This window comes from Oncorhynchus mykiss, chromosome 15 (assembly GCF_013265735.2).
Source record: "Oncorhynchus mykiss isolate Arlee chromosome 15, USDA_OmykA_1.1, whole genome shotgun sequence".
Lineage (NCBI taxonomy): Eukaryota > Metazoa > Chordata > Actinopteri > Salmoniformes > Salmonidae > Oncorhynchus > Oncorhynchus mykiss.
The window spans coordinates 69592857-69664945 of NC_048579.1; the positions used below are offsets into that span (position 1 = coordinate 69592857).

The following is a 72089-nucleotide window of genomic DNA, read 5'->3' on the forward strand; positions in this document are numbered from 1 at the left end:
CACACACACACACACACACACACGCACTCTCTCTTTCACACACACATTAGACACAGCCTTAGCAGTAGGCCAAGCCCCTAGACCCGCCACACCCCTTAGTGTCCACCATCTGCCCTGATCCCAGTGATAAGCGTGAGAGTGTCTCTCTCCAATGTTGACTTTCCTTTTCCCTCCCATGATAACACCCCTCTCTATCACTGACCTCACCCCGTCCTCCCCCTCCATTCCACAAGACAGACAGACACAGTACAGACGGCTGCCCAGGTTTTCCTTCTGTCCCACCAGACTAGACTGCATTCCAAAGTGCACCCTGTTCCCTATAGGCCCTGGTCCCTGTTCCCTATAGGCCCTGGTCCCTATAGGCCCTGGTCCCTATGGGCCCTGGTCCCTATGGTCCCTGTTCCCTATGGGCCCTGTTCCCTATGGGCCCTGTTCCCTATGGGCCCTGTTCCCTATGGGACCTGGTCCCTATGGGCCCTGTTCCCTATGGGCCCTGGTCCCTATGGTCCCTGGTCCCTATGGGCCCTGGTCCCTATGGGCCCTGTTCCCTATGGGCCCTGGTCCCTATGGTCCCTGGTCCCTATGGTCCCTGGTCCCTATGGTCCCTGTTCCCTATGGGCCCTGTTCCCTATGGGCCCTGGTCCCTATGGGCCCTGGTCCCTATGGGCCCTGTTCCCTTTAGGCCCTGGTCCCTATGGTCCCTGTTCCCTATGGGCCCTGGTCCCTATGGTCCCTGTTCCCTATGGGCCCTGGTCCCTATGGTCCCTGTTCCCTATGGGCCCTGGTCCCTATGGTCCCTGGTCCCTATGGGCCCTGTTCCCTATGGGCCCTGGTCCCTATGGTCCCTGGTCCCTATGGGCCCTGGTCCCTATGGGCCCTGTTCCCTATAGGCCCTGGTCCCTATGGGCCCTGTTCCCTATGGGCCCTGGTCCCTATGGTCCCTGGTCAAAATGCCGTTATGTCGTCTCATGGACACTGGAACATTTGAGTCACAAGCTCATTTGATTTGGTGTTCCTTTATCATTTTTTACTAAAGTGAATTATAGATTTGTACGATGCTTCATCTGACTGTGATATGAATTCTTACTGGTATAGATCTTTATGTACATTACGGGATCCCCCTATGTAAGATACAGCGACTGAATTAAAATGGTCTTTCGCGCCCAGAAGAAAGAGCTGTGTTGGCCTCGGGCGTGTGGAGAATCCTATCTATGATTTATCAAGCTGCACTCATGTGACATTTCAAACTGAGAATTGATATCAGACCTTGTCTTTACCCCCAGGTCATTTCCTCAAAGTAGTCAGCAGATGCTTCTCTCAGATATGCTTTTCCTCTCTGGTCCACTCAAAGGTTGCGTCCCAAATGGCACCCTTTTCCTTATTTAGTGCACTACTTTTGACCAGGGCCCATGGTGCTCAGGTAAAACGTAGTGCACTATATAGGGAACAGGGTGTCATTTGGGACGCAGGCAAAGACGAGCCCCCATCCACAAAGCAAACACGTACTCCTGGTTAACATGATGCCACAGACAGCTGCAGGACAAATACAATCTGCACACACACGCACACACACACACACACACACACACACACACACACACACACACACACACACACACACACGCACACACACACACACACACACACACACACATACACTTAAGCAAGCCACGCACATACACACACGTACCACAACCTCTAATATTTACAGAGCCAATGACCAGAGGCTGGTAGGCCATGAGTGAGGGTTCAAATTAAAGTCTTAATTTCCTAATTACCAGGTCAGCGGGGTAGGAAGTGGATCTTATAGATGTGGCGGCCATGTTTTTGTTCTCTAATGCAATTGGTAGAGCTGACATGCGCCCCGCCATGACAGCTGCCTGCTAATCAGAGGACGTCACATGTTCCCTGCTCTTCCTGTACATGTTAAAGCACTTCAGAGAAAGGGTTGGTCTGTGTCCTGGGGGATGGCACACTGTCAAAGCTGGAGTGGATGAGACTGGTTAACAGCCGAGAGAGACAGACAGAGAGACCGACAAAGAGAGACAGAGAGAGACAGAGACACAGAGAGCGAGAGGGAGAGAGAAACAGAGACAGAGAGACAGACAGAGAGACCGACAGAGAGAGACAGAGACAGAGAGCGAGAGGGAGAGAGAAACAGAGACAGAGAGAGACAGAGAGAGACAGAGACACAGAGAGAGAGAGAGGGAGAGAGAAACAGAGACAGAGAGACAGGCCATGTGCAGCTCATCTGATTGACCCTACCTCCCCCGGCAGAGCAAAGGTCACGTTCATTAGGAACTAAATGGGAGGAATAGTTTAAAATGGAAGAGCATTGTCCAATAAGAATTTCTATTTCCATTTTCGTTTGACAAATGCTTTTGCTCTGTTTGCATTGCTTTCAAGACCTATGCTTATAAATTTGAGCAGCACAAATCGGTGGCATAGTCTCCAGTTTAGTAACAAACCACTCAACCCAAAAAAATCCAGAGCCCTTCTAAGGATCTTTGGAGGGCGAGTAAATGGAAAACACATTAATAAATCTAAAATGAAATGACAGTACCACTAAGGTTTGAATACAGGCTTTTCCAACAGTGTGGGAGATATGGACTTTATGTAGATAAAACGTGCTTATTATGCCTCATTCATTTCCATGTATGTCTCCCTCCCAGCCTCTCTCCTTCCCTCTCTCTCTCTCCCTCCCTCTCAGCCTCCCTCCTTCCCTCTCTCTCCCTCCCTCCCTCCCAGCCTCCCTTACTACCCTCTCTCTCTCTCTCTCTCTCTCCCTCCCAACCTCCCTCCCTCCTTCCCTCTCTCTCTCCCTCCCAGCCTCCCTTCTGCCCCCTCCCTCTCCCCCTTTCCCCCTCTCTCCCTCTCTCCCAGCCTCCCTCCTGCCCCCTCTCGCTCCCTCCCTCCTAGCCTCCCTCCCTCTCTTTCTCCCCAGCCTCCCCTCCCTCCCTCCCCTCCCCTCTCTCTCTCTCTCTCTCTCTCTCCCCCTCCCTCCCAGCCTCCCTCCTTCCCTCTCTCTCTCTCCCCCGCTCTCCCTCCCTCCCAGCCTTCCTCCTTCCTGCTCTCCCTCCCTCCCAGCCTTCCTCATTCCCTCTTTCTCCCACCCTCCCAGCCTCCCTCCCTCCTGCCTTCCCTCTCCCCCTCTCTCCCTCCCTCCACATGGGTATTCTCTCCCTCTAGGAGAAACTCCAGCCACCCTGTGTGCTGCTGCCTGACAGCGCTCTGTCAAATCTAGCCCTGTCTTCTTTCTCTTAGTTTCCATAGAAACGCCCGGTTGTGGAAAAGTACAAGTGAACGGATAGCATGAAAAGAGCAGTACGAAGAAGACAATGACGGGCAACAATAATTAGTTCGGGGCTGTGCACGCCGCGATGCGAGATCTGCCAAAAACGGCAGGTGGAGGAAGGTTCTGGGGTGGTTTCACTTTACAGTGAAATGTTGTTGCGCTTTCGGACAGACTGTAACCAATGGACTATTTTGACCTTCCAGATTCAGTGATATTTTATTTAACATGGAGTACAGCTATGAAATGACATGGTCAGTTATGTCAGGGTTTTGTCTCATTCTTCATCTCAAAGACTTGGGAAAGACGGCTAAAAAAACAGTCCATGAGTTTACGATGTTACTATATGACTGTATTTAGGGCATCTTCAGAAGTCGGGAGGCATTAGGGACATAGTCATTAATAATGAATTTCAAGGCCCTATTTCAAAGCGTCCTGGAGAATTCTGATCAGACATTCACAGTGTTTATCCACCGCTGCCCAACTCTGAGGGATACAGGAGGCTGAATGGAGCACCGAGCGGTGGAGAGATACCTCTCTGTGATTAACTGGTTTGGTCTGGCCATCAGCGGCCCTCTGGAGCTCTGCTCGCAGATCTTCGGTGGTGCCTCGCTTGAGTGGCCGTGGCGGCAGGTGACGAAAAGCACTGTGAGGTGTGTGAGAGGCTGATTACATGCTCCCTGGTTTCTCTGAGAGAGAGAGAGAGAGAGAGAGAGAGAGAGAGAGAGAGAGAGAGAGAGAGAGAGAGGCACATAGGGAGACTAAACGCTCCCACCCAGGGACATGGTGACATTGAGAGGATCTCTCTCTCTCTTCCTCTCTCTTCCTCTCTCTTACTCTGGCATATCCCTCTCTCCCTATTCTCTTATTTACTTTCTCTCCCTCTTGTTTGCTCACCCCCACTCATCCCAAAGCGTCATCTCTCCATCTCTTTCCCTTTTCACCCTCCCTCTCTGTCTCTCTCCCCCTCTCCCTCCTCCTCCCTCTCGCTGTGTCCCCAACCGGCAGGCTCACTCTGGGTATCACATGGGCAGCCATCAGCACTCTGAAGTGCCACACACATTTTCCCAAAGCGGTGTGAATGAGATCATTGTCCTTCACCCCAATGCTGCAAGCGGAAGAAGACAGGAGGGTATGGGAGGGGTCGAGAGAAGAAGACAGGAGAGTATGGGAGGGGTTGAGAGAAGAAGACAGGAGGGGATGGGAGGGGTTGAGAGAAGAAGCTAGAGGGGATGGGAGGGGTCGAGAGAAGAAGACAGGAGGGTATGGGAGGGGTTGAGAGAAGAAGACAGGAGGGGATGGGAGGGGTTGAGAGAAGAAGCTAGAGGGGATGGGAGGGGTTGAGAGAATAAGACAGGAGGGTTTGGGAGGGGTCGAGAGAAGAAGACAGGGGAGTATGGGAGGGGTTGAGAGAAGAAGACAGGAGGGGATGGTAGGGGTTGAGAGAAGAAGCTAGAGGGGATGGGAGGGGTCGAGAGAAGAAGACAGGAGGGTATGGGAGGGGTTGAGAGAAGAAGACAGGAGGGGATGGGAGGGGTTGAGAGAAGAAGACAGGAGGGGATGGGAGGGGTTGAGAGAAGAAGCTAGAGGGGATGGGAGGGGTTGAGAGAAGAAGACAGGAGGAGATGGGAGGGGTTGAGAGAAGAAGACAGGAGGGTATGGGACGGGTTGAGAGAAGAAGACAGGAGGGTATGGGAGGGGTTGAGAGAAGAAGACAAGAGGGGATGGGAGGGGTTGAGAGAAGAAGCTAGAGGGGATGGGAGGGGTTGAGAGAAGAAGACAGGAGAGTATGGGAGGGGTTGAGAGAAGAAGACAGGAGGGGATGGGAAGGGTTGAGAGAAGAAGCTAGAGGGGATGGGAGGGGTTGAGAGAAGAAGCTAGAGGGGATGGGAGGGGTTGAGAGAAGAAGACAGGGGGGATGGGAGGGGTTGAGAGAAGAAGACAGAAGGGGATGGGAGGGGTTGAGAGAAGAAGACAGAAGGGGATGGGAGGGGTTGAGAGAAGAATCTAGAGGGGATGGGAGGTGTTGAGAGAAGAAGCTAGAGGGGATGGGAGGGGTTGAGAGAAGAAGACAGGAGAGTATGGGAGGGGTTGAGAGAAGAAGACAGGAGGGGATGGGAGGGGTTGAGAGAAGAAGCTAGAGGGGATGGGAGGGGTTGAGAGAAGAAGCTAGAGGGGATGGGAGGGGTTGAGAGAAGACAGGGGGGATGGGAGGGGTTGAGAGAAGAAGACAGAAGGGGATGGGAGGGGTTGAGAGAAGAATCTAGAGGGGATGGGAGGGGTTGAGAGAAGAAGCTAGAGGGGATGGGAGGGGTTGAGAGAAGAAGACAGGAGGGTATGGGAGGGGTTGAGAGAAGAAGCTAGAGGGGATGGGAGGGGTTGAGAGAAGAAGACAGGAGGGTATGGGAAGGGTTGAGAGAAGAAGACAGGAGGGGATGGGAGGGGTTGAGAGAAGAAGACAGGAGGGTGTGGGAGGGGTTGAGAGAAGAAGACAGGAGGGGATGGGAGGGGTTGAGAGAAGAAGCTAGAGGGGATGGGAGGGGTTGAGAGAAGAAGACAGGAGGGTATGGGAGGGGTTGAGAGAAGAAGACAGGAGGGGATGGGAGGGGTTGAGAGAAGAAGCTAGAGGGGATGGGAGGGGTTGAGAGAAGATGCTAGAGGGGATGGGAGGGGTTGATAGAAGAAGACAGGAGGGGATGGGAGGGGTTGAGAGAAGAAGACAGAAGGGGATGGGAGGGGTTGAGAGAATAATCTAGAGGGGATGGGAGGGGTTGAGAGAAGAAGCTAGAGGGGATGGGAGGGGTTGAGAGAAGAAGACAGGAGGGTATGGGAGGGGTTGAGAGAAGAAGCTAGAGGGGATGGGAGGGGTTGAGAGAAGAAGACAGGAGGGTATGGGAAGGGTTGAGAGAAGAAGACAGGAGGGGGTGGGAGGGGTTGAGAGAAGAAGACAGGAGGGTATGGGAGGGGTTGAGAGAAGAAGCTAGAGGGGATGGGAGGGGTTGAGAGAAGAAGACAGATGGGGATGGGAGGGGTTGAGAGAAGAAGACAGGAGGGGATGGGAGGAGTTGAGAGAAGAAGACAGGAGGAGATGGGAGGGGTTGAGAGAAGAAGACAGGAGAGGGTGGGAGGGGTCGAGAGAAGAAGACAGAAGGGGATGGGAGGGGTTGAGAGGAGAAGACAGGAGGGTATGGGAGGGGTTGAGAGAAGAAGACAGGAGAGGATGGGAGGGGTTGAGAGAAGACAGAAGGGGGTGGGAGGGGTTGAGAGGAGAAGACAAGAGGGTGTGGGAGGGGTCGAGAGAAGAAGACAGAAGGGGATGGGAGGGGATGAGAGGAGAAGACAGGAGAGGGTGGGAGGGGTCGAGAGAAGAAGCTAGAGGGGATGGGAGGGGTTGAGAGAAGAAGACAGATGGGGATGGGAGGGGTTGAGAGAAGAAGACAGGAGGGGATGGGAGGAGTTGAGAGAAGAAGACAGGAGGAGATGGGAGGGGTTGAGAGAAGAAGACAGGAGAGGGTGGGAGGGGTCGAGAGAAGAAGACAGAAGGGGATGGGAGGGGTTGAGAGGAGAAGACAGGAGGGTATGGGAGGGGTTGAGAGAAGAAGACAGGAGAGGATGGGAGGGGTTGAGAGAAGACAGAAGGGGGTGGGAGGGGTTGAGAGGAGAAGACAAGAGGGTGTGGGAGGGGTCGAGAGAAGAAGACAGAAGGGGATGGGAGGGGATGAGAGAAGAAGACAGGAGAGTATGGGAGGGGTTGAGAGAAGAAGACAGGAGAGGATGGGAGGGGTTGAGAGAAGACAGAAGGGTTGGGAGGGGTTGAGAGGAGAAGACAGGAGGTTGTGGGAGGGGTCGAGAGAAGAAGACAGAAGGGGATAGGAGGGGATGAGAGAATTGAACCGAGAGGAGGAGAGGGGTGCGGAGATGAGAGAAGATGAGTGAAACAAGGGAGTAGAGGACAAGGGAGAGGAGAAGGGGAGGACAGAGGGAAAGAGAAGATAGGAAGGAAGGGATCGACAAAGAAGAGAGGAGAAGGGAGGGAGGAAGAAGAGAGGGCACCCTGTTCACTACCTACTGGCCACTGTTTAGAGCCCTGCTAATAGCAGACTGAATGTATCTCTATGGGGGAGGCTTGGCCTCCGTCCCAAATGGCACCCTATTGTCCCTATCTAGTGCGTTACATAGGGAATAGGGTGCCAGTTTGTACAGCTGGTCCTCATGATAAGGTTTGGTGGTGGAGGCTGGAGCCATGGCCCCTCATTAACAATGCGCAGTCTTATAATCTCCCAGGATTCAGTCTGCCACTGCTGTTACGAGGGGACAAATACTCTTCCCTTGTCCCTTTGATGAGGTTTCACCCCCACTTCCCACCCACTTCCTCTAGGCCTAAATACAGTGTGTGGGGGGGGGGGGCGGACATGTAACCATGTTGAAACTTTGAAACTCTGCCACATGGACAGGTAACTGTAGCAATGTGTGTTTGTGAGGCAGACTGACAATGACAACTAGAGAGAAACAAGGACAACTAGAGAGAAACAAGGACAACTAGAGAGAAACAAGGACAACTAGAGAAAAACAAGGACAACTAGAGCGAAACAAGGACAACTAGAGAGAAACAAGGACAACTAGAGAGAAACAAGGACAACTAGAGAGAAACAAGGACAACTAGAGAGAAACAAGGACAACTAGAGAGAAACAAGGACAACTAGAGAGAAACAAGGACAACTAGAAAGAAACAAGGACAACTAGAGAGAAACAAGGACAACTAGAAAGAAACAAGGACAACTAGAAAGAAACAAGGACAACTAGAGAGAAACAAGGACAACTAGAAATAAACAAGGACAACTAGAGAGAAACAAGGACAACTGGAAAGAAACAAGGACAACTAGAGAGAAACAAGGACAACTAGAGAGAAACAAGGACAACTAGAGAGATACAAGGACAACTAGAAAGAAACAAGGACAACTAGAAAGAAACAAGGACAACTAGAGAGAAACAAGGACAACTATAGAGAGAAACACAAACCCTTGTGTGTGAACAAGTAAACAAAAGCTCATTTTTGTTTTCATTTATTTTGACAATATAGTCAATTTTGACATTGCAGCTGTCCTTTCCAAGGGGAAATTGCTCAGTTCTGCCTTCAGGACAAGACAACCTGCATTCACGCTAGGCTAGCTACTAGCATCCCCGCTGGGCTAGCTACGATCAACATTATCTCCCACCCTATCACATACAGAGCTATATCAAACATGGCTAGCGCCGCTAACCTTCTGTGCTGAGCCTCTGTTTATGACAAGCCTTCTGTGCTGTGCCTCCGTTTATGACAAGCCTTCATTGTTCCCAAATGAGAGTTTATCAGATGACCGACAAAAAAGCCACATGACTCCTGTTGGTTTCTGGTTTCTCTGAAACGGGCTTTGAGTGTGTCAATGTTTCTTACTGTTACCGACTTAGCACGCCAAATAACATTAGTACTCTACTTCCTCCTGATGGTATGCCTTAGCAACAATCGCTTTTAAGTCCCAGAACTAACCAATATCCACCCATAAATAAAACAGTAATAACCCTTCCTGGTATTTTTCATGAATGAAGCAGACAACAACAAAGCAAGAGGGACCAGAAAGCCTTGCCTCAGGCTGTCCTCTGTCCACTAAGTGTTTACCCTGAATACAGGACACAATGTCATTGGGAGGGACGTATTACTCATTCCGCTATCATACACTCATAATGTATCTGTATACACTGACAAACCACAGAATTACTGTTGCATCCGCTCCTGTGCTGAGTCATAGCAGCCTAATGTTTATTGACTGTTCATTCAAATTCCTGTCCTGTGGCTCAAAAGTTGTAACACTGATTAGGGTCGATTATCTTGGGGGTCTGCAAAAGGAGAAAGCAATGATGCAGGAAAAGCAGGGCAGATTTAGCAGCAATGGGGTAGGATTACTTCCCAGCAAAAACAGTATCTGGTATTGTTCAAGGTCGAAGTTCATATATTGTCGCCGAATGTTATGAACCGTAGTTACTAATCACAATACATGCACTGACTGTACTGGAGGTTGGTTTCGTGGTCAACACAGCCAAGCTAAACCACAGGAGGTTGGTGGCACCTTATTAAGGAGGATGGGCTCGTGGTAATGGCTGGAGCGGAATCGGTGGAATGGCGTCAAATACATAAAACATGGTTTCCAAGGGTTTGATGCCATTCCATTCGCTTTGTTCCAGACATTATTATGAGCCCTCCTCCCCTCAGCAGCCTCCTGTGGGCTTCACATGCCCAAAGGCGGGGTTCGAATCCCCTATGTGCCAGTTTACAACTGTCTCCCCTACCTGACCACCTGTCCTCATTTCTGATCTGTCTAATAAAACCAAAAATACATTTGCAAACTGATAGATAGGGTTGCAAAATTCTGGTAAATTCCCCAACATTTCCAGGTTTTCCAGAAATCCTGGTTGGAGGATTTCCTTCTTATTTCCTCAAGGACAGGTCCTTTTTCTCTCACAACCAGAAGCTGAGAGATGTGGAGGTGTATTTCCCAAGATGTTTAGGCCTACAGAGATGGGAGAGTCAATCATCTGAGAATCTGTTGATGTGGAGAACCAGTCAAGCCAGGCCTGACTGCTGTCCGCACTGTCAGTAGCAACACTATGAGTTATAGCAGCTATCTCTGTCATGAGAATTGTCAATCCCAATGACAATAACTGACAATCAATAGCTCTGACCAATCCCCGAGGTTTGTAAGACCATGGGTTTAATAATAATTAGTCAAAGACTCAGCTTATGCAAAAAGATAGTACAGTTTATTCATGAGAACGTTCTGAAGTTCATTACACAAAGACATCCATTTTATAGCTGCGCAAATACTTCCACACAAACAGTAGAAATCGTACCACAGGGAACCTTCTGTCTGTCTATGATGTTGATGATGTATTTCCATCATACCAAAAGACGGAACAATGAAGCATTAAGGTGCAAAACACACGAGAGGTTTTTTGAAAGGCAGTCGTGAATAAACAATCTAATTCATGCAGTTCCTGCTTCCACCACAGACACAATTTTTCCCGCAAAGTGCACAAATTTCCATATACACGCACGCCATTGAGAGGACACAGTCATTACTCGGTCAGTGGGTGTGCTTGATAGATGTGATTTTACCACATGAATTCACAGGTGCGCTGGATTACTCTGCCGCCCCTTGCAGGTTTTCAAGTGGTTTATTAAAGCCCTCCAAAGGCTTAAATGTCAAGGGTAATTTAATTGGGTATACATCCAAAATTGCACCCTATTCCCTATGTAGTACACTACTTTTGACCCTATGGGCCCTGGTCAAAAGTAGTGCACTAATAATGCTAAATTCCTGTATTTGTTCAGTTGTGACACAACCTGGGTAAGTTTAGTGTCTTTAATTACAGTGTGACTCTCCCGGCTTTAGGATGGAACAACTATTTATAATTTAAGTTTTCAAATGTCAGCCGTGCCAAGTTATAGGGTTTGTCCCAAATGGCACCCTATTCCCTATGTAGTGCACTGCTTTTGAACAGGGCCCACTAGAGATTCTGGGTTCGAGTCCAGGCTCTGTCGCAGCCGGCCACAGCCGGGAGACCCGTGGGTGGCGTTTGGCCAGCAGGGATGTCCTTGTCCCATCACGCACTAGACACTTCAATGGCGGCACAGTGCATGCTGACATGGTGTACAGTGTTTCCTCCGACACATTGGTACAGCTGGCTTCCGGGCTAAGTGGGTATTGTGTCAAGAAGCAGTGCGGCTTGGTTGTGTTTCGGAGGACGCACAGCTCTCGACCTTCGCCTCTCCTGAGTCCGTATGGGAGTTGCAGCGATGAGACAAGACTGTAGCTACCAATTTGGATACCAAAAAATTGGGGGTAAAAAAAATACAATAAAAAATAAATAATAATCTAATAGCTAAATGATCCATAGTATGACCATCATAAAACAACTCCATATGTTAGCATAGTAAGCCCTCCCACAACAGCTTAGACCCCTAGAGGTTAAAGGAAAATCCCACCCCAAAACTATTATTCAATTGCTGACATAGTCCCAAAATGTGTTGCTTGTCAGCAATCAGGTTTTCAAGATATGTAACCTTCAAAATATAGAAATCCTCCCTGTATGATGCATTTAGCATCATATGATGCTTCGTTTTGCATCATATAACGCAAAACGCATCGTACAGGGATGATTTCTGTACAGGGATGATTTCTATATTTTGAAGGTTACATATCTTGAAAACCTGATTGCTGACAAGCAACACATTTTGGGACTAAATCAACAATGGAATAATGAAACCAAAAGATTGTTTTTGGGGTGGAGTTTTCCTTTAACGGGGAACAGTCAGCAGTTTGAATCCAGAAGTGACACAATCTATATTCCACTGTGTTGTGAACCCTTCGAGTCCCTTTTTCCTTGAATGCAAATCGCAGCTAAAACGTTAGTTGCCAAAGCACTCAACGCATCACTGCATCATTTCCATCACAATTTGCCTTTGTGTTTCTCATTTGCTTGTTTTTAACGGATGTATGGATGACAGGACAAGATAATTACAGTGTAAGGACAGCAAAAGAGGAAGTGTTTGGTTCAAAGACAGGGACTACGTCCCTATTCCTTACACAGCGCACTACTGTTCACTAGAGCCATATGGGCCCCGGTCAAAAGCAGCACACTTTATAGGGAATAGGGTGGCATTTGGGACACAAGCTGGATCAGAGATAGGTTTGTTGGAAGCGTACTCCCAGGTGCAGCACTGACCTTGTGAGGGAAGTGAGGAGGAGGCTAAGTTTACTTTGGCAGACGAACTGAGCCACCCTACCTCTGTAATCAGAAGCAGACAGAATCCGCCAACTGCCTCCGTGTGTGTGTGTGTGTGTGTGTGTGTGTGTGTGTGTGTGTGTGTGTGTGTGTGTGTGTGTGTGTGTGTGTGTGTGTGTGTGTGTGTGTGTGTGTGCGTGCGTGCGTGCGTGCGTGCGTGCGTGCGTGCGTGCGTGCGTGCGTGCACTTCTCCTGATAAACCCTTATTTGTCCCCGCTTTGCTGAATCACCACTTTCCTACTTGCTGACAACAATGGAAATTTGAGGAGGAAAAAAATCAAACATTGTCAGGTTTTCCTACGCGACCGTGGCTGTTGGTCTCCACAACAGCCTGGAGAGAGCACACAAATATGCCGCCGCCACACATACAGTATATTTACACTATATATACACAAATGTTTGTGGACACCTTTTCAAATTAGGGGATTTGGCTATTTCAGCCACACCGTTGCTGACAGGTGTATACAATCTCCATAGACAAACATTGACAGAAGAATGGCCTTACTGAAGAGCTCAGTGCCTTTCAACGTGGCACCGTCATTGGATGCCACCTTTCCAACAAGTCAAGTCGTCAAATTTCTGCCCTGCTGGAGCTGCGCCGGTCAACTGTAAGTGTTGTTGTGAATTGGAAACGTCTAGGAGCAACAACGGCTCAACCGCAAAGTGGTAGGCCACACAAGTTCACAGAACGAGACCACCGAGTTATGAAGGGCAGATCGAGTAAAAATTGTCTGTCCTCAACTGCAACATTCACTACCGAATTCCAAAATGCCTCTAGATGCAACGTCAGCACAATAACTGTTCTTCGGGAGAAGGAATAATGGTCTGGGGCTGTTTTTCATGGTTCGGGCTAGGCCCCTTAGTTCCAGTGAAGGGAAATCTTAACGCTACAGTATTCAATGGCATTCAAGACGATTCTGTGCTTCCAACTTTGTGGCAACAGTTTGGGGAAGGCCCTCTCCTCTTTCGGCAGGACAATGCCCCCGTGCACAAAGCGAGGTGCATACAGAACTGGTTTGTTGAGATCGGAGTGGAAGAACAAGACTGGCCTGCACAGAGCCCTGACCTTAACCCCATGGAACACCTTTTGGAGGAATTGGACTGTGGACTGTGAGTCAGGCCTAATTGCCCAACATCAGTACATTCAGGGGGACCAACTCCGTATTAATGCCCACAATTTTGGAATGAGATGTTCGACAAGCAGATGTCCACATATTTTGGTCACGTAGTGTATATATGTTTGCACATAACATTTGATGTTTTGTTTGGCTATGGTTTGTATCACTGGTGATACTGGCACTGTTGAGTGCAGAACATGGGGGAATACAGTATTCTGTACATCACTGTGTTTATCACCATGCATCTTACATTCTAAAGAGCTCACAGGATGGAAATGAGAGAGATGTGCAGCCCCACATCAACCACATTAGGATCTCATCTCCCATGACCTACAACATAACCTGAGCCATCTTCATTGCAGAAGGATAATAAGCTGACGAGTAGAAGTTCTACTATATCCTCTTGGCTCTTTGTCTCTTATCCTGTGGAGTTTCATGGAGTTGTCAGGGCAGCGGTGTGTAGTCAAGGTGACATTCCTGCCCCATAGAGATAGATAGAGGACTTTTTTAGTGCCCAAAATCCTGTTTTAGACGCAATAAAAGGGACAGATACAACGATGCGATGTCTATCTAAGTCTATGTCCTGCTCCTATCGCAGGCGTCCTGCCCTAATCAGTGAAAAGAGGCAACAGCTGAGCTGATTGACCTCCAGTGTTGCTGCTGCTGGGTGGTCTGGGAACAGGTGCCGGGTGGGTGGGGTGGGGGGGCGGGGTGACACAGGGTCAAAAGAACTCAGTTCACCCCAACATTCCTCAGGAATCCTGGGTCATGTTCATCTGGGCACATGACGGAAAAATATTTTAAAACATTTTGCAACAAATTAAAATGAGTGTTCCTTATTGGACAAGTCCAAGTAGTCCCTCACTGTTTCAGTCCTTTCTTCTGTTTGGTGACTAATAAACACAACCCTGCCTTGAGGTGGCAGAGGAGAAACATTGGCTTTTTTTAAACAAGCTTTTACTCACCCTGTTAGTTAACCCATGACATGAGATGAAGGACCAATCAATCAAATGTATATATATGGGGCAAAAAAGTATTTAGTCAGCCACCAATTGTGCAAGTTCTCCCACTTAAAAGATGAGAGAAGCCTGTAATTTTCATCATAGGTACACTTCAACTATGACAGACAAAATGAGAAAAAAAATTCCAGAAAATCACATTGTAGGATTTTTTATGAATTTATTTGCAAATTATGGTGGAAAATAAGTATTTGGTCAATAACAAAAGTTTATCTCAATACTTTGTTATATACCCTTTGTTGGCAATGACAGAGGTCAAACGTTTTCTGTAAGTCTTCACAAGGTTTTCACACACTGTTGCTGGTATTTTGGCCCATTCCTCCATGCAGATCTCCTCTAGAGCAGTGATGTTTTGGGGATGTTGCTGGGCAACACGGACTTTCAACTCCCTCCAAAGATTTTCTATGGGGTTGAGATCTGGAGACTGGCTAGGCCACTCCAGGGCCTTGAAATGCTTCTTACGAAGTCACTCCTTCGTTGCCCGGGCGGTGTGTTTGGGATCATTGTCATGCTGAAAGACCCAGCCATGTTTCATCTTCAATGTCCTTGCTGATGGAAGGAGGTTTTCACTCAAAATCTCACGATACATGGCCCCATTCATTCTTTCCTTTACACGGATCAGTCGTCCTGGTCTCTTTGCAGAAAAACAGCCCCAAAGCATGATGTTTCCACCCCCATGCTTCACAGTGGGTATGGTGTTCTTTGGATGCAACTCAGCATTCTTTGTCCTCCAAACACGACAAGTTGAGTTTTTACCAAAAAGTTATATATTGGTTTCATCTGACCATATGACATTCTCCCAATCTTCTTCTGGATCATCCAAATGCTCTCTAGCAAACTTCAGACGGGCCTGGACATGTACTGGCTTAAGCAGGGGGACACGTCTGGCACTGCAGGATTTGAGTCCCTGGCGGCGTAGTGTGTTACTGATGGTAGGCTTTGTGACCAAAGTCCCAGCTTTCTGCAGGTCATTCACTAGGTCCCCCCGTGTGGTTCTGGGATTTTTGCTCACCTTTCTTGTGATAATTTTGACCCCACGGGTTGAGATCTTGCGTGGAGCCCCAGATCGAGGAAGATTATCAGTGGTCTTGTATGTCTTCCATTTCCTAATAATTGCTCCCACAGTTGATTTCTTCAAACCAAGCTGCTTACCTATTTCAGATTCAGTCTTCCCAGCCTGGTGCAGGTCTACAATTTTGTTTCTGGTGTCCTTTGACAGCTCTTTGGTCTTGGCCATAGTGGAGTTTGGAGTGTGACTGTTTGAGGTTGTGGACAGGTGTCTTTTATACTGATAACAAGTTCAAACAGGTGCCATTAATACAGGTAATGAGTGGAGGACAGAGGAGCCTCTTAAAGAAGAAGTTACAGGTCTGTGAGAGACATAAATCTTGCTTGTTTGTAGGTGACAAAATACTTATTTTCCACCATAATTTGCAAATAAATTCATTAAAAATCCTACAATGTGATTTTCTGGATATTTTCAAATTTTCAAATTTTGTCTGTCATAGTTGAAGTGTACCTATGATGAAAATTACAGGCCTCTCTCATCTTTTTAAGTGGGAGAACGTGCACAATTGGTGTATATATATATATATATATATATATAAATAAATAAAAGACCCAGAAGCACAGTGGCTAGGAACAACTCCCTCAAGGAAGAAATATTCATGGGAGCATGATCATTGCAGCCCACTGATCAATGGCTAATTGTAATTAATTGGCTGAAACTTTCCATCACCTGCATGACACAGAGTCAACTGTGTCAGAATGATTAGTTAACATTCAGGTCAATCTTCCATATAGGATGCAGTAGTTGTAGTAAAACTCACCTATATCCTCCTTTGGTCTCACCTTATTGTCCAATAGTTACTTTCTATCATTACAGCTCTATAGCACTAAGGCACCTGGAATTTGTAAAGAAATTCAAGACACGTATACAATAATGCACATTACCCATCTGTACAATAATGCACATTACCCATCTGTACAATAATGCACATTACCCATCTGTACAATAATGCACATTACCCATCTGTACAATAATGCACATTACCCATCTGTACAATAATGCACATTACCCATCTGTACAATAATGCACATTACCCATCTGTAGAATAATGCACATGACCCATCTGTACATTAATGCACATGACCCATCTGTACAATAATACACAGCTTGAAGACTCACTACCTCTCTCACTACTGTAAGTGGCTCTGGATAAGAGCGTCTGCTAAATGACTGGAGTAAATGTCATGTATTGATTACTGTACATATGGTATAATGGTATGTTAATGATAAATAATAGTGTAGCAACCAGAATATGTCATCCTAAACTTCCTGCTAATATGTCATTTGAATTAGCTTCTCTCCATTATATAACTGTGAGAGTTCCTGTATGGTTGAAATTCGCTTAGCAAAGTCCTTTCCTGTTTCAACACCTGTATCACCATCCACACAAAGAGAAAAGATAACGAACAAAACCCCTGAAGGTGATCTATCCCTCAGCCTCTCTAGCCACAGAGAGAGAGATAAAGAGAGAGAGATAAAGAGAGTTGCTAATCTACAGTATCTACCTTCCTTCCACCTACGCAGAGCATTTCAAAGAGCAGGGAGAAAACAAAGTCATGAACAATCTGGGTTCCATTCACTAGACTGATGAGCAGGTGTACTGTCATAATGAGCACAAGGAAATTCACAGGACAGAAATTCTACATTGTATTTTTTAGATCCACATTGGGTTTTTAGGGAATCTTGAGAAGGCTAGATTTACACTGCCAATAAGTAAATATAAAATGAGACAATATGTGTTTAATCAGTGCAAAAATGAGGAGAGCTCTTTAAAAAAACAGTTGGCAATAACCTACATTATCCTTACTAAGAACTAAGTACTGAGTGTACTGAAAACATCACTGCAATAACCTACATTATCCTTACTAAGAACTAAGTACTGAGTGTACTGAAAACATCACTGCAATAACCTACATTATCCTTATTAAGAACTAAGTACTGAGTGTACAGAAAACATCACTGCAGCTCATATGACAATCAATATTTATCTAGGCGCCAATCTTTGTTGGGAGTCATGTGAATGACATTCCAGACCTAACAAACCAATTAAAGTGAGGAAGAAGAGTGGGAGAGGGCAGAAGGGCTGGGGGAGGGGCTGTGTGAGAGGGGCTGGAGCTGGGTGAGAGGGGCTGGAGCTGGGTGAGAGGGGAGAAGGGCTGGGGGGGAGGGGCTGGAGCTGGGTGAGAGGGGCTGGAGCTGGGTGAGAGGGGCTGGATCTGGGTGAGAGGGGCTAGAGCTGGGTGAGAGGGGCTGGAGATGGGTGAGAGGGGAGAAGGGCTGGGGGGAGGGACTGGGTGAGAGGGGCTGGAGCTGGGTGAGAGGGGAGAAGGGCTGGGGGGAGGGGCTGGGTGAGAGGGGCTGGAGCTGGGTGAGAGGGGCTGGAGCTGGGTGAGAGGGGCTGGAGATGGGTGAGAGGGGAGAAGGGCTGGGGGGGAGGGGCTGGGTGAGAGGGGCTGGGGCTGGGTGGGAAGGGCAAAGGGCTTGGGGTGGGTGGATGGGGCTGGAGCTGGGTGGGAAGAGGAGCTGTGTAAGATGAAGTTGCCCCTTAACGCTGATCTTGGGTCAGTTTGGCATTTTCTCCACCAATGCTTGCGGTTAGGATTGGGGAGGCGAAGCTGATCCTAGATCTGTACCTAGATTAAACTTCACCTCTGAGCCAGAGGTAGGTGAGCCAAGTAGACAAGCAGAGCTTGGAGTCAGCCAACTGTTTGTTGCTACCCAGACTTTTTAATTTTACCCAAGCTGCCCGAGTAGGGAGGAGGGTGGTATAGAGGGGAACTGTGGAATCCCAACCAAGTGCAGTGAGAGACCAAGAGCGGCCCATCGACACTCTCTTGTCTGTCAACATGACTTTATCATCGGTGAACTCCAGTACCTGGCCCAGCCAACGGCCACAGTGCTCAGGTGGTGTCAGCACACCATCAGAGGACGCCTGTCACAACTGGAGGCCTCCAGGGTGGATGGTGGTTGTCTTACACAGTGTCCCAGCCTAGCACCTCCTTCATGGCTTGATGTGGCTTTGAGCAGTCAAGAGGGCATGCACAAGTGCCGAGTGGTGCAGTTATAGAGTCGTCTCCCTTTTTGGCAGCCCCCCCCCGCCAACATGTCATGCGGATGAGTAGAAATGGCACTGTCATCCACATTTTTCACCCCCTGTAGTATAAATGAGTTAGCTTAATCGAGAGAGGCAGGGAGACACGTGTGTTGTCGCGCCACGGATGGCAGTTTGTCTCAGTCTGAAGGCTGACGGTGAAATATTATTCTCAGAACAGCAACAGCTTCTAGATTTAGCCCAGGAAATAGGGGTGAGAAGTTCACTGGCTGTTGAAGGGTTGAGACAGGCAACACTACACACAGCTATTGAACACACATCTGCTGGTGATTTAAACGGCACATTTTCACCCCGCAAGCTGTTTCTATGCGCTACAGAGCAGGAAATCACACGAGGTGCTGTTCATTTGAAATGGAATGTATATTTCAGAAGTATGAAAATAGCTCTCACATCAAAATAAAACCCCAACTGAATAACAGTAACTTTTTTTTAAAAAAAGGACCCATGTGTTAACGTGAGGACAACCCTGACACACCAGGGGTGGTGTGAGGGGGCAACTCAACAGTCAGTCTCAGCATAGCTTCCTCAGGAAAGATGGTGATGAATTATTTGCCTAATGACTTGCTCTTGGCAAAACTGGTTGAAAATAAGTCCTTTTGGACACTTTTGCCATTGAAAGGAAATGTTCAACCAGTTTTGCTCACTAGGATACCTTTCTATCAGTTCCCACTGAAAAGGACTGCAGTTTCTGATCCGTACAGATTTAAGACTCCCAAAAGAATATGCAGCGTTGACACACGTTGCTTCCTAAAGTCAAACCATATTCCATAGTTGTAATGCAAAAGGGTGCCAATATCTGGCACGATGATAATCACAAAACGTGAGATTTATGGAGAAATCAAACAAATAAAAGATTTGTCAACATCTCCTTCATCATTGAAGCATCCTGCCATTTTTACAGTCAACTACACTTGGGAGGAAAATGCAACTATACCGTATAAGTCTTTGGTTCAATAAAAGAATGAGGATGTGTATCATGGCCACAGATTTACAATAGGATGTGCTACTCACACCTCTAGAAATAGTAGAAGGGAAAGGAAGGGACTCTGGTACATCCTTAAAGGTGTAACACAATCAACCATCCCACCAGGATCACAACGATACTGAGGCTTATGTCCAATCATGACAAAACATTACACTGTCCTACGGAATCTCCAAGCACAGCTTTCAGTTTCAACTCCAGCAACAACCACACTGTACATTAGGCAATGACACTGTTAAGATAAAAACATATATACACAATCTAATAAATAAGAAGGGGGTGGCAGAGAATCGCCCGTTAGAATACAGCTGTTTTCACTCGTGCTGTAGCAGAGGCCTAAGCTTTGTCCATCAGTGTCCATCTGTCTCAAATAAAGAGTCTCTAATGAAAAATAGGACTGAGAAAAGACTGCTGCTGTTGTCGGGACCAAACAACAGTTAAATTATGAGATGTTTTCTGCGGGGTGTGACGCTCCTTTTGTGAGGCCGGGCAGATGCAGCAGGAGTCCATCGATCCCTCCTCTGAATGTCCAATTAACCTGCGGATACAATAAATTAGACCATCTCAGAGGTGGCAGTGCATGACACGAGGAGAAGAGGAACCTCTGTAGGCTACACCTGAACATAAATAGCGTGGCTTTCTTGAGCTGCGTTTAAACACGCAGCCCTATTCTGATCTTTTGCCCAATTAATGGGAAAAGATGAGAATTGGTCTGCCTGTGTAATCGCAGCCTAAATGGCTCCAAAGAATGTTTAGAAGACAGTGACAGCACTGACAGTGTTTGAACCCTTACTCTAAAATTAATATAATATTAAACCATTTCATTAAATATTAGTTATTTTTAGGCACAATTAAGTGCCGATGGTAACTGTACCATAATATGCCTACCAATAATAATAAATTGTAGCCTAATAATAGTGAATAATAAAACATTAAAACGTAATTAGGCAAAAAGTAAAGACCTATAATATTTGCATTGGCAAATGTAGTGTATTTTTTATGTAAGAGACTGTAATTGAGGAGGCTACAAGCATCTGGAACAATGCATGCTTATTTAACAGCATCAAAGCCTCCCCTGCCGACATCGCCGCGCGTAAACCCATATTTATGGGGTAGGTGAGCCTCATATCCTGAGCCTTGTGTCAAATATCAAACGTTGCCGGGGAATGTATATCCAAGCAATTTCCCCGCAGAGGATTTCCACTCCTAAGCGGCTAAGTAGTAATTAGTAATCAAGCCTGCTAAGACCTCTCTCGGATGTCTTACCGCACGTCGAATGTCCGAGGCGCAGGTCACGCAACGTTTGGAGAGCTCCGAATAATTTTCTGTCCTGGGAGCTGAACAACGAGGAGCTGCTGTTTCTGTCTGGTAGACTTCACCGCCAGGATGGCCTGCCTGTTTTTGTATTGCACCATCTGCAAAGTTATCTCGGCGTTCCAGCCCTCGTCCTGTGGACACCTGAAATCGATCTCCTTGCCCTCCGACATGACCACGGTGAAGTAGATGTATTTCCCTTTCCTCTCGACGCAGTCCACAGTTTTCATGTTGGAGAAGTGCAGCTCCTTGACTTTGCCAGTGTCTCCGCCGCCGTGGTGGTTGTAATGGTGCGGGTGGTCGTGCTGCTTCGGCGGGTGAAGCAGAACCCCGTCCTCCGTGAGGACGCAGTGCTTCTTCTTCCACAGCTGCAGCAAACCGTCGCTTCGCTTCTCCAGAAGCCCCTCTTTCAGCACCTTGCCGCCGTTCTCCAGCATCTTGAGAAAACGCCCCAATTTTCTCAGCAAATGCAAACACTTCTTCTTCTCCTTGCCCGTAGAGGTAAAGGCATCGGATGCTGAAATGGTCACTGCAGTGAGTGGGTTACTATGTGCTGTGGAACTCGTGGATGTGTGTGCAGGGTATTTGATACTAGTCCGTCGGCAGCGGTCGCTGGTGTGACTGATACGCACAGTTTGATTGGGGTTTCTCGAGCTTGTGGACCGCCCCCTGAGTGACATCCAGCGGAAAGAGGACTCGTGTGTCAGAGGGCCTCTCCAGCACAGTGCAGCGAGGATCAATGATATATTGATAGTATTTTGGAAATCAAATGGGCCTATACAATTGAACTAAGAACTCAAGGCGAGTGAGTTTCTTGAGTCAAGTAGACAATGCCTTCAGAAAGTTCTCAGCCCTTGACTTATTCCACATTTTGTGTTACAGCCTGAATTCAAAATGGATGAAATTTATATTTTTCCCTCACCCATCTCCACACAACACCCCATATTGACAAAGTGAAAACATGTTTTTAGAAATTTTAGCAAATGTATTGATACATTTATTAATAATGAAATACAGAAATATTGCATTTGCATAAGTATTCACACCCCTGAGTCAATACTTTGTAATTCAGAAGCACCTTTGGCAGCGATTCCAGATTTCAGTTGTCTTGGGTATGTCTGTACCAGCTTGCACATCTGGATTTGGGGATTTTCTCCCATTCTTCCTTGCAGATTTTCACAAACTCTTAAACTAGACAGCAATCTTCAAGTCTTTCCACAGATTTTCAACGGGATACAAGTCTGGGCCACTCAAGGACTTTCACATTCCTGTTCTGAAGCCGTTACTTTGGCTGCATGATTGGGGTCACTGTCCTGTTGGAAAGTAAATATTTGCCACAGTCTAAGGTGGTTTCAAGCAGGTTCTCATCAATGATTTGCCTGAATTTGGCTCCATTCATTGTTCCCTCTATCCTTACCAGTCTCCCAGGCCCTGCCACTGAAAAGCATCCCCATAACATGATGCTGCCACCACCATGCTTCACAGTAGGGATGGTGTTAGAAGGGTGATGAGCTGTGTCTGGTTTTCTATAGACATAGTGGTTTGCATTAGGCCAAAGAGTTTCATTTTTGTCTCATCTGACCACAATCTTTTGCCTTACTATCTCAGTCTTTCACATGCCTTTCTGCAAACTCCAGGCATGCTGTCATGTGCCTTTTTCTCAGGAGTGGCTTCCATCTGGCCACTCTCCCAAAAAGCACAGATTGGTGAAGTGCTGTAGAGACTGTTGTCCTTCTGGCAGGTTCTCCCATCTCAGATAAGGAACTCTGTCAGAGTGGTCATTGGGTTTTTGGTCACCTCCCTGACCAAGGTCCTTCTTGCCCGGTTGCTCAGTTTGGTCGGGCGGCCAGCTCTAGACAGTTCCATATTTTTTCAATTTCCTAATTATGGAGACCACTTTCCTCTTGGAAACATTCAACACTCTAGAAATTGTTTTATACTCTTCCCCAGATATATTCCTCATCACAATTCCATCTCAGAGATCTACAGACAGATCATTGGACAGCATGGTATAGTTTCTGCTCTGATGCACTGTCAACTGTGGGACCTTATATATACAGGTGTGTTTCAGGTTTCTTTCTAAATCATGTCCAAACTATTTAATTGACCACAGGTGAACTCCAAGTTGTAGTGACATTTCAAGGATGATCAAAGGAAATCGGATGCATCTGAGCTCAATTTAATGTCAGAGCAAAGAAGCGTGAATACTTATGTAAATTCAATATTTCTGTATTTCATTTTCAATACATTTGCAAAAATTTCTACAAACATGTTTTCACTTTGTCATTATGGGATATTGTGTAGATGGGTGAGAGAAACTATTTAATCCACTTTTAATTCAGGCTAACAGGACATGTGGAATAAGCCAAGTGGTATGAATACTTTCTGAAGGCAGGAAGTAGCATAATGTATTTGTGACATGTTTCATACAACCTGTAGAATGCTTGGCTCTCATCTCTCCACGAGAAAACAATCTGTAGAACGCTTGGCTCTCATCTCTCCACGAGAAAACAATCTGTAGAACGCTTGGCTCTCATCTCTCCACGAGAATACAATCTGTAGAACGCTTGGCTCTCACCTCTCCACGAGAATACAATCTGTAGAACGCTTGGCTCTCACCTCTCCACGAGAAAACAATCTGTAGAACGCTTGGCTCTCACCTCTCCACGAGAATACAATATGTAGAACGCTTGGCTCTCACCTCTCCACGAGAATACAATCTGAAGAACGCTTGGCTCTCACCTCTCCACGAGAATACAATATGTAGAACGCTTGGCTCTCACCTCTCCACGAGAAAACAATCTGAAGAACGCTTGGCTCTCACCTCTCCACGAGAAAACAATCTGTAGAACGCTTGGCTCTCACCTCTCCACGAGAAAACAATCTGTAGAATGCTTGGCTCTCACCGATCTACGAGAAAACAATCTGTAGAACGCTTGGCTCTCACCTATCTACGAGAAAACAATCTGAAGAACGCTTGGCTCTCACCTATCTACGAGAAAACAATCTGTAGAACGCTTGGCTCTCACCTCTCCACGAGAAAACAATCTGTAGAATGCTTGGCTCTCACCGATCTACGAGAAAACAATCTGTAGAACGCTTGGCTCTCACCTCTCCACGAGAAAACAATCTGTAGAACGCTTGGCTCTCACCGATCTACGAGAAAACAATCTGTAGAACGCTTGGCTCTCACCTCTCCACGAGAATACAATCTGTAGAACGCTTGGCTCTCACCTCTCTACGAGAAAACAATCTGTAGAACGCTTGGCTCTCACCTCTCTACGAGAAAACAATCTGAAGAACGCTTGGCTCTCACCTCTCCACGAGAATACAATCTGTAGAATGCTTGGCTCTCACCTCTCTACGAGAATACAATCTGTAGAACGCTTGGCTCTCACCTATCTACGAGAAAACAATCTGTAGAATGCTTGGCTCTCACCTCTCCACGAGAAAACAATCTGTAGAACGCTTGGCTCTCACCGATCTACGAGAAAACAATCTGTAGAACGCTTGGCTCTCACCTCTCCACGAGAAAACAATCTGTAGAACGCTTGGCTCTCACCTATCTACGAGAAAACAATCTGTAGAACGCTTGGCTCTCACCTCTCCACGAGAATACAATCTGTAGAACGCTTGGCTCTCACCTCTCCACGAGAATACAATCTGTAGAACGCTTGGCTCTCACCTCTCCACGAGAAAACAATCTGAAGAACGCTTGGCTCTCACCTCTCCACGAGAATACAATCTGTAGAACGCTTGGCTCTCACCTCTCCACGAGAATACAATCTGTAGAACGCTTGGCTCTCACCTCTCCACGAGAAAACAATCTGTAGAACGCTTGGCTCTCACCTCTCCACGAGAATACAATCTGTAGAACGCTTGGCTCTCACCTCTCCACGAGAATACAATCTGTAGAACGCTTGGCTCTCACCTCTCCACGAGAATACAATCTGTAGAACGCTTGGCTCTCACCTCTCCACGAGAATACAATCTGTAGAACGCTTGGCTCTCACCTCTCCACGAGAATACAATCTGTAGAACGCTTGGCTCTCACCTCTCCACGAGAAAACAATCTGTAGAACGCTTGGCTCTCACCGATCTACGAGAAAACAATCTGTAGAACGCTTGGCTCTCACCTATCTACGAGAATACAATAAATGGGCACTTCCGTTGAGCTGTCATCTGGCCCTTCATTTCAGTGGTGAGACCGTAGATACTGTGTATGTATATGTGCTGAACAAAAATATAAACACAAAATCTAGTGTTGGTCCCATGTTTCATGAGCTGAAATAAAATAACCCAGAAATGTTCCATACTCACAAAAAGCTGATTTCTCTCAAATGTTGTGAACAAATTTGTTTACATCCCTGCTAATGAACATTTCTCCTTTGCCAAGAAAATAAATCCACCTGACAGGTGTAGCATATCAAGAAGCTGATTAAACAGCATGATCAGCACCTTGTGCTGGGGCAATAAAAGGCCACCAAAATGTGCAGTTCTGTCACACAGCCACAGATGCCTCAAGTTGAGGGAGCGTGCAATTGTCATGCTGACTGCATGAATGTCCAACAGAGCTGTTGCCAGAGAACTGAATGTCCATTTCTCTACCATAAGCCGCCTCCGTCGTTTTACAGAATTTGGCAGTATATCCAACTGGCCTCACAGACGTTGTGTAACCACATCAGCCCAGGACCTGCACATCCGGCTTCTTCACCTGCAGGATCGTCTGAGGGAAAGGGGTGCTGAGGAGTATTTATGTCTGTAATAAATCCCCTTTGTGGGGGAAAACTCATTCAGATTGTCTCACCAGTGGGTGGTCCAATACCCCCAGGCCCACCCATGGCTGCACCACTGCCCAGTCATGTGAGATCCATAGATTAGGGCCTAATGACTATTTCAATTTACTGATTTCCTATGAACTCAGTAAAATTGTTGCTTTTATATTTTTGTTCAATATACAGAGTGTATGAAACATTAACACCTGCTCTTTCCATGACAGACTGACCAGATAAGAGCTATGATCCCTTATTGTCACTTAAATCAGTGTAGATTAAGGGGAGGACACGGGTAAAAAGAGACATTGTGTGAATGTGTAAGACATTTAACTGCCTTTCAGCGGGCTATGGTAGTAGGTGCACTAGTTTGAGTGTCAACTGCAACGCTGCTGGGTTCTTCACTCAGTTTCCAGTGTGTACCAACGGTCGACTTTTAATAGATTCAATAGAGAACTTGTAAGCATCAGTCCACACTACACCTACTGTAGTCTGTACATATGACAAATGAACTGGTCATCTCAATGAGCTACACAAATGTCAGAGCTCAGCGTTTAAATATCAAGCAGCTCATGTTGAAGAGACACTGCAGAGACAAGGAACAAACGCAAAACACGTTTAACCAATTTATTCATGAATATACATACAGTTATTGAGTACATTTAGTATTTGTAGCATAGCATTTAGCTTTGACAACAGCTGCTCAAGGAGTCACAGACAGAATCCAGTCGTCCCTAGAACAGTCCAGACGTAATCTCCTGACTGCAGCAGTACTCCCTAGAGCTCCACTAGCGGCAGCAGCGAGGGCGCCACCACCCAACATACACCGACATGACTGTTTCCACTAAAGGAAAAGGTGGGTGGGCTTAAGCTACTTCCTTTTATTTCCATTCCCTGACTAAGTATTGCTCTTACATGCTTCAGTGTGACCTGCTGGGTGGGGTTGGCTACAGAGGGCGGTCAACAGACAGGACTTCTACCAGAACTCATTGCCACCTTTCCTTCACAGTGATAAATTAGCCGTATGCTCAGGGACCAGACAGGCACGAGCTTAACCTCGAGAGTTACAAGGCTCAAAAGCCACAACCACATGCCAACATAAGCCTGAATTTGGTCGTTTTCGTCCTCGGAAGGGAACCCGTTGCGAACCTATTGCTATCAGAGTACACAAGTCAAGTGGGATTCCCAAATGAAAGAGTAATGCACTTGGGAGAATCATGTATTACAGGGAAATGTTTCATGGCGCAGGAGAAAGCCCACAGGGCATCGTCAGGGCGCAGTATGACAACGGCCACCTCCAAAGTACTGCTCACTTTGATTTGCACACGGGCTACTGGACCGACAGCCAACCATAGAGGACACCACTGATACATGACTAAGTAGTACAAAGTGCTATAGAAAAAGACAAGTAAACTGTAGGCCTAACAAGAGCCTGAAGCAGATTGGGCATGGGGTGCCCCCTGCTGGCGAAACCGTGGAACTGTCCCTCGTCAAATCATCTGGAATGTTAAGGAGTGACTGGACAAGACCAAGATGCGTGCTGGAGGAAAAACACTCCCTTAACACAAATTTAAATTCAGAAAGAACAGTAAGTATTTAATAGAAACCAATAAGTTGCAGACTCGGCTCATTAAATTTAGCAGCTAACACATGGTTCTGTTTCTTTAACAAATCAGACCACGTAGTCGAGGTAATATTCATCCCAAGAGAGCATTCAAACGTCCAATGCCTGTCAGTCTGCAAACTGGAATGTTTTAGAATGACAACTTGATTCAGCCCAAACAAGTGGCCAATAACCACTTTCCCTGCTCTAAATGGCATGCTTGAGTGGCCAAATGTGCACAGCGATTCAAAGTTTTTCATTAGCCATGACTAAATGCAGGGTTTTGCTCTGACCGTGCTCGAGGCCCACTAATACAATGACAAAAGAACTCCAACTCACAACCTGAACTGACCGGTAACTTTGGTAGCGCGAGGGAAAAGGAATAGGTTAGCTTTCTCATCACCTGCCTCAATGCAGTCTAACCACAGCTGTTGTCCAAGAGCAATACAACAAAAAACTTCACAAGAACCCAAACTAGTTTAGCAGTGAGAGAAACAAGATCATGCTTTCAGGGAGTTTGTGGCATTCTAACTATTTGTACAGGGGGGTGGGGGTCTAGTAAAATACTATGCATATCGAGCCACTGCTCACATTATATTAGGAGGTTTTTGTAACAAAAATCTTGAAACCCTTTATTTATTTTTTTATTTCTACCAAGAAAAATACAAAACATTATAAGGCGTAAGTAAGTGTTTTATTTGAGAAGCTGTTACAGTGCAGTTGATCCTCAAAGCCACAGCCTTCACTGCTGCTTGCACTCGGCTGGGGGATTTGCGTCTTTCTGCAAGAGACCAAAAGAGAGGACGTTATAGAGCTGAACTGAGAACCGAACATACACACTAATCACCCTCACACACACACAGGTTTATGCTTCAGACATTTTTCTATGTCCATTTGAGACAAACACTGACAGGGTATAGGGCAATGTCATCCTGGCACTTAGGCTAGAGATTCCTGAACAGTGACCCAATAACAATCTATATTAGTATGTTCTTAAAGTATGTCACTGGGGGAAAAAGGCAATGTGCGTTGGTATCAGACCAGTGTTGGGGGGGGTGAATACTACCCATACTACCCAAATTCAAGGTCCAAGACACCATCAATGGAGATGGGAATGTGGAGGTGAATATTCAAAATTGAAATATTAAACTTTAAAATGTATTGAGAGCCTTCACTACTGCTGCATAGAACCTCCATAGTGCTCATAACAGTGATGGGGAGGGAGGGGGGGGTGCACCACTGATGTCCTACAGACGCCTTTCACAGGGGAGGAAAACTAATGAAATCTATTGGCAGCAATGCAGGGAGAGGGCCATAAACAGACCTACAGGGGTCAACAGCTCTCCAGGACAGAGGGGTGAAGCTGAACTTCAACTCTAGTCAAACATTCACTTAGTCGTGCATCGATGTCAGTGGGAGACCAAGTGAAAATTCAACTGAAGTGGAAGTTTGGATTCACCCCACGCAGACTTAACAATTCAGGCATGTCCAATGGGAGAAAGACAATTAACAAGCATCCTTCCAGATGTAGACTACAGTCTCTGGAGTACAAAAGTGAAGAATGAGAGCATGAACAGAGCGATGGCTTAAGACTCAAAAACATCAAAATCCACAAAACAGGTGTGGCAAACGATCTATTATTCTCCAAAAGAATGTAAATATTGGTGTCACAAAATATTTTGTACAAAGACAAATAGGGTCAAATTGGAGGAAAGTTTAACTAGCTTCAACATACAGAAGAGAAAACTCAAACGCATCACCCACTACAGTTAGAGGGAAAAAGAAAAAAGCCACTATGTTAGTTGTAAGTGCAGGTGGAGGGGGGGGGGGTGCAAGGAGATTGAGTAATGGAGGTGTCAAAATGAAAAGGTGCAGGAGGGAGGCGGGGTGCGGTAAGCTGACAATTCACAAGCTGTACCTACCAGGAGAGGGTTATTTTCTACAGACATCACTTAAACCTAGTGAGGAAAAATTTAAAGAGTATAGCTGACAAAAGGTGCCATGTGATTGGAGATGAACATTAATGAATTAAAGGCAAAAAATAGGCAGAATACAGAATTCAAGAGGCTTTATACAGCAAAGAGAAGGAGTACTCTTCCCATTCACCCAAACAAAATCAAATAAAGCTTTGGCATGCAGAGCTATGAACCTAAAAGTCAAAACCTGAATAGATTTAGTATCCGATTCCAATTTCCATGCAGTCTCAGTTTAGCAAGGATGTAGACAGCAAGTAGAAACATGCTTTCAAGGCATTCCATTGAAAAGAAAACGTGGAAAAACACATTCCCCATGACTAGACGCTCACAAAAGGGTATTTGATTAGGTTCTTGAAGTGATATTGAGACGATTTAAAAATACCACTCTTTACCATCACTCTCATTCTAGAAGTTTCCAGGACACAGAATGAGACGAGTCCTGGACTAACGCCTCGATCACACCGATAGCGTCATTGAGCAAAATGTTATGCAGCATCATTTTGATGTGCAACAAAAGTTCAACATTCACCCTCTGCTACCAGTTCTGTCAAGCCATCTAACATACATTCCATAAATCCAACATATCCACCACACAGAAAGCACTGCAACAAAACTGCAAGGCCAATGCAGCGTGCCACTGGAAATAAAATGTACTTGTGTACCAAAACACAAATGTAGACTGCTTTATAGTCCAGGACAAGCCTTAATGTGTGTCTGGAAATCCAGCCTTTACACAGGAGGCAAGGGGACAGGGAAACGGTTCCGAAGGCTGTGTGTTCTGAGGCGACGTGGGATGCAGTAGTATATAGACAGAGAAATCCATCATGGCGGCTGGTGTTCATGATGCATTTGGAGTAGCGGTACACATTCTATTCTGTATGTTGAAATCTGATACTTCTGATCATTGGTCTCACATTAGGTCATGACAACATCAACAGTAAGCTCTCCCACCCACCTTGGGGTCATAGTCAGGGTCATTCTCCTCCTCTCCCTCCTCCTCACCCTCCTAGGAGAACACAAGAGGAAACTGTTAAACACTGAGACAGACAAACTAGCTAAGGTCAATAACAGGAGTGGGTTAGTGAGGACCATGGCTAAGGTCAATAACAGGAGTGGGTTAGTGAGGACCATGGCTAAGGTCAATAACAGGAGTGGGTTAGTGAGGACCATGGCTAAGGTCAATAACAGGAGTGGGTTAGTGAGGACCATGGCTAAGGTCAATAACAGGAGTGGGTTAGTGAGGACCATGGCTAAGGTCAATAACAGGAGTGGGTTAGTGAGGACCATGGCTAAGGTCAATAACAGGAGTGGGTTAGTGAGGACCATGGCTAAGGTCAATAACAGGAGTGGGTTAGTGAGGACCATGGCTAAGGTCAATAACAGGAGTGGGTTAGTGAGGACCATGGCTAAGGTCAATAACAGGAGTGGGTTAGTGAGGACCATGGCTAAGGTCAATAACAGGAGTGGGTTAGTGAGGACCATGGCTAAGGTCAATAACAGGAGTGGGTTAGTGAGGACCATGGCTAAGGTCAATAACAGGAGTGGGTTAGTGAGGACTGTGGCTAAGGTCAATAACAGGAGTGGGTTAGTGAGGACCGTGGCTAAGGTCAATAACAGGAGTGGGTTAGTGAGGACCATGGCTAAGGTCAATAACAGGAGTGGGTTAGTGAGGACTGTGGCTAAGGTCAATAACAGGAGTGGGTTAGTGAGGACCATGGCTAAGGTCAATAACAGGAGTGGGTTAGTGAGGACCATGGCTAAGGTCAATAACAGGAGTGGGTTAGTGAGGACCATGGCTAAGGTCAATAACAGGAGTGGGTTAGTGAGGACCATGGCTAAGGTCAATAACAGGAGTGGGTTAGTGAGGACCATGGCTAAGGTCAATAACAGGAGTGGGTTAGTGAGGACCATGGCTAAGGCCAATAACAGGAGTGGGTTAGTGAGGACCGTGGCTAAGGTCAATAACAGGGGTGGGTTAGTGAGAACCAGGTGAAGAGACCTAGCTAGCTAAGGCCTTACCTCGTCATCAGCCTCCTCTCCCTCCTCATCGTACTGCAACAAGAGGGGACACCAGTGTTAGGGGAACACATGTGAAGGCCAGTGGCTTGGTTCAGAGGTCTGGGACAGGGATGAGGCCATTACACACAGGCTGTGGTGGGTACTCACATCATCATCGTCATCCTCGATGGCCTCCCCCGTGAAGTACAGCACAGCCCTGGGGACGATACGCTCGCGGATGAAGTGGCCGATCTCAAAGTCAGCGGCGAGGACAGCCTCAGAGTCCTCATCCTGGAGGGGCAAGAGTCACCGGCACGTCAGTCAGAGCTATGAGACTCACCAGTCGGCCACACCAACTTTAGTCGAAAGACCACACTGCACCAGTGGTTGAATTGGAACACAGCCAAAATGTTCTACTGCTTGAGTTCCGGCAAAATTATATTGCATAAAGAGAAATACTGAGTTACGGCAACAAAAATAAATACCTGACCTCACTTCAGTCCACTTCAAGCATTACTTACCAGATCTCCACTTTCAGGGACATCAGGCGGGGTGAAGAAGTTGAAGAAGGAGTCGTTGGGGACTGTCTTGGTGACCGTCCTGACTGTGCCACGCCCCTTGTGCTTCTGCTTCTTCTTGATGGTCTTCAGGGTGATGTTCTTGCCTTTCGTCCAGTCGATCGTACAACTGCAGGGCGAGAGCGGTGGACACCAGGGTTACCAGGAGACCAGACGCAGGACTAAACACGCCAACCAATGACTAGAGTGTAGATGTTGCTTTGAGCCCTAAAGGTTAAGATAAGCCAAAGGTGTTAATAGAACCCCGTCAACATGATGCGTTGTTAGAAAGGACCACTTCTTTTGACCAACCGGGTCATTCCTCACCCATGTCTTAGTGTTAGAAGGTAGTCTGTTGTAACTGACCAAACAAGCTGACAACAGAAGGGTGCATAAACCTGAGTATCTTATATTAATTCAAACGTAATTTAAAAGGAGAGAATTTTTAATAAACTCCATCTACTGACATGACCCTTACACCCCTCATGAAACAAACATTAGTGCCTGCAACAACTGTCCCAGAGCTGAAATAACCAAGAGACATGGACAAGACTCTCAGCTTTGGATCTCTAGTTTGATCTAGCATCCTTCCTTGTCCCAGAGGCTACGATGAGCAACTAGGGGGTTTACTAAGGATGCGCCATAGGATTAAGAATCCTAATTGAATAGGATCTCTATGGGACAACAAGGAGCAGTTTGACGGAGCGTCTTACCCTGTGCAGCCCATGATCTCAGGCCCGTCGAAGGAGAAGGGGTCGTTCTCATCAGGCTCAGACCTCATCTTGTAGGTTTTTGTCAACAAAGTGTTTGTGAAGAACTCATTGGGCTCAAAGTTGAATTCTAAAGAAAAGCTCTGGAGAGACAGAAAAAGAGCAAGAAAGAGTTGAATATTGGGAACAGTGGGAATACCCAAGATTCATTGGCTTTCAATACATTGATAGAACGGTAGAGAATTGCATCAGCAGAGCAGTGCGGTGCACAGACCTACCATGGGCTGGCCAGGGTCCGAGAATTTGACTTTGATATCTTGTAAGTGCTTGAGGATGGGTTCATCATGTTCCTGTAAAACATGAACAGCAGCTTGAACATTGGTATGGTATCAAAACAGAAACACCTTACCGTTGTACTGGTCTTTCTGGCACCAACACCAAATTGTCTTTTCTTACGAGCACAGATTTAGCCGACAGCCGTTTCATTGAGGAACGTTTAACTTCCAATACCTGTGATGTGGTCTCACCTACCTCAAATACACTGACAAAGTCACTGATAAGAGTGGCAATTAAAATCAGTTTCCCAACTTCAGCCCCCCCCAAACAGCACCTTCTTGCTGAAGCCCGGGACAAAGTCACCTGCTTCAACTCATTGAGGGCTTGTCCAGGACTACAAGTGTGCTGTATGTATACACCATCTATTTTTAGGGGTGAAATAGCCTCATCAAGCCTGTAGGTGGTGATGAAGCCTCATCTTTAGGGAACAGCAGCAGCCGTCTGCTGACCTACTTTCCTCTACTGCTCTCTAGTCTCTTTTCCTGCTGACAGTCCTCCACTCCCTCCAACACTCTGCCCGCCTACCTGCAGCATGTCGCTAAGCAGGTCGACGTTCTTGAAAACCGTTAGCCAGAACTCGGGAACACCTTTGGGGTCCTCCTTCTCCTCATCCTTCTTCTCCTCTTCCACCTTGGCCTTCTCCTTCATCTCCTCCTGGAAGAAACAGGCAGGAGGAAGACCAACAAAAAAGGGGATTTAATGCACCATTTCACAGATGCCTATAAACAGAAAAGATACATGAGTCCCTGGTTAAAACCTCTAAATAGTCTATATATAATGTACACCTAGCACATCCACCATTACTGGAACCAAAACAGTCAGAACCCAATAAGTCAATCATGGGTACACCCTCCTGGTCCTGTCATCATGACCAGACAGTTAGAGGTCCCCAGGTTAGATTAATAAGACACGCTGAGGCACCAGACAGTAGAGGTCCCCAGGTTAGAATAATAAGACCTGCTGAGGCACCAGACAGTAGAGGTCCCCAGGTTAGAATAATAAGACCCGCTGAGGCACCAGACAGTATTAGTCCCCATGTTAGAATAATAAGACCCGCTGAGGCACCAGACAGTATAGGTCCCCAGGTTAGATTAATAAGACCCGCTGAGGCACCAGACAGTAGAGATCTCCAGGTTAGAATAATAAGACCCGCTGAGGCACCAGACAGGTAGAGGTCCCCAGGTTAGATTAATAAGACCTGCTGAGGCACCAGACAGTAGAGGTCCCCAGGTTAGCACCAGACAGTAGAAGTCCCCAGGTTAGATAAGACATGCAGGCATGGAGTCACCTGTACCTGCTTACTTACTGTCAACTCTTCCTCCTCATCAGCCTTCCACTCACACTCCTCCTCTGTGGGCTCATAGGCTGCTTTAACTATGTCACTTCGCTGGAGGGAGAGAGGGGGAGGAAACCAGTCAGTTCCTGTAAAGCCAACAGCCAGGAGGCCAGAGCAAAAACATTTAACAAAAAGCCCAGAACAGTCATGTGTTTAAACCAAGATAATGGACTAGGGGCTGAGGTGCCTAGACAGCAGTTTGGTCACACAGTCTGCATGTGTGAGCATCCCAGCTTGACCCCACCCCATTTTCTCAGCTCCATCTGCATCCCTGGAACAGGCTGCAGCTCTTTAGTCAGAGGATTCTGCTAAATCCCAGTCCGCTCCAAAGAGGGGACGGGGGGGTAAAAGCTAGTCTGTCAGCATTGGATAGGCACCAGCAGGAACTACACATGGGCAGAGGAGTGACTGATCAACACTATATTGAGAATACTGGGGTGTATTCATTAATAAGAAAAATTTGGTGGGTGCTTACATTTGTACTATTTCACAAGATAATTAATATGCATGTGTGAATTGGAAATTATGTTCTTTGGAAACCCCGCCCACAGCAAATAACGTTTTGGACGCACACGGGACGAAACATGGAGGGACCTACCTGCATTTGGCCAAAAAGTGGCTCATTTTACTAAGGTTTGCACCAATGAAAACAACCCAAGCATAAAGTGCCCAGTCAAATGCAGCTTAGTTATAAGGTACAATGAATGGGAGATCCTATTGATACAAGGAACAGGGGTGTTCCTACCTTGTCGAAGAGGGGTTGGTAGAGAGCGGCGTACTTTCTCTCCAGTTCATGGACCTCTTCGTAGAACTTGGCCTCAATGTGGGCGCATTTCACTTGTAGGTTCTTTAGGGCGTTGACCCGTCTCTTCACTACCTTCGGTAAGCTGGACACGGGGAGAGAAAAAAGTCACAATCCCACACGGTGAAAGAACATCTTGACTGTCCAACGATGGTGTACATAACAAGATACTGGAGCCTCAAGCTCTGACAGCGGGAATAAACATCAACGAATGACAAACACTTACGCATGCATACGGACGCTTTTATGCAGAGCAACACCGTGCCGGGGAGAATGACTGCAGGACCTAGTATCCTCGGCTAGGAATTCAACCATAGGACCAGGAAGTAGAGGACTACTTCCACTGACATTCTAAAAACTAACGTTTTACGTAATGGCCTGGTCACCTCAGCCCTGGCGTTACGCAACCACAGCCAAGCCCCTCTGGCACAGCACCCCACTGAGGGGACGCTAGGAGATCTGAAGTACTGGCATCCACTGACAGGAAAAAACATTAAGGGACCAGATCCACAATAACTACACAAAAAAAATGCAGAAGTGCTCACTCATCACAGCCACACGCTCCAATTGTGAGGGCACAATTAATCCGAGGCCAGAAAAACCACAGCCACTTCCATTAATCAAGATGGCAGAATATCCCGCGCTGCAATGCTTTGGTACGACATTGGGCCAAGAATCCCATGCCAAGAGCCGTTTAAAAACGGCATCTTTCTACACAGATTTTAGGGTGTCCACCCACTCTTTCCTGAGTGGGTGAAAACATGCTTTGGTGGTGATAAGATGTCCCTTATGTTATAAAATACATTGTACCAAGAAATGATTCTTCATGTTCTGAATCCTTGTGTGGGGTCTTTCTATAACATATTCAGAAAGTCAGGTGTGGAAAGCGTTCCACAGGGATGCTGACCCATATTGACGCCAATGCTTCACAGTCGTCAAGTTGGTTGGATGCCTTTCAGGTAGTGGACCATCACCGATACACAAATGGTGTGAAAAACCCAGCAGCGTTGCAGTTCTTGACAAACCGGTGCGCCTGGCACCTACCATACCCCGTTCAAACGCACTTAAATATTTTGCCTTGCCCATTTAGCCTCAATGGCACACATACCGTGTCTCCATTGGATTTAACAAGTGACATAAGGGATCATATAGCTGTCACCATGTCAAGCTGTCATGGAAAGCGCAGGTGTTCTTAATGTTTTGTACTCAGAGCTCTGTTGACACTTCAGTGATGTATATCATTTTCTTCCCTTCTAAAAAAGAGGAACTTCAACTTTTGGATCTGTTTTGCCTTTTAGATAAGGAATAAGAATACATGGACAGGGAGACCTGATCCTAGATCAGCAACACTACTCCGAGAATGATACATAGGGCATCAGTTCACATTTTAGGACGCTGGTTTTTGAGACTGATGCGGAGACCACTTTTAAAAACACATTTCACTGCAACACCAAATCAAGAGGTGCACAACTGGGTCCAGAACACCTAGTGCCTAGGCATCATGTATGTGTGCCATAGCTCTTTCGTGAAGTCATTGGCCAAGGAGTCAATTCCAACTCATTTGCATACTAAAGGACAACCCAGCACAGAGCAGACCTAGAGGACTACAGTTATGGGACATTGCTTTGAAGGGGAATGCAGCAGCTTCTCATCACTGTAGCAGTGGCCTTCTTTGAATACTCTTAACTAGGTAACCTTCCTTGAGGAAATCCCTGAATGAAAAGCATTACCTTCGCATACCCAATCACGCACAGATAAGTGATTACCTCAAGGATGAGAGAACCAGAGGATGAACCTTTAATGCATCATTTTGTCAACCTATTCTATAAATAGTCACTGAAGTTTTGGTCAGTCGACCTTAAATCAGAGCAACGGAGTGTGCAGAAACGTCCAGTTTTCCCTCTAGCACCTTCAAAAATAGGTTTTGGGTGTAGGTTAGATTCAGCCTAAACTACCAGTACTCATTTCCCACAGACATGTCAGAGGGATGTACCAGCGAATTGAGGACAGAACCAGAAGACAAGGAACATTCCAGCACCGAAGACATAGCACTGGCCTTGTTATCCCGCCATAACATACATACACAGGTACAGGGAGAAAGATTGCATGCCAAGAATGGAAGTTTTGAAAGTATTATATATAAATAAGACCACTACCCCAGTGAGAAGAACTTCTGTAAGGGCCTTAATATCTAAAGCAGGGCTGCATAACTAGGCTAGTCCCCCAGAGCTGCAGAGTGGGACAGAGTCAGGCTATGGCCAGTCACAGGAACACTGAGGAACTCGTAGATGCATTCAGCCACTGTCCATCACCTCAAGTCAACTATTTCTGACGAGTACATACAGGACCCCAAAACAGAGTGGGTTTTCTGATGTACAATCTGTTGTCCATCCAACTGAGAACACCCATTGAAAAATGATTGTCTCCATCCAGAATCTGTATGGCTGAAGCTTGTGTCTCTCCTGGTTGGGGTTCTCACCTCTCCATGTATCCTGACGGCGAGCCCACCAGGCCGTCCAGCCTCTCCTGCAACGCGGCCAGAATCTGTGGGTTCTGCATCATCTGCACGGTGAGCTGACGAGCTGAGGGGAGACGGACAAAGCCAGGCACTACCATCAGACACAGACAACCATTCATAGCACCAGACACCATACGGACAGATACATTGACGGAAGGGAGTTCTGCATAAGAAATTCTAAGGGGGGGCAACGCCAAGTATTTTCAGGTCAACTAAGGACAGACAAAGTTACAAAAATAAATCTAAATCAAATAGAGGGCTGGGTTGCTGGTCAACAGGTTGCTCCCTTCACTTGTCTCCTTTCCTTCATCTTCACTGATCTGACAGTATTGGACAGGTGGAAGAAAGCTACTGCCAAAACGCTGACACCCGTCAAGCCTCTTCAGATTGGTGCAGACGAATGAGAGGACACAAGGAAAGGAAGTCACTTCACACTATTGACACAGAGCCCCGTGTTTCCTCCACAGAACACCTGACAAACCAGGATGCAATGTTCCCAGAGAGCGACCAGGGAGACCGCAAAGGGTATACTGTTTCTTCCAACCCTGAACCAGTTCCAAAATAATGACATTTCTATTTGAGAAAGACTGTGATAAAAATGTGCTTAGTGATCAACAGTCAGTTGGTCAGAGTGTCCGAGCCTCTGCTTGAAGACTCAGGTTCGACGCGAGCCCATAGAGGGAGCATTATAATCAAAGTATTCCCTTCCACCAAACAGGAGTAAACTTATTCCTAAAAGCTGTTAAGAGACATTTCCAAAGCGGAGAACAAACGCTTTGCCCATGGGACAAGTGAGCAGAGGGCTGCTGCATCATTTACAGTCAGCAGGTATACTCTCCCTGCCTTGATTTACCTACACCGCGCTTCAACTCCTTACGCCTTGGATTTGAGGGCCCTGCTGTGCCTGTCCCAACAATACCCCCCCATTTCCCTAAAGTGCTTAACTGTTGAGCAGGGTCTATAGTCAAACGTAGTGCACTATAGAGGGAATAGGGTGCCGTTAAGGATGAAATGGCCAACTCCTCGGCTGAGTGACAACTCTTAAGTGCTGCAGCGGAGCGGGGACAGGGATGAGTGACAACTAAGTGCTGCAGCGGAGCGGGGACAGGGATGAGTGACAACTAAGTGCTGCAGCGGAGCGGGGACAGGGATGAGTGACAACTCTAAGTGCTGCAGCAGAGCAGGGACAGGGATGAGTGACAACTCTAAGTGCTGCAGCGGAGCGGGGACAGGGATGAGTGACAACTAAGTGCTGCAGCGGAGCGGGGACAGGGATGAGTGACAACTAAGTGCTGCAGCGGAGCGGGGACAGGGATGAGTGACAACTAAGTGCTGCAGCGGAGCGGGGACAGGGATGAGTGACAACTAAGTGCTGCAGCGGAGCGGGGACAGGGATGAGTGACAACTCTAAGTGCTGCAGCAGAGCAGGGACAGGGATGAGTGACAACTCTAAGTGCTGCAGCGGAGCGGGGACAGGGATGAGTGACAACTAAGTGCTGCAGCGGAGCGGGGACAGGGATGAGTGACAACTAAGTGCTGCAGCGGAGCGGGGACAGGGATGAGTGACAACTAAGTGCTGCAGCGGAGCGGGGACAGGGATGAGTGACAACTAAGTGCTGCAGCGGAGCGGGGACAGGGATGAGTGGGACGGCAAAATGTTCTGAATGCGTTCTAGACGAGGGACGGTTCTACTGATGACGAATGTCATTACAGACATCGGACGATAATTAGGATATTTGTTAGGCTCTGGCCGCATGAAAGCCTCTGTCAAGTGTGTGTGAGATCATTGTGACATATCACTGTGGTGGGAGACGATAAGCATTTCTGGGCTATAAATACCTGGGGCAGAGAGACATCTAATTCAGTCTACAAAGGACTGCCAGTTAAACCTCTATAAACAAAGCAGGATTCTTAATTATTCGTGGACAGGTAAAAACATTCAGATTTCAAACCTAGACAATGTGGGCACAGAGGATTTTAATTCAACTGTCAACCTAACATTAACAACTGACCAGCAAGCAGAGGCTCATGACACTCATGTCAAACTGATTCAGATTTCACTGTTGGTTGTTCAGTTGAAGTCAAATCCCCGGTGGGAACAGACATTAACGTTTAACATTCCCAGTCGCCAGGTAGTGCTGAGCCTTACCTTTGCTGTTGACGTCCTCTCCAGTCTCCTCCTCTTCCACGTCCTCCACGTCCTCCAAATCTGCCGGGTCCAGCTCAGCCTGGTCCTTACTGCACACACACAGACACAAATCAGTCAAAACAGACACCTGGAGCTTATTCAGGAATGAAATTTTACAAAAGCAATGTACTGTTTAGATGGTATGTGATTATATCGATTGTGTAGAATAGGGAAACTCAACTCTAATTACTTTGATACAAAAGGGGTGTGTCAGACAATACTAATACATAGAGGCCTCCACACAGTACCTCTGACAGACTAGGAGGCAATGTTCCCAGAGAGTGAACAGGGACACAGCACAAAGGGTATACTGCTCCCCTGCCTCACTGAAGTTTCATCTAACACTGGATTTAAACACTGTTCATACTGATCCATGAACCAGGTTCCGAACCAGTGCAAAAATAATTACATTTCTATCTGAATAAACCCCTGATCAACATAATGTCAAACATGTGGCGTCGGGCTACAATGCTAGCATCCGCCCTGCAGTTAGTCATGGGGTAAAATAGGGTGATGCTACCCCTAGACACTGATCGTGGGTCAGTTTTGCATTTCTCCCCCCACTAGTGGTTAACTTCATTGTGATAGGGGGCAGTATTTTCACATCCGGATGAAAAGCGTGACCAAAGTAAACTGCATGTTCTCAGGCCCAGAAGCTAGGACATGCATACAATTGGTAGATTAAGATAAATTAAGAGTTTTCTAAAACTGTTAAAATTATGTCTGTGTCGATAACAGAACTTATTTGGCAGGCGAAACCCAAAGGACAAACCACCAGGGAAAAATTGAGGTCACCGTTTTCAATTGGTTTTCTATAGGAAACTATATTTATGAGGTTCCTGGTTGCAGTTTCTATGGCTTCCACTAGATGTCAGTCTTTAGAAATTGGTTGATGTTTTTCTTTTGAGAAATGAAGTAGGGCTGTTCATTGTGAGTGTCAAGCCAAGTGGACTCTTGTGTGACGACCGTGAACTGGAGCTCACTCCACATTGTTTTTATCCGCTATTGAACACAATATATCCCGTCTTAAATTTGATCAATTATTTACGTTTTTGGATATCTAAGGTTGGATTAGGAAAGTTGTTTGAAATGTTTGGACCAAGATTACAGGTAATTTATTAGATAATGTGTAGTCATGTTGGGCGAGTTGGAACCGGTGTATTTCTGAATCAAGCGCACCAAATAAATGGACATTTTGGGGATATAAAGAAGGACATTATCAAACAAAAGGACCATTTGTGATGTTTCTAGGGCATTTTGGAGTGCCAACAGAAGATCTTCAAATGTACGGCATGAATTATATCGTTATTTCTGATTTTTGTTGCACCTGCCAGGTTGAAATGTGTTTTTCATGTGTTGGTATGCGTGGCGCTGTCCTCAGATAATAGAATGGTTTGCTTTCGCCGCAAAGCCTTTTTGTAAAAATCTGACATGGTGGCTGGATTAACAACAAGAAAAGCTTTATTTTGACGTATTGCACTTGTGATTTTACGAAAGTTAAATATTTATAGTAATATAATTTGAATTTGGCGCTCTGCAATTTCACCGGATGTTGTCGTGGTGGGACAATCCGAAAGAAGTTAAGATTGGGTGAGGGGAAGTTGATGCTAGACCTGTATATAGGGGAAACTTCACCCAGAGACTCCTGCAGTCAGGAGTCTCTGTATACAATAGGTATATACAATAAGGCAGATGAAGGGATAAACAGTTGACTGTCTGTCTGTTCCCTGTGGTTTGAGACAGCCACAGGCCTGCTGGACTAGGGCCAAGGCCCATTACTCAAACTCAGGGAGGCGTTTTGAGTGGCTGGAGGGAGCCGGCGTAACCCAAGCCCAGCCATGGCATCCCAAGCAGCCCAGGCTGAGTAAACAGCCACATCGAGCCACAGCCCAGCGAGGAAACGTCTCCGCAGTATGATCGACAGCTGGCCATCCTCCTCTGCATCAGATACCAGGGGAAGAGGACTGACTCAGCTCTGTGGACGTATGGACCAAGCATCTCAGAGTAAGAGTGCTGATCTAGGATCAGGACCCCCATGTTATTATATTAACTGTGCTCTAAAATGTAAACACTACTCAGACACTTGATATATACACCCACCAGTGTCTAATATTTGACGGCTACTAGAAGCCAAATTGATAAAGGATAATGGCATTCCTAAACTGCATGTGCATTGAACTAATGTCATGATTTCACCCAACACTCCTGTGCCATTATCCAAATTGTTTTTGGTACATGGATGCCTTGGGTGAACAAATCAGACTGCTTGGCTGCATGATTAGTTTCCTTTCTAACCAAGAGCTCCACAACGATCCTGAACCTGACAGGTTAGCGTGCTGATGGGGGGCTCGTTCTGGAATACCCTGGAGGTTTGACCACAAACATTGGCCTGAATTGGGGAGGGGTGCCACCCACATGGACTTAAACACACATGCATATTTCTGCCTAAGACAAGAAGCTGGCTGAGCTGCACTTGAGGTATAAAACTACAAAAGGTTGCTATAGCTTTCCTTTGTGAAACGTTATGCTGTGCACAAATGAATGTGAGTGTTTTTTTTATTTTTTTTTGTTGAATTTTACCCCTTTTTGGTCCCAATTTCGTGGTATCCAATTGTTGTAGTAGCTACCATCTTGTCTCATTGCTACAACTCCCGTACGGGCTCGGGAGAGACGAAGGCTGAATGTCATGCGTCCTCCGATACACAACCCAACCAGCCGTACTGCTTCTTAACACAGCGCACGTCCAACACCGTGCACCTGGCAACCTTGGCTAGCGCGCACTGCGCCCGGCCCGCCACCGGAGTCGCTGGTGCACGATGAGACAAGGAGATCCCTACCGACCAATCCCTCCCTAACCCGGACGACGCTAGGCCAATTGTGCGTCGCCCCACGGACCTCCCGGTCGCGGCCGGTTACGACAGAGCCTGGGCGCGTACCCAGGGACTCTGATGGCACAGCTGGCGCTGTAGTACAGCGCCCTTAACCACTGCGCCACCCGGGAGGCCAATGAGACAGTGTTAACCAACATTTCAAATCCAGGTTGGCTTCCTGGCCAGGCTACACACCATAGCAGGTACAGCCAAAATGACAGCGCATGGGACATCAACACACCTCCAGGCAAATCAATGACAAAAGGGGTAGGGTAAATAGGGCCCTATTAAATCTCCAATGCAGAGAACACGGATGGAAACACTGAATCCAGACATTAGGGGAATCAACAAAATTCAAACATTTATTTAAATGAGTTGGGAATCAACTAAATTAATTGAAAATGAATTTGCAGAAGTTTATCATAAGACATGAACAGAATACATCTGAACTGTCTTAAAGGCAATGAGAACTTCCCTTCTCAGTATGTGCAGTTCGCGTATCTACCACTTTGTAGCTGTTAGCAATGATGATAATTAAAAGTACTAAAGTAGACACGGAAAGGCTTTCCCAAGAATACTCTAAATGAAATGCTAACCACAAAGTAGCATATGCTGACCTGGCAGAATCATACTATGATTGCCATCAATCCAGTGGGTACTTGTTTTGCAAACTACCATCACGTGTGACAAACAAACACAGCTAATCAGCCTTTCGGCTAGATGAACATTGGACTTAAAAGGCTAACACCAAGAAATGTAAAGAAATCAATTTGAATTGATAAGGCCCTAGGTAACGATGCAGAGGTGGGATTGTTTTAGTATAGGACACTTGTGCAATAAGTGTCTTTCCTTGCTGCACAGAACTCAGGCTGCACAGCCAATCAAACGGAGAGGATGCACTTACTTGTCCATGTCTGCCATCTTAGCCAAGTCTCGAGTGATGCTGCTGGAGGGAAGGGAAGAGAGTTAGACAATGTATGATACATGCTACTTTTGACACAATTGTTAATTCACAGCAGGAAATACATATGTTCAATAAACAAAGGGCTTCTGGGAATAGATGATTTATTGAAATAGGCCCTAATGACTTATTTACAAGACTAGCATTACATCGTCTTGTTTGATGGAAGGTTTACAACAGGCAAATAATATCATACCCTTAAATTCAATACAGTTGAGGACATCTCCTCCCAGTGTGTAGCAAACTGACATTAGGAGCTTGTGAACGAACTAAAGCACCCACAGGAGGGCTGAACATCTGATTCCAAGCACTCTGCTTGCTTAGAGCAAAATGGCCACCAACTGTAATCCTACCTCAGTTTCTCCTCCCACTCCCAGATGAAAACAAAAAAAGGGCTGCTTTTGGCTCCCTGTCATGTTGGTTAGTGAAATGTGCATGAAAGAACTCCCAGGCGCCCAGCTCACCGACAGCCCTGTTAGCTGTGCTGAGGCATTAAGTAACATAAGCCTTAGTTAAATCGTCCTACATATCTTAACCTCTTGCCCATCTCATTTGGTTTGGGCAGAGATAATCTGTGCGCAGTGTGCCATGGGCTGGGGCTTTGGATGCAGGCGACACTGGGGCTGCCATCTGATAACAGCACCAAAGCAAGGCCCTGTTTAGACGTGTGTACCCCCCCTATAAACTTCCAGGCATGGAGGAGAGAGCAGAGGGGGACTGGAGCTATGTAAAACACCTAATCCTAGAGGGGGCAGAGACCGCAGCTAGTAGTTCACCAGTCGGTCCAACAGGACTTTCACACAGGGACAGTGACCCTTAACACAATTGAAGAGGTACACAGCTGGACCAACTCAGACTTGCACTTTGACCATACAGGCTGTTATAGAGGCCATCACATGAAGGTTGACAATTAAAAGCCATTAGTCACATCACATTAGGCATTGAATTAGACTCCAGACCCCCCCTGGGGGGGAGAATGTTTACCACAGGGTTAGTACACATGGAGAAACACAAGAGCCAGATCAGCTTTTCCTCACACCAGTGTCTGATGCAACCACAGCAGTGACCAAACCTCCAAAGACATAAGGCATTAGGTGATGATTTGCTGGAGGGTTCTCCTTACCACTGTGGTATTAGGTTGATGGTGGTCTTCAAATGGGCTTAAAAAAAAAGTGGCGAGTTAAATAAAAAGTGGCTGGTATCCCCAAAATGTGGTGAACTCGACTAATTACAAAATTATACCACATCTTAATAGCTGCCAGGTAGACATCATTTCTGGCTCCATGGAATGAGTGAAAACAAATTCAAACAATATTCTATTGGGCAAGCTCTGTCTCCAGCAGAGATTTCCGTGCAGCTCAATCAAAGCCAATGTGAAGGCAAAGTCTCTCAATTGAAAGATACTTGAGAGAAAAATGTCCCCTTCAATGTTTGCTACATAACCCTCACTGTACTTAGAGAGTGAAGTATGGGGAAATCACATGTTATAGTGCCAAATGCATTGCAGACCAAGGCTGTTGTGTGAAATCAGTATAGAATGTTCACTGGCCTGGTTGGAGAACAATGCTACAAAATTAATAAGTGTCAGGGAAACTTAGCAACAGTTTAACAGTGCTGATGTAGACCTGGCCTGCAATGTCTGAAATGCACGACTGTCTCCATCTTTCAGCAGCTCCTCTGCTCTCCCTCACCTTCCTAATGGCCTGTGCCCATTGGTTAAGAAGCGCACAGGCTGCCCACCACTCACCTGCAGCAGTTTAAATAGGCCAACTGAAAAGCTGTCCAAAAATCAAATGTTAAGCAGCTGAAAGGGAGATTACCGGGCAGAGGGACCAAAAAGAGGATAATTCCAGGCCAAAACTTGGTCATTGAAATTCCAAAACGGCACACTGCACTACCGTAATTATATTGTTGAAAATGTGAACCAGTACCATTTGGATCGACCTGTAAAACACCATGAGATTCACATGACGACGTCTGGCCAGCGAACAGATCAAACCTTCCCCACCAATAGCCAATGCGAGAGCTCTTAATAGCCATAAAAAGCTTGAGAATAGCAACAGCAACACTCAAATACAGACAATGACTGCATTTCAGTCTGACATTGATAAAGTGGATTTTCCTCTGATGAAATAGATTTAGGACGATCCAAACTGCATCTGAAACAGTCAACTAGGCATCCCACTAATGCTTTAGGCATGTTGATACATCGACGTGTAAAGAACGCACCACTGTCAGAGGGGACTAGAATCATAACTCGAGATAGTGTTGGGAATAGTGAACATGTATACTGAACAAAAACACAACAATTAACGATTTTGCTGTGTTACAGTTCATAAGGAAATCAGTCAATTGAAATACATTATTAGGCCCTAATCTATGGATTTCACATGATTGGGCGGGGGTGCAGGTGGCCAAAGGTTGCAAGAGCGAATCCCTGAGCTGACAAGGTAAAGAAAACTGGTGGTTCTGCCCCTGAACAAGACAGTTAACGTACTGTTCCTAGGCAGTCATTGTAAATAAGAATGTGTTATTAACTGTCTAGCCTAGCTAAATAGATACAAATCTAGGCAAAGGAGAAATGCTTACTAACAGGGATGTAAACAAATCTGTGTATTTGTGAAATAAGCTTTTTGTGTGTATGGACAATTTCTGGGATATTTTATTTCAGCTCATTAAACATGGGACCTAAACAGTACAGGTGTTTATATATTTTTGTTCAACTAGTAACTTAGCATTTTGCAGTAAACTTCCATTGTTAAGTAATTGATAGTAGCTTCCAACACTGTCAGCGAGTTGTTTCAGCAACAGTTCCAGGAATACCTTTCAATCAATTGATTACCTAAACTCTACATGCCAGTTTCACAAAGGGGTCATTAGTACTCAAATTGATGGGGTCATATAAATGCCATGTGTTAATGAGTAGCAGATGACTGCCTCAAAACACACAATGACAAAAGACAAAGCATCTGAGACGTTCAAACATCAATACCGGAACAGCCATCATCCATAGCACAAAAATAAGCGGTTCAATTAAAAAATAAATAATAATTCGGAATTATACCATTAGGGCCTTTTCTCGCAAACAAAACATGTAATGTCGCCTTAGCAGGAGTCATCAGGACCAATATCGATTCTACAAGTTGTGACAATAGTTGGTCCACCCTCATTTCTTGACAAAAGTTAGCCATACAAATCACAGCCAGGTAGGATGTAGTAGTCAAATACACACAATCTAGCTATAGGCAAAAGCTAGCTTAAACTGTGGCTAGAATGTCTAATGAATAATTTTTAGTTATGTTGCAATGATAAGCATTGGCAGAAACAAAGGCAGCTTTAGATGTGATAACAGCTGAAACATTGTTATTGTATGAGTGTAATTCAATGCATTTTTCACCAAAAGTGAAAATAGCAGATCTTCAGTGACTGAAATCCCCCAATGGTAGTTACACATACATCCCTTCAATGAGCCTTTCAAACCCAGCGACCACGTGTTGCATGCTCAAGGCAAGCTATGAGCAATGGCTCTCACCCACAAAGAAAGCCGGCCAGCCAGCTAGCTAGCTGTAAAGCAGCATATGCATTTAACTAACCTACCACTGAAACGTACAAATTACACAGCTCCGTGGAATCTAGCTAGTTAGCTACCACATGCACTATAATGGATACATTTGCGGTAACGTTAACTAACTGGTTGTGCATGTTTCCAGCTAGCTAACTACTTCGCCAGCAAGTCAACTAACGTTAGCTAGTTACAGCTACCTAGCTAACGTTAGTTTGGCATACGCACTTTTATTGGGCAAGTACTCAAGTGACAGTCCATATTTGATTGGCAACGTGACCTGCTGGGCAAATATTGGAAACCTCAAATAATATTAGACCAAAATAAGAGAACCGTTAGCTAGCTATGTGGCTATCGAAATTAGCCAGCCAACTACAAACATGTCAAAAGTCAGGTGAAAAGACGGAGACATACGTCCCATTTTAGTGTGTAGCCTGCTAGTTAGCGGTATAGCTCGAACAGTGATCAGACACAACTTGTACCCACCACATCTCCGTCCCATCACTTAACTACCCTCCATAAAGGCTAGTCAATAAATAAGGTCAGGTCTAAATAAAAAAGACACGACATCCGATAAAACCAATAACTGAATGATGCAAATTCTGATGATTTGTCACTAACGTTATGGCGTTTGTATTTACAATACAACGTCTCGAAAGGGCGGAAAATTAGCCATTTTCGTCATCGTGCATGTAACGTTAGCTAGCTAACGCATCATGGTGGAGCCTCTCGTCTCTCAATGGCTGCTACTAGCCATCCGACTTAGTTAGCTGGCAAGCTACCGTCCTATTCTTCCCGACCACATCCACACAAATATTTCGTTCAAGACGATAAGAACAACCCCACATTCGTACCCATGTAAGAGTACAATATATATATATGCGCCACTTTGTTGTATTGCTAAAGTCCAAGCTAAGGTGATTTCAAGTCATTCTCTTACCTTTAGCTGGCGGCTTGACTAGGTGGATCTACGCAGTGAAGCGGTCGCAAAGCAAAAGACTCCGCTCTTATGGCGGTAAAAGAGAGAACCATCCCGCCGCTTGCGCTCATATACATCTTGCGTCATCACGTAAACCAGGGTAACGTTAAGCCTATGGGAGGGGCCGGTCAAGAATATTTGATGAAGTGTTCTGTCACCATCGTCATCAGATATGTCTAGTCATTCCACTCTAAAACAATTTCTTCTGCAAGATGAATATTTGCATCATATCTTATGTCACCATGCCAACCAGACCATAGCAACGTGCAATTTCCCTGGGTCCCAGACAGTATGGTCCAATTAGAACAGTGATTGTCTTGGGGGATTAAAGCAAACCATGACATGTATTCACCTAGACTTGTCTTGAATGCTGGTACCATGAGTTGATATGAATCAGAAAGAGCCTTTGGTCATAGAATTGATCCTCAAAAGGCTTCATTTTGATCACCGGTTAAGCCAGGCCCAAAGGCTACCTGTTTAACCGATGTGAGCGTTGTCCTGCCCAGAGGCCCAGGCTTTTGTGATACTGTCAATTAGAAGCTTGTTTCTGCAGCACATGCTCGAGTCCCCAATGCAACGTCCACGCTGCCTGCTATACTGGTGGCAGCAGTGGGATTTGTCGTTCTCTTACACATCGGAGAAGCTGCTCTGTACGCAAGGTGGACACTTCACGATAGAGTGAATACTGACTTCCCACAGCCTGTGAGGAAGGATAGTCCGTGGTGATGATCATCCTAACCCTAGCAACACCATAAGAGTTGTTAACTCATGTAGAAAACTAATATTGCATCGTTTGCTCGTTTGACTCCAGACTCAGTTTTAGGCAACATGTGAGGATTACAGTGTGAATCATACATCAACAAGAGGCCTATAGACTGACTATTATTCACTAGGCCCAACAAAGATTCTACACTGAGAGCAGTTTTAGATAAAAGTCATAAGTGTGATCCAAATCTTCCAATTGGCGGAAGTCTTTCCCACATGTGGGTTCCTGTCAAAAACACTTCCCATTCATACAGACACTTTACAACGCCTGTTGCGCAATACAGCATAACAGATGGTTGTGCATTCATTAGTTATTACTCAATAATTGTTTTGAGTGTTTTAGCTCCAACAACAGATATTGTATATGAATATTTCTGACTATTGCACCCATAGAGATCCTATGTATATATTCATGAATTATATCATCTCTATGGTTGTACCTGACTGTAGTGGTTGTCAAGTGATCCTGCTTCCTTATGTTTAAGAAGAGGATCATAGCAATTTAAGTATTAATAGAATGATCCCTTGGAGCTTACACTTTACTCTGACATTTACGTTTTATGTTGTGCACAGTTGGTAGCATCATGACTCATGATCATGATAAAACTGCCATGGCCCCAAGACAAGGGGCTCCTGATGTGGATATTCACAGTGAATGGCATTGATGCCAATACCCACGGCAGGTAGCCTAGCGGTTAGAGCGTTGGGACAGTGACTGAAAGGTCGCTAGTGGAGCTAACAAGGGGGAAAAAATCAATCGGTGCCCTTGAGCAAGACATTTAACCCTAATGGCTGGCTGTGACACCATTATCCGAGGGTGTCTCAGGGGGCGTTTGAATTTGAAAAATAAAACACATTTCCTGAAACAGGACAAAAATAAGCACCGACCAAATCATTTATTTGTATGATACAAATCATTACTGGTGCCCATTAATCAATTGTAGAGAATCAGAAGTGTTAGAGATTTGCCTAGTTAAATAAAGGTTAAATAAAAGTAAATAAATACCAGGTCCCCTTCAGTGTTTAATACGTCTATTTATTATTTCAAAGTGACAAAGTAGAGCTTTATTCAAGTCTATTGTATATCATGTTATTGAGTTAAGTAAATTGGATCTTTACAATTCCTGGGTAGTGTTCGTTACGGCATACAACAGAAAACGTTTTCAAAATGTTTTGACACGGAAATCAGAGTTTCCTATTGAACAAGTCCAGGTTGTCCCTCCCTGTTTCAGTCCATTAAGTTGAGAACATTTAATCTTTAAAACTCATAGTGTTCATTAGTGCATGCAACGGAAAACGTTTCAAAATGTTTTGACACGTTAAAAAAACAGAAATCGTGTGACACTTTTGGTATACTGTTTACCACATTGTCTCAGCAGATAGTCCTCATAGACAACCTCTCATAAGTAAATAGGGTAATAAACACGCTGTTCAAGTCCCCTTATTGCTCATCTTGATGTTGTTTATTTATTTTTTCATTTATACAGGTAAGGCACTTAAGAACATATCATTTTTCACAATTACAAAGTTTTAGCTTTTCTATTGTAAATCAGGTACAGCGTTCGAACAGATGACAATAGTTTCAAAACACAACCTATATAGAAAGGGATATTAAATATTGCCGCATTCAAGTGCTAATCGGAACTAGGAAACTCTGACTTGCTAACTGGTTATAGTTATACACGTGCCGCGATCAACCAGTTAGTTAGCAAGTCAGAAATTTCAGAGTTTCCTAGTTCCGACTTAGACATAACGAGTATCCAATCCATTGTGTTGTAGTCAATGCATGACATTCACTCCCTCTGGGCAAAAACAGGTGGAATCAATGTTGTTTCCACATCATTTCAACAACAAAAATCCAATGTGACAACGTTGAATCAACGTGGAAAACTGATAGAACTTTTTTCACCCAATTTTTTACCTTAATCCAAAGACATGGCCATTTTTGATGTTATTGAATTAACGTTAGTTCACAACTCAACCAAATGAAAACAAGACGTTGAACTGATGTATGTGCACAGTGGGATGGCCATGTGAATTTTGTCATTTCAGAGTAGGCTACTCCTGTAATATTAATTGGGATTTTAAGCAACATGAAAAAAACAGTTTGACAAAAAGGAAGTAATGTGTATAAAAAACGAATTGGTTTTGTGTAATTGGAGAACAAATATGGTATATGTTGGGTGAAAGAAAAAATGAGTTTGCTAATGCATCAATACCCATGTAAATGAAGGAGGTCTTGTAAATGCTATTCCAAATGTCTCGGTTCTTTCGAAGCATAGTGTTTCTGGCAACTGCTCACACTACTGATAGCTGGTACAGGTAACTCACACTACCTATCAAGTTAGAAGTGTATTCCTAGGCCCGCTTTGTTCCCAACACAGTGACACTGACCTGGATGAGAGGGAGAGGGAAATACACAGGGTAGTTAGTGCAAATGCATTCAAGTCGAACATTTCCGTTTCACTGCGACTATGCATTATTAACAAAGGGACTTGAAAAAGGGAAGAGATAAGCGAGGTAAGTTTTGAAGCCAATTATGTATCGCAAAAGGATAACGCCAAGACACTCAAATACGACTGCTTCAGTGGTGACGTGATTTTCAGTCGTACTTACGGAACTATGATAAAATTGAGGTTTTATTCCAAGTATTTTGACTTCCACATTTTAGCTGAGTGGATGAAAGTTCAAGCGTCAGTGGGTGGAGTTTACAGTGGGATTCCCATACACAATATTGCTAGTTCGAATCCCGGTGTGGTTTAATTTGTTTTCTAATCTTACTCCAACCCTTAACCTGGTTTCTAATTTTAACCTGTAACATTTCTTACCCAAACTTAATCCAACTCATATAACCTTACCCAACTGTAATTACTTGTCTAAACTTATAACATTTATTGCCTGAACTCAACCAATCACAAGATGGAAAATTACAATCTGCAACATTTTATAGAAAACGAGTATTCACCTAAATGGGAGGACCCATGACATAACCTCTGACCCGCCAATGAGCACGTACCCCCATGGACGATTCTGGTCATTGTTGGTTGCACACACAAATGCTGTGGAAAAGCACATACCTGGAAACATAGAAGTGAACGCATGACAAGATCCACCACATTTAACGGTTGAGAGCTCTCTTCATTTTCGAGAGGGGAGACGATTTCCCTTGTACAGTATGTTTCCTAAAATCCACTCACCTGGAAGTCTAATGGTACCAATATACAGCACCTTCCAGCTGTTAGTTCCATTCAAACCTTCCATTCCAACCTTCCAACATCCCAACATTCAAACCTTCCGGTCAGTTCCATTCCAACCTTCCAGTCAGTTTCATTCCAACCTTCAGTTCCACTCAAACCTTCCATTTCAACATTCTAACCTGCCAACATCCCAACCTTCCCGTCAGATCCATTCCAACCTTCCATTCCAATCTTCCAACACTCCGACCTTCTAACATCCCCCCTGTAGTTGTGACAGAGTGGAAATTCCAACCTGACAACCCTTTGCACCGTAACACAACATACTCAAGAAGCACTGTTAATACCACTGGCCCCAAAAAAGCCTAGGCATTTCTGGATCCATGACTAAATGACTTGGTCTTAGGAAGGTAGCAGTGTTGCACTTAGCCATCCACTGCCACATTATCACACTATGCTCAGAGTCGTATCAGACTATTTCATATGAACTGGCTGCACAGCTACAATAGAAACTAGGTTACATTTTGTATTTTAAAGAACAGATGCAAAAACCTACCCATCCATCTCATCAACTATAAAGCTGTTCTCCAACCTTTTCTCTCCTCCCATAGGCTTCCTCTTTCTCCTGATCAGGAGGGATAAAGGGAGCAGATAAACTGGGAGCTGCAGTGATTGTGACTCACAACTAATTAACCATTATGAAGAGCATGTTGAAGCACCATTAGGAGAAATGCCTTCTGACTGGAGAACCAGGCAGCCAGTCGGGCAGAGAGGCATAAGAATACATGAGTGCTCATCAGATGGCAAATTGCTATACCCAGGCTCTACCTCTCACACCACCGCACCGTCAATTGATTATTTAACCACACAACCATATACAAATGGGATCGTGGTGTTTCAGACCAATTGAAGGCATCTGACTCAGTCACAGGCTGTGCCCTAAATGGCAGTATGTACCCTACATAGTGCACTACTTCTGATCAGAGTCATGGCCAAAAGTTGTTTCTAAAGTTTAATGACCTGCATTAACAGTTCAGACAGATGCCGACTTCCTGGCAACAAGGTGTACATTTAAAAGAATGTCTCGACAGAAAGCAGCCAATGGGATTTTCAGGGATACAGCTAATTCAACCAAGCTTCCTTTCCCGCTGAAAACCGGATGTGGGAACTCCGCTCAGATGTCTTTTTACGCCTGTCTTTAATAACAACCGAGGTAAATAACCTAACGTAGCAGGCATAAAAAGACCCCTGAGCGGAGTCCACACTTCCATTTCTTTCAGGGGAAAATAAAGTTAGGTTGAAAATACTGTATCCCTGAAAACTGTAAACATCCACTTTCTTGGGACCCGGGGAGAGTGCATTGGGACAGATATGGTCTGTTTGGGTGCCAGCTGTTCAAGACAATATCGAACAGGTAAAGGCCTTCATCACCTTGCTTTATTATACAACAGAGAAAGAGAGAGAGAGAGAAAACCACTTGAACCCTAGGAACACTGGTCCAGACTGCAGAGTTGGCATAATCAATATTTACCCAATAACAACCGTTTAATTGACTCTATTAGAAAGATAATGTAGCTATCGTCATTGGTGAGGGAACATGACTGTGACTTTAGAGCACATCATCTCATTGAGGGCTGGCAAGGGGCCACACCAGAGCACTTGAATGAATATTGTATTTTTGGTTGACAGGCTATTTTTTGTAACACTAAAGGAGAGAGAATCCTTTCTTAAGCCTCCACACTACAGACAACCAGGCTATAATCTAGCCTATCACATAGACTTCAAAACCCTGACTGGAATGCTTCCTCTCTCCGCTGTTAGAGGAGATAACATATACTGATGCAGGGTCTTAATTTGAGCCAGTTTGTTACAGCAGGAAAATAATCCTGCAGCAACTGGAAATGTGAATTATGTGGATTGTAATTAATGGACATTTTTGTAGGGGTTGATTCATTTTTCATAAGGGAAAATCAAACTTCAAGAGTCTTTTTAAACTTCAAATACACTACAAGTTAAAAATGTCTTGCATTGCAGGAAATCTATCTTGCAACAGAGCGATTAAATTAAGATCCTTCATCTATAGACAGCCAGAAGATGTAATTGTCATGACTCATGCCAGTCGCTGTCTCTGTTTAACACTTCGTGGGAGCTCCCACACTTCTCTTTCTCCTGCCCAACCTGTGGCCCATGACCAGGGGGATGATGACACGTGCCTTTGCTGGACGAGCTGGTACAGCAGGGGGCCCAGGAAGGCGGGCGAATAGGCATCCGAGTTTGTTTAATCACCACTGTCATTATTAGCTCGAGGGTGATAGCACCAGCTCTACAGTGTGAGAGACACTAAAGGAGAGATAGTTCGGGAATGGCTGTATGCCAGAGGAGGCTGGTGGGAGGAGCTATAGGAAGACGGGCTCATTGTATTGGCTGGAATGGAATAATGGAACGGTATCAAACACATCAAACATATGGAAACTAACATGTTTGACTGTTACATTTATTCATTCCAGACATTATAATGAGCCTATCCTCCTATAGCTCCTCCCACCAGCCACCACTGCTGTGTGCATACTGTATATCTGTGGGAATGCTCTTTTTGAGCAGTGAAGAAAAGAGACAATTGGCTTGATATTAGTGTGATGTATTTTTAATTATCACTTGGCACAGGATCACACAAAGGCTCTTCCTCTCCATTTTCCTCCCCTTTCAGATTATTATATAAAGGCTCACGAAAAGTTAATACACAACTTATTCCAGACACTTTGTTTCTTAACGCAGATGCCTTGGACTTCTTCCGATTGGCCAAAGCCACTCTGTAAGGAAATGGAGTCATATCTGGGGAAACACCAACACCACAAACCACTGTTACATTGAACAATACCATCTTTAACCAGCTAAAGGATGTGTTCCAAATGTCCCCTTATTCCCTATATAGTGCACTACTTTGGACCTGTTGGCCCTATGTCGCACGTAGCAACACGCCAATGTTAAGTGCGGCACGCGTTGACTTTTCAATGCTAATTTGCCTCCTCTGAATGGCTTTGCTGACAGTCAGTGATGAACTTAATCCACTTGTCTCCCGACACAGAGGATTTAGGGCATGCTCTGTTGTCTATCACAGCAGTACAAAGACATCTGTGAATTGGAGACTCATCTTGCTGTCAGAAGGGCACTCTGTCAGGCAGACACACTAGCGAAACCATGCACACAGTATGAGTTGAATGACTTGTTGTTCTGTTGTTTTCTGTGTCTGTGTTCTATGTCCCTTCCAAACAATAAATACTATAATATTTGAGTAATTGTTTTTATATGAAATCAATATAGAAATTAAAGTACATCTTAAAGGGATACTTGGGGATTTTGGCAATGAAGCCTTTTATCTGCTTCCCCAGAGTCAAATGAACTCATGGATACTATTTTTATGTCTCTGCATCCAGTGTGAAAGAAGTCGGAGGTAGTTTCATCAGCCAATGCCAACTAGTGTTAGCTCAATGACTGGAAGTCTATGGTATCTGCTAGAAGGCTAACGTTAGTGAGCAACTTCCTTCAAACTGCACACAGAGACATAACAAATGGTATCCATTAGTTCATTTGACTCTGGGGAAGTAGATATGAAACCAAATATTCTAGCGTTGCTAGTGCCATTCTCTACCAGCTGAACCACACATCTTCAGGACAGAGGACCAAGTAATGACGCTGTATCAGGACAGGACAGAACACTACTGGTCTGGAATCATCACATCTGAGAGCTGATGCACACACTCCTCAACACCCATACACACAATCCTCAACACAGATACTCAGGGGGCACATGGTGGCTGGCTGCCTAGGGGAGAGAATGCTGTGCTGGCATAATGGGTCGTGACCTTCGAGTATCCTGTGTATGCACACACACGCTCTAAAGGAGAGGAAGAATAGAGGGAGGTTTGAAAGAGGAGAGGAGTGTGAGAGAGAAAGAGGTAGAGAGGGAGCAGAGGAAGCTGGCATCAGAGAGCCTGTCTGCCTGGCCTTCCCAGCTTACACAAGAGACTTGATAGATTCTTAACTAGGCTGTAGCACATGATGTAAACCCTCATTACATAATGCCCAGTGAACATGTTTTTGGGAGGCAAAACAGTGACATGCAGATCTAGATGGGTCAGAGAGGCGGACAAACCATGTCCCTGTTACAGAGAGATTTAAGCCTAAACATGGACCCCTCTCATCTCCTCCCCCCAAATAATCAAGTAACATCTGGAGAGCTGGAGCAGTGAGATTCCCATAGGAACTCATCTGGGCTTTGAGATAGAGACAGACAGAGACACAGACACACACAGAAAGACAGACAGACAGAGAAAGGCCGACAGAGAGAAAGAAAGAGAGACAGAGACAGAGAGAGAGATACAGAGAGACAGACACAGAGAGACAGAAAGACAGTCCTCCCTAACAGCCTGATCACAGTGAGAACAGGACATAAACTCTTCCACCTCTGTCTTGACAGCCCTTAAAAATAGATGTGCCTGTCACACCCTGATCTGTTTCACTGTCTTTGTGCGTGTCTCCACCCCCCTCCAGGTGTCGCCCATCTTCCTATTATCCCCTGTGTATTTATACCTGTGTTCTCTGTTGCCAGTTCATCTTGTCTTGTCAGGTCTTACCAGCGTTCATTCTCGCCTTCCTGTTTCTTTTGTTCTGTTTCCTAGTTTTTCCCGGTTCTGACCATTCTGCCTGCCGTCCTGTACCTGCCTGACTCTGACCTGATCACGAACCTTTGCCTGCCCCGTGTTTGCCTGCCCCACTATTCTTCTTCCCCCTCTGCTTCCCTCTCACCAAACACTTCTGTAACCCTTCTGACAGAGACAGGTTTTCATTAAAGTGTTGTGCAGCCAAGTATGTCCATCCCCGCTGGCCCCTAACCGATCAGCCACATTCACCTGAAAGTCCAATTCAATTAGACCATGAAATACAAGCTCTCCAGAAATAGATTTATATTTGTATATTTTCAAAATGTAACAAAACCTTTCTTACAATACAGAAGAAATACAACCAGTACACAACCTGACCATGACATCATAAAAGATGTCACTGCAACTCGTTTTACCTGCTGGGATGCAGTCCTCCTGAACCCCGACCTCCCTGTTTGATGACTTATTCATGTGTGTGTTCACCACCTCCCTGCCAGCGTGGGGTGAGGGGGGGTCCATATGCCCACAGAAAACACCTCTATCTAATTCCATCCAAATGCAGGAGACAAAGGCTGTATATCATTACACTGTCATGGTTTCCTCTTCTCGCCTGTCCTTAATGATCACTAAATCAGATGAAAGCAATGGATAGACTCCCACCCTTTGGCTTTCACCTGTCATGGTTCTTACAGATCAGTGGTAATGAAGGGAAGGAGATGAGGAGAGGAAGCAAATTGAGTTTTCTTGTGAAGGGAGTAACTACCTATCCAACTCATCCCCCAATATCACAGTGAGGTGATAAGTGATTGTTAAAGTATCAGAGATGACAAGTAAACTCAACTTTCCATCTCCCCTAAAATAAACTCATTGTCATTTTGTGGCAGCCATTGACATTGTCACTCTACCTCTGCATTTCCACCACTCTCCTCTCTCACAGTACAGCAGTAGTAGCATGTATTGTTAGCTCCCAGTCATGGACTGAATTGTATACCAACGATCTAAACTACACTTCCATTTCACAACAACAATACATGAGGTGGAAGATATAATGCAGCCAGATGAGAGGTACAGTGAGATCTGTCCAGTACTCTGTGTCCTCAAAAGTCCCTGGTCTCCACATCAGGTACAGATGTAGGGTCTTAACTTGAGCCAGTTTGCTACAGCAGGAAAATAATCCTGCAGCAACAGGAAATGTGATTTACTTATGTGAATTTTAATAGATTTGTGTAGGGGATGATAGGTTTTTCATTAGGGCAAATCGAGTCTGGCATTGCTAAGTTGAATTTTAGAAGCCTTTTTAAAACTCAAAAACAGCACAAGTTTGCATTTTGTGCTGTGCATGAAAATTGTCAGCAACAAAAGAGTTATCAAATTAAGATCCTACATCTGTGTAGATAGAATCTGTGGGGCCACTGTGACCCTTGGCTGGCCCTGGGCCATGCAGGCTACCTACTCCCTCTGGCTCATATTTCGCCAACCGTCGTACAAAAATGAATATGACCCTGACCACCAGCTCGTCCAATAGGCAATCATCCAATTTTATCTTCATTCTAATCTATGGCTCATTTTGAAGTCCTCCAGACTCACTGTTGTGATACTGAAAGTTACGTGGTTCGACTACCCTTAATCACATTTTTGGAAAGCTTAACAAGACAAAAAACTAAAATATCATTGCTTTCAATTGGCAGTAGCTGATTGGTGGAGGCAGAACATAAAGGAAAGAGAAGCTTCCTAGATGTATGTTTCAAGGTTTCAGCATGGCCCGCTTCAAATTGCATGGGATTTGTTTTCTCTGTATTTGCGTCCCAAATGCTTCTTACAGATCAGTGGTAATGAAGGTAAGGAGATGAGATATGGCAACTGCTCGGCATCTGACCGTAAGGCACTACAGAGGGTAGTGTGTACAGACCAGTACATCATTTGGCCAAGATTCCTGCAATCCAGGACCTATATACTCGGCAGTGTCAGAGGAAAGCTCATAAAATTGTCAGAGACTCCAGACACCCAAGTCATAGACTGTTTTCTCTGCTACCACACGGCAAGCGGTACCGGAGCACCAAGTCTAGAACCAAAAGGCTCCTTAACAGCTTCTACTCCCAAGCCATAAGACTGCTGAACAACTAATCAAATGGCCACCGGACTATTTACATTGACTCCTCCCTCCATTTGATTTGTACACTGCTGCTGCTCGCTGTTTATTATCTATGCATAGTCACTTCACCCCTACCTACATGTACAAATTACCTCAACTAACCTGTACCCCTGCACACTGACTCGGTACCGGTGCCCCATGTATATAGCCTCGTTATTATGTTATTGTGTTACTTTTTATAATTTTTTACTTGAGGTTCTTTTGTAAATATTTTCTTGAACTGCACTGTTGGTTAAAGGCTTGTAAGAAAGCATTTCACGGTAAGGTCTACACTGTTGGTTAAAGGCTTGTAAGAAAGCATTTCACGGTAAGGTCTACACTTGTTGTATTCGTCGCATGTGACAAATAAAGTTTGATTTGAAATGGCACCCTATTCCCTACATAGTGCATTACTTTTGACCAATCCAGGGGTTAAAAGAATAGAGACAGACATGCTAGTCTTTAATCCAGGGGTTAAAAGAAAAGAGACAGACATGCTAGTCTTTAATCCAGGGGTTAAAAGAAAAGAGACAGACATGCTAGTCTTTAATCCAGGGGTTAAAAGAAAAGAGACAGACATGCTAGTCTTTAATCCAGGGGTTAAAAGAAAAGAGACAGACATGCTAGTCTTTAATCCAGGGGTTAAAAGAAAAGAGACAGACATGCTAGTCTTTAATCCTGGGGGTAAAAGAAAAGAGACAGACATGCTAGTCTTTAATCCAGGGGTTAAAAGAAAAGAGAGACATGCTAGTCTTTAATCCAGGGGTTAAAAGAGAAGAGACAGACATGCTAGTCTTTAATCCTGGGGTTAAAAGAAAAGAGACAGACATGCTAGTCTTTAATCCAGGGGTTAAAAGAAAAGAGACAGACATGCTAGTCTTTAATCCAGGGGTTAAAAGAAAAGAGACAGACATGCTAGTCTTTAATCCAGGGGTTAAAAGAAAAGAGACAGACATGCTAGTCTTTAATCCAGGGGTAAGAAGAAAAGTACCACATCGGCTGGTCCGGGCTGGGTGTTGTCTTCCCAAGCCATTGTGGTGGAGCAGACGCAGCCTGACATCACTACGTCAGTGGTTTCCCAACTTTCTTTGTGCCATGTGAAATTTTGTTAATGGGCAATTCAACGGTAACAGAATGATGCTCAGATTTTTCACTTTAAAATGTATGCCAAACAAAAACCAATGATTGTGAAATTAAACAAACCATACAACTATGCACAAGGATGACTTTAAACAATTTCTGAGTAAATAATCTCAGCATCATTCTGTTCTGTGGAATTGCCTTCATGTCTTCTTAGTATAACAGTTCCACCCTGTTTGTTACATAAAGATATGTAGAATATATAAAGAATATGACCTCTTTCGCATGACATCTTGACCTTGTTATGAAAAAGTAACCTGGTCTCAGAGCATTCTGTATAATTCTATATGTAAATTCGAGACACTTCATTTAGTATGATATTTTACGTTTCGTATGGAATGTTTAAGTTGTGGATGTCCATCACCCATTTCTTATATTATGTTACGAAAAACTATTTGTATTACACTGTATATTATGAATTTGGAAAAAAACATATGTTACGAATTTGCAAAATGTACTTTATGATACTTCATGTTACGAATTCAAGCTAAGTGGCTATGTGGCTAACATGAGCTAGCTGGCTAAAGTTTGCTAGGCTAGGGTTTAGAGTTTAGGGTTAAGGAGAAGTTTAGGAGTTAGGTTAAAGGGTTAAGGTTAGGGGAAGGGTTAGCTAAAAGGGTTAAGGTTAGGGGAAGGGTTAGCTAACATGCTAAGTAGTGGCAAAGTAGCTAAAAAGTAGTAAATAGTTGAAAAGTTTCTAATTAGCTAAAAAGGGTTGGGCGGTATCCAGATTTTTATATCCTCATACCATCTTTCTCACCAGGATTTATGGTATTGCCAGCTTAATACACAGGGGGGAGCCAAAGAACGCAAAAAAGCCCATCATGCGTCTATTATCAGAACGCTAACAAAATTAGCACAAGTAAGAGCTCATTTCCAAGGAGACTGCTAGCTAAGTATGCTAACGAGCTGAAACTAAAATAAACAAATTGCAAAGACAGTCAATCCAACACATAAAGTTATAAATACAGTATATAGGTAGAAGCTATCAAATGTCCTTTTTGGTGAGTTTGGACATTTACAAGTGAATGTGAATGACAAACATTGTGCAAATGAAGAAAGTTTTGTTGCATGCTTGTCTGAATGAAGAACAGTATTGTGTACACACTGTGTCTGTGTGGAGTCTGGGAGTAGCTAGGGCAAATGGCCTGCCTGCTTTGCGCCAAGAAGATATAGGAGGAGCAGATGGGCCTAGAATTGAGAGGAGAAACAAAATGCAAGGAAATCAAGCTGCAGTGGCAGCTGCACAGTCAACTAACTCATCCAAAGGGCTTTGACATCTCAATCAAGACAGAAAGCTAACACAATATGATGCCCTGTGACCTTATCAATTTAGCCACTTACTTAGACAACTAGCAAGTTAATCTTAGGGGTCGCCCTAATGCAGAATTCTTTGTTTTTCACACAGGAACAGAAGACAAACCACATGCGAAATATCTTGCTGCGTTTTATAAAAAGCAGACCTAAAATGCTTTTTCTTGGAATTTCAGCTCGGCATCTAACTAATTTTGTGCTTCAGTTGAACTTCTCCATTGGGATGAGAACTCCCAAACTGGCATTCTATCAGCAGACAGCACTCTGACTGATGTGTAGCTACTTTTCTACTGTCCTTTAGTGGTGTAGCCAGCTTACTTTTATCCTGTAAAATACAAGATTAACTTGAAGAAAAACATGAAGAAATGAAGCTGGTTACATTCTTTCTATGATAAAGATTAAAAAAAAGACCTTGCTTTTTCATTGTAAGTTAATTTACTTGTGTGGCTGCCAGCCAAATAGTGTTGCATTTCTGTTGTCATCTGATGACAATGAAGCTGTTTTCTGCCGAATGTGTTGCACTAATGTATTTTCTGTGAAGGAAAACTATAGCTGCACGTACCTGATCACTCTGTTGAAGCAAAAAACCACGGTTGACTTTCAAAATAAAACACGACCCCTGTCTATACACAGCTGGACTCACCTGCTCCAGCTTTCTTCCGTTGTGCTATTTATAAACACGTGACTGGCTCAACTGTTCTGGAGAACCATGGTAAGCTTCATAACGTAAAATAATGTGCCAAGTGAAATGAAGGACACAATCTGTTTTAGCTCCTAATGTATTGCAAAGTTTACTGCACATATTGACTTAAAAACTGGACTGGAAAAATACACGTTTTCTTGGTTGTATCAGAGACCAGTTGGATGTAACCTGGTTCTCAACCAGAAAAATTCCAGTACAAACTGACCAGGACTCGCCAATGGGTTTGGACCCATCATTTTGAAACCAGAGACCAGTGCCTCTCAACTTATAAAGTCTGCTTGTGCCAAGTTAGAATTACAATGCCCAACCTGGTGGTAACCTGGCAACCTGAGGAGTAGAGGTGTGAAACGTGTGTGTTTTACTCTGGGAATAAAACTGAGTATCAGGTGCTAGTTCACCTTCTCGAGGCTAACTCAACTCCCTGGCTGTACTATCAAGAGGCACTATTAGGCAGAGGGATTGAGGCAGGCATGGAGAGACCTCCAAAGCTAGGGGAGAGGAGAGCTCTCCCATTCCAGTGCACTGATAACAAACACTGCTTCCCACACAGTCTAGACTCTCCTCTCTCATCGTTCCGTTGACTCACTCTCCCACATTATTCTCCTTGTACTTCCTCAACTCTGTCAGAAACAATATGGCCTCCTCTCCGATGAGGGCTGTCGATGTGGGCGTCCAGCTTATTCACAATGCAGAGACATCTTGTTCTACCCAGACATGAATGACTGGAAAGATGTGGACGGATGATGACATCATTGTGAATTAGTGATTATGTTTGTGAGCAGGAGGTCATGCAGAGAGAATAAGATTTACCTAACTCCGGCTCTGTGTTGTGGGGATTGGGGAACACATTTTTCCCCCCAATTTGTTTTAGCCAGTAAGGATGCACCACAGGTAGCTCGGGTGCCAGTCTAAGAAATGTTCCCTCTGAAAGGGCTCTGAAAAATACATCTCAGGCCTGCACCAGGCTGCACCACAAGTATCTCTTAAAACAAAAATTGACAACTGAAAATAACATCATATTTTTTGGGAGATTAGAGGCCCTGTCTGACTAGACAACAACAACAACAACATGTTCTGGGTCTGAATAAACATCAGAACACACGTTACCGTTACCCCTTCAAGGTAACATCCTCCCATCCACAGCAAATGCAAAGGCATCTGTTCGAAGCAGTCTGCAGCCAAGGGGAGGCTGCTCCTCTCCAGACACAATGGGTAGATGATTGTCTGCAGATTGTGGGACGTCAAGGAGTCCATGAGAGGGAAACGATGGGGAGAAAGTCAAGAAGAGAGGAGGAGAGGAGAACCCACAGCTCGTGACGAGGACCAAAAGACCCCTCAAAAGCTTCTACCCCCAAGCCATAAAAATGACCCCCCCCCCCTTCCCTTCCCTTTTCGTACACTGCTGCTACTCGCTGTTTATTATCTATGCATAGTCACTTCACCCCCACCTACATATACAAATTACCTCAACTAACCTGTGCCCCTCTACACTGACTCGGTACCGGTGCCCCCTGTATATAGCCTCCACACTGACACGGTACCGGTGCCCCCTGTATATAGCCTCCACACTGACTCGGTACCGGTGCCCCCTGTATATACAGTGCCTTGCGAAAGTATTAGGCCCCCTTGAACTTTGCAACCTTTTGCCACATTTCAGGCTTCAAACATAAAGATATAAAACTGTATTTTTTTGTGAAGAATCAACAAGTGGGACACAATCATGAAGTGGAATGACATTTATTGGATATTTCAAACTTTTTTAACAAATCAAAAACTGAAAAATTGGGTGTGCAAAATTATTCAGCCCCTTTACTTTCAGTGCACCAAGCTCTCTCCAGAAGTTCAGTTTAAAGCCGGATTTGGATACAAAAAGATTTCCCAAGCTTTAAACATCCCAAGGAGCACTGTGCAAGCGATAATATTGAAATGGAAGGAGTATCAGACCACTGCAAATCTACCAAGACCTGGCCGTCCCTCTAAACTTTCAGCTCATACAAGGAGAAGACTGATCAGAGATGCAGCCAAGAGGCCCATGATCACTCTGGATGAACTGCAGAGATCTACAGCTGAGGTGGGAGACTCTGTCCATAGGACAACAATCAGTCGTCATATATTGCACAAATCTGGCCTTTATGGAAGAGTGGCAAGAAGAAAGCCATTTCTTAAAGATATCCATAAAAAGTGTTGTTTAAAGTTTGCCACAAGCCACCTGGGAGACACACCAAACATGTGGAAGAAGGTGCTCTGGTCAGATGAAACCAAAATTGAACTTTTTGGCAACAATGCAAAACGTTATGTTTGACGTAAAAGCAACACAGCTGAACACACCATCCCCACTGTCAAACATGATGGTGGCAGCATCATGGTTTGGGCCTGCTTTTCTTCAGCAGGGACAGGGAAGATGGCTAAAATTGATGGGAAGATGGGTGGAGCCAAATACAGGACCATTCTGGAAGAAAACCTGATGGAGTCTGCAAAAGACCTGAGACTGGGACGGAGATTTGTCTTCCAACAAGACAATGATCCAAAACATAAAGCAAAATCTACAATGGAATGGTTCAAAAATAAACATATCCAGGTGTTAGAATGGCCAAGTCAAAGTCCAGACCTGAATCCAATCGAGAATCTGTGGAAAGAACTGAAAACTGCTGTTCACAAATGCTCTCCATCCAAACTCACTGAGCTCGAGATGTTTTGCAAGGAGGAATGGGAAAAAAATTCAGTCTCTCGATGTGCAAAACTGATAGAGACATACCCCAAGCAACTTACAGCTGTAATCGCAGCAAAAGGTGGCGCTACAAAGTATTAACTTAAGGGGGCTGAATAATTTTGCACGCCCAATTTTTCAGATTTTGATTTGTTAAAAAAGTTTGAAATATCCAATAAATGTCGTTCCACTTCATGATTGTGTCCCACTTGTTGTTGATTCTTCACAAAAAAATACAGTTTTATATCTTTATGTTTGAAACCTGAAATGTGGCAAAAAGGTCGCAAAGTTCAAGGGGGCCGAATACTTTCGCAAGGCACTGTAGCTCGTTGTTCTTATTGTGTTACTTTTTATTATTACTTTTTATTTTGGTCTACTTAGTAAATCATTTCTTAACTCTTCTTGAACTGCACTGTTGGTTAAGGGCTTGTAAGTAAGCATTTCATGGTAAAGCCTACACTCGTTGTATTCCGCGCATGTGACAAATGAAGTTTGATTTGATTTAATTTAAGAGGAGGAGAGGAGAACCCACAGCTAGTGATGAGAGGAGGAGAGGAGAACCCACAGCTAGTGATGAGAGGAGGAGAGGAGAACCCACAGCTAGTGATGAGAGGAGGAGAGGAGAACCCACAGCTAGTGATGAGAGGAGGAGAGGAGAACCCACAGCTAGTGATGAGAGGAGAGGAGAACCCACAGCTAGTGATGAGAGGAGGAGAGGAGAACCCACAGCTAGTGATGAGAGGAGGAGAGGAGAACCCACAGCTAGTGATGAGAGGAGGAGAGGAGAACCCACAGCTAGTGATGAGAGGAGGAGAGGAGAACCCACAGCTAGTGATGAGAGGAGGAGAGGAGAACCCAGAGCTAGTGATGAGAGAAGGAGAGGAGAACCCAGAGCTAGTGATGAGAGGAGAACCCACAGCTAGTGATGAGAGGAGGAGAGGAGAACCCACAGCTAGTGACAAACAGTGATATCCTCATAGAATAACCGTAGAATGATAGTAATTCTATTTCTATGGGTCTTCCCATCTCTTATCGCTGAAAGAGGGAGACGAGATACTGCATCACTACAGAGTAGAGCTGGGGGTCATCACTGTATCACTACAGGGTATAACTGGGGGTCATCACTGCATCACTACAGGGTAGAGCTGGGGTTATCACTGCATCACTACAGGGTAGAGCTGGGGTTATCACTGCATCACTACAGGGTAGAACTGTGGGTTATCATTACATCACTACAGGGTAGAACTGGGAGTTATCACTGCATCACTACAGGTTAGAACTGTGGGTTATCATTACATCACTACAGGGTAGAACTGGGAGTTATCACTGCATCACTACAGGGTAGAGCTGGGGTTATCACTGCATCACTACAGGGTACAACTGTGGGTTATCATTGCATCACTACAGGGTAGAGCTGGGGTTATCACTGCATCACTACAGGGTAGAACTGTGGGTTATCATTACATCACTACAGGGTAGAACTGGGAGTTATCACTGCATCACTACAGGGTAGAGCTGGGGTTATCACTGCATCACTACAGGGTAGAACTGGGAGTTATCACTGCATCACTACAGGGTAGAGCTGGGGTTATCACTGCATCACTACAGGATAGAACTGTGGGTTATCATTACATCACTACAGGGTATAACTGGGGGATATCATTACATCACTACAGGGTAGAACTGGGGGATATCATTACATCACTACAGGGTTGAGCTGGGGGATATCATTACATCACTACAGGGTTGAGCTGGGGGATATCATTACATCACTACAAGGTTGAGCTGGGGGTTATCATTACATCACTACAGGGTTGAGCTGGGGGATATCATTACATCACTACAGGGTAGAACTGGGGGATATCATTACATCACTACAGGGTAGAACTGGGGGATATCATTACATCACTACAGGGTAGAACTGGGGGATATCATTACATCACTACAGGGTTGAGCTGGGGGATATCATGACATCACTACAGGGTTGAGCTGCGGGATATCATTACATCACTACAGGGTTGAGCTGGGGGTTATCATTACATCACTACAGGGTTGAGCTGGGGGATATCATTACATCACTACAGGGTTGAGCTGGGGGTTATCATTACATCACTACAGGGTAGAACTGGGGGATATCATTACATCACTACAGGGTTGAGCTGGGGGATATCATTACATCACTACAGGGTTGAGCTGGGGGATATCATGACATCACTACAGGGTTGAGCTGCAGGATATCATTACATCACTACAGGGTTGAGCTGGGGGTTATCATTACATCACTACAGGGTTGAGCTGGGGGATATCATTACATCACTACAGGGTTGAGCTGGGGGTTATCATTACATCACTACAGGGTAGAACTGGGGGATATCATTACATCACTACAGGGTTGAGCTGGGGGATATCATTACATCACTACAGGGTTGAGCTGCAGGATATCATTACATCACTACAGGGTTGAGCTGGGGGTTATCATTACATCACTACAGGGTTGAGCTGGGGGATATCATTACATCACTACAGGGTTGAGCTGGGGGATATCATTACATCACTACAGGGTTGAGCTGGGGGATATCATTACATCACTACAGGGTTGAGCTGGGGGATATCATTACATCACTACAGGGTTGAGCTGCAGGATATCATTACATCACTACAGGGTTGAGCTGGGGGTTATCATTACATCACTACAGGGTAGAACTGGGGGATATCATTACATCACTACAGGGTTGAGCTGGGGGATATCATTACATCACTACAGGGTTGAGCTGCAGGATATCATTACATCACTACAGGGTTGAGCTGGGGGTTATCATTACATCACTACAGGGTTGAGCTGGGGGATATCATTACATCACTACAGGGTTGAGCTGGGGGTTATCATTACATCACTACAGGGTTGAGCTGGGGGATATCATTACATCACTACAGGGTTGAGCTGGGGGATATCATTACATCACTACAGGGTAGAACTGGGGGATATCATTACATCACTACAGGGTTGAGCTGGGGGATATCATTACATCACTACAGGGTTGAGCTGCAGGATATCATTACATCACTACAGGGTTGAGCTGGGGGATATCATTACATCACTACAGGGTTGAGCTGGGGGTTATCATTACATCACTACAGGGTTGAGCTGGGGGTTATCATTACATCACTACAGGGTTGAGCTGGGGGATATCATTACATCACTACAGGGTTGAGCTGGGGGTTATCATTACATCACTACAGGGTTGAGCTGGGGGTTATCACTGCATCACTACAGGGTTGAGCTGCAGGATATCATTACATCACTACAGGGTTGAGCTGCAGGATATCATTACATCACTACAGGGTTGAGCTGGGGGTTATCATTACATCACTACAGGGTTGAGCTGCAGGATATCATTACATCACTACAGGGTTGAGCTGGGGGTTATCATTACATCACTACAGGGTTGAGCTGGGGGTTATCACTGCATCACTACAGGGGAAATAGATTGGCCTCCTCCTAGCATGTTTCCACCTTTGGGGACCCAGGAGTCAAATGATGAGGGAGGAAGGGAGCAGTCAGGCTGTTGGTTGGTTGTCAGCGTGAGAAAAAGCTACGTGAATCAATGGTTGGACAATGTCATGAACCCTACTACCCCGTCACTGTATCCTGGTGGCCAGATCTGTTGGTGCTTTAGCCAACTCCTCTGTTTGTCACAGCAACACACTCAAAAGAGGAGGTTGGCTAAAGCACCAACAGATCTGGCAACAAGGCTAACTGCATGATGGATAACTGTCAGGAAACGGGGCCATGCCTCCCAATATATATATATATATATGTAAATTAGTGACAACCATTTCATTGTGCACAGTTCAACAATCAACAGTAATTATTAGTAAATGTCACTGGTTAAAAGGTCACGGATCCTTCCAGAACTTTCATTACGCACACCTGTCCCCTATTCCCACTGATTAGTACTTGTATAAGTGTGCCCTTTGGTTTCCATTGGGCTGTCCATTAATGTTCCCATGTCTGCTGATGGTGTGAGTACCTATGCATTGGTGCAGCTGTTATGCTGCGTGCTTTATATATTGTGTATTACGGGTATCGTCCCGTGGCGTTCAACAAGGTTTACCCTCGCTCTTTTGGTTGGGTACAGCCCAGTGTTTTTGTATATGTGTTTGTTTTGGGCGTATTAAAAACCCCTATTGTGTATTCCTCCGTCTGTCTCCAAAACCCTTTATACCAGCGTGACACAAAGTAGTCAAAGACGAAGCATTTTCAAAATGCCCAAACCCCTAATGGGGTCAAATAAATCAACTAAATGTAATGTAACTAAAAGACACTGGTGTAGCTGGGTTGAAGTTAGGGTCTCCTGCATGCCACAAGACTGAGATAAAACCTTACCATTAGCTTGGGGAACTATTGCAAGTCTTCAGTTCTTAGGCAAGGCATCACTGGGGTGTCGTTCACCAAACCACCTCTGTTACATAAGGAAGTGCACGATCACTTTCTTTAATTTTAGCACTGCTAAACATTTAAATATACATTTACTGAATGTTTTCCACTGGCAGAGCAACACAAATGAAAGATGACATGAGAGAACAGGGAGACAACTGGATGCGACATACACACACCCCTAGTCTGTGTGACAGGTCTATCCTGGTGGGGCCAGAGAGCAAAAGTAAAATGAATAGATGAGGCGGTTCACTCCCTGTACCCTGTCCAAAACAATAGGGCAGCAGTACGGTCCAGGGAGTCCCAAATTACACCCTATTCCCTCCTATTCTCCCTATGGGCCCTTGTCAAAAGTAGAACACTACAGTATATAGGGAAAAGGGTTCCATTTGGGACTCAGACCATCTGAGCCACAGAGATGTCATTTAACAGGTGGATCTTAACACACTGTTTTTATTTATCCTAGCTGCCTGTCCTGTGCTCTGTTTACATGTGGGGGAAAATATAAATCAGGTAACCTGAGACGGCTAACATCAGGTAACCTAAGATGGATATCACCAAGTAACTTGAGATGGCAAACATCAGGTAACCTGAGATGGCAAACATCAGGTAACCTGAGATGATTAACATCAGGTAACCTGAGATTATTAACATCAGGTAACCTGAGATGATTAACATCAGGTAACCTGAGATGATTAACATCAGGTAACCTGAGATGACTAACATCAGGTAACCTGAGATGATTAACATCAGGTAACCTGAGATGATTAACATCAGGTAACCTGAGATGATTAACATCAGGTAACCTGAGATGATTAACATCAGGTAACCTGAGATGATTAACATCAGGTAACCTAAGATGATAACATCAGGTAACCTGAGATGATTAACATCAGATAACATCAGGTAACCTGAGATGATTAACATCAGGTAACCTAAGATGATTAACATCAGGTAACCTAAGATGATTAACATCAGGTAACCTGAGATGATTAACATCAGGTAACCTAAGATGATTAACATCAGGTAACCTAAGATGATTAACATCAGGTAACCTGAGATGATTAACATCAGGTAACCTAAAATGATTAACATCAGGTAACCTGAGATGATTAACATCAGGTAACCTAAGATGATTAACATCAGGTAACCTGAGATGATTAACATCAGGTAACCTAAGATGATAACATCAGGTAACCTAAGATGATAACATCAAGTAACCTAAAATGGCTAACATCAGGTAAGGGGGGTACATTTTTTTAGAACAGAAAGTAACATTACCTTGGTTTCCCATTGAGGAAGAAATGTGTTATCTAGTTTTCGAAATACCATTTGTTTTGTTTATAGATAAAAAGCTAACAAGAGATGGAGAGTGGAGCTTATTGATATAACAGAAAGGTCTATGAGACAATACCGGTATAGAATGAGACGATACTGGTATCGAATGAGACGATACAGGTATAGAATGAGACAATACTGGTATAGAATAAGACGATACTGGTATAGAATAAGACGATACTGGTATAGAATAAGACGATACTGGTATAGAATGAGACGATACTGGTATAGAATGAGACAATAAAGGTATCGAATGAGACGATACTGGTATAGAATGAGACGATACTGGAATAGAATGAGACGATACTGGTATAGAATGAGACGATACTGGAATAGAATGAGATGATACTGGTATAGAATGAGACAATAAAGGTATCGAATGAGACGATACTGGTATAGAATGAGACGATACTGGTATAGAATGAGACGATACTGGTATAGAATGAGACGATACTGGAATAGAATGAGATGATACTGGTATAGAATGAGACGATACTGGTATAGAATGAGACAATAAAGGTATCGAATGAGACGATACTGGTATAGAATGAGACGATACTGGTATAGAATGAGACGATACTGGAATAGAATGAGATGATACTGGTATAGAATGAGACGATACTGGTATAGAATGAGACAATACAGGTATAGAATGAGACGATACTGGTATAGAATGAGCTCATCAGGTTTTGAAAGAAATGTTGAGCTTCAGAAGCAGCCCTTCATTGTGCCCACAGAGGGCTGAAACTGACTGAAACATATCCAGCTAATCAGTTTGCTTGCCAGAGAAGAATAGACCTGAATCCAACACATATTCTATGTCCCAAATGGTACACTCTCCCATAGGGATCTGTTGAAAAGTAGTGCAGTCTATAGGGAATAGGGTGCCATTTGGGATGCACATTGCATACACAGTGAGCGGTGGTGTGAGTAAGTGCCAGTAGCTGTACAGAGGGGGTACCACCACGACACCATCCCATAGCTGTTCCTCTGGCTAAAAATAGCATCCGGCTCAATGAGATTTACAAAACATGCGGTCATCCAATGTAGGATTCCACTCATCAAACCTCACTGTAGAGGGAGGGAATTGAGATGCCCCTGTCAGGCAGAGAGAGAGATAGAGAGAAGGGAGAAAGACAGATAGACAGACAGAGAGAAAGAGAGAGGGGGGAGAAAGAGAAGGGAGAGAGAGAGAGAGAGAAAAAGGAGGGAGGGAGGGAGGAGTGCAGTGTGGGTGACTATCTAGCTGTATGGTCTAGATAGAACTGTCCGGCATTCGCTGCATTGAATGCTCTGTGCATGTCTGTGGTGGGCCGGGGCAGGACTAGTAAAATGGAGTAATGCTGCGCTAATCCTGCTCTGAATGAGAGCCTCGCTGCAGCAATTCTTTTATGTGCTGGCGATCCCACAGGGGGATAAATACACTGCTGAGCCAGCTCCCCGCCCCAAACACCAACGCAAACGCTGCAGATTACCCCTCTCTCTTTTATGTTGGTTAAGGGCATTCCTGGCTTTGGAGGGAGAGGGGGGGAAAGGTAGAGAGGAAGGGGGAGGGCGCACCCCCGTCGAATGAGTCAATGGTATCAGGGGTCAGATACATAAAAGACATGTGTGTGTGTGTGTGTGTACTGTATCCCAAAGTACTCTCCCAGCCTTTATATAGCCTTGTGTCCTTGTCGCCTGTCGTCTGTTGTGTGTTAATACAAGTAAGAACGGTTATGATGCACCATTACTTGAAAGCTCCAATTCTGCCTGTCCACTGCCAGGATGCTAGCTGGCAAGGAGGATGTTAGTGGAGAGTAGA

The 72089-nt window shown here is 45.0% G+C and overlaps 2 protein-coding genes, 1 long non-coding RNA gene and 2 other non-coding genes across 9 annotated transcripts; all 5 read right to left on the bottom strand.

Moving 5' to 3' along the window:
• Positions 1-16888: 16888 nt before the first annotated feature.
• LOC110499763 lies at positions 16889-17489 on the bottom strand. The gene is made up of 2 exons (XR_005036200.1): positions 17170-17489; positions 16889-17110 (listed from the first exon to the last, which is right to left on the bottom strand). It is a non-coding gene; the product is annotated as an uncharacterized LOC110499763 (long non-coding RNA).
• A 1277-nt stretch (positions 17490-18766) lies between these two features.
• On the bottom strand, positions 18767-21363 carry LOC118936535 (pleckstrin homology-like domain family A member 1). Its single transcript, XM_036945124.1, has 2 exons — positions 20679-21363; positions 18767-19950 (listed from the first exon to the last, which is right to left on the bottom strand). The coding sequence occupies exon 1, from the start codon at positions 21161-21163 to the stop codon at positions 20705-20707; it is 459 nt and encodes a 152-aa protein (XP_036801019.1). The 5' UTR covers positions 21164-21363; the 3' UTR covers positions 18767-19950; positions 20679-20704.
• A 4748-nt stretch (positions 21364-26111) lies between these two features.
• Positions 26112-47974, bottom strand: LOC110499760 (nucleosome assembly protein 1-like 1). 5 transcript variants are annotated; one of them, XM_036945129.1, is made up of 15 exons: positions 47856-47970; positions 43297-43335; positions 39484-39572; positions 37296-37398; positions 34760-34901; positions 33973-34065; positions 33204-33332; positions 32621-32692; positions 32346-32485; positions 31597-31762; positions 31244-31366; positions 31097-31129; positions 30033-30083; positions 29024-29059; positions 26112-27882 (listed from the first exon to the last, which is right to left on the bottom strand). In XM_036945129.1, the coding sequence occupies exons 2-14, from the start codon at positions 43311-43313 to the stop codon at positions 29054-29056; spliced, it is 1164 nt and encodes a 387-aa protein (XP_036801024.1). In that variant the 5' UTR covers positions 43314-43335; positions 47856-47970; the 3' UTR covers positions 26112-27882; positions 29024-29053. The 5 variants fall into 5 exon arrangements, with proteins under 5 accessions (XP_036801024.1, XP_036801023.1, XP_036801021.1 ...); XM_036945128.1 differs by lacking the exon at positions 29024-29059 and having other exon boundaries at positions 33985-34065; positions 43297-43338; positions 47856-47974; XM_036945126.1 differs by lacking the exon at positions 29024-29059 and having other exon boundaries at positions 43297-43338; positions 47856-47974.
• Positions 32144-32273, bottom strand: LOC118938967. Its single transcript, XR_005036361.1, has one exon. It is a non-coding gene; the product is annotated as a small nucleolar RNA SNORA14 (small nucleolar RNA).
• Positions 36802-36938, bottom strand: LOC118938965. Its single transcript, XR_005036359.1, has one exon. It is a non-coding gene; the product is annotated as a small nucleolar RNA SNORA57 (small nucleolar RNA).
• Positions 47975-72089: the final 24115 nt, after the last annotated feature.

Excerpts from the sequence above, each read along its gene's own strand:
- LOC118936535 (XM_036945124.1), bottom strand. The coding sequence starts at position 21,163 with ATGCTGGAGAACGGCGGCAAGGTGCTGAAAGAGGGGCTTCTGGAGAAG.
- LOC110499760 (XM_036945126.1), bottom strand. Across the intron at positions 31,367-31,596 it reads TCCCTGAAAGTGGAGATCTG|GATGAGGACTCTGAGGCTGT; the intron begins GTAAGTAATGCT and ends TTGCCCCTCCAG. Across the intron at positions 27,883-30,032 it reads ACCCTGACTATGACCCCAAG|AAAGACGCAAATCCCCCAGC; the intron begins GTGGGTGGGAGA and ends GGTCTCTTGCAG.